Source organism: Amblyomma americanum, chromosome 5 (assembly GCF_052857255.1).
Source record: "Amblyomma americanum isolate KBUSLIRL-KWMA chromosome 5, ASM5285725v1, whole genome shotgun sequence".
Classification (NCBI taxonomy): domain Eukaryota; kingdom Metazoa; phylum Arthropoda; class Arachnida; order Ixodida; family Ixodidae; genus Amblyomma; species Amblyomma americanum.
Genome location: NC_135501.1, coordinates 170,511,992 through 170,584,080, shown reverse-complemented (window position 1 = coordinate 170,584,080; position 72,089 = coordinate 170,511,992). Strand labels below are relative to the sequence as shown.

Genomic DNA, 72,089 nt, shown 5'->3' with positions numbered 1-72,089 from the left:
GTGGGATAAACAGCTGTCCTACACTGTTATTTAGGCAAAGCGCTATTTTTCTGACATATTGGCCTGACTTTCAGGCAATTTTCGGCCAACGAGCGCCCAACGCATTCCTGACATTCGTTCCGCGACATCGTCCAGTAAAGCCTCGGACGGGCTTTGCAGCTTTTTAACACTGGCATTTAACTTTTGAACATTGGTGTCTTTCTTTCGAACACTGGCATATCCAGATTTCAAACATTGATATCCAGCTTTCAAATGCTGGTATCCTGCTTTCGAAAATTTACACATGCAACATAAGCAACCCACCTGGCAATGAACTGCACTGCGAATGTGTCATTCTATGTAGCAAATATTTATAAATGAGGGCACCAAAGAATTCAGAAAAAAGAACCGGGGATGTGGTAGAGGCTCTGGGAAATTCATTTATTCTCAAGTCTCCTGCGTCCTCAGGTTGGACAACGCAGCTCCGCAAGATTCTGTGGCACTGCTAAAGCATCCATAAAGTGTAACGGAGCTGTCCTCCAGTCAAATGATGAGTCATATCGAAACTAATTGTTGCACTCATCTTGCAAGAGGGCTGTTGCACTGCATTCAAATTCCACATCCAGCTCTTGCACGATGACCTCAAGAAATGTTGAGCCTTCAGAGAGATGCATGATGTCATGATGAGCCTAATTATCGCCATCACAGGACAAAAACAAAAGCGCTTAAATAATATCGAATATTGGGAGGCACAGTGTGTGTGAAGGCACTCGCAACACATTTTATAGGATTTGTAATATATGCTTAAGAACTAACACTGCAATGATTACTAAAAGTGGAAGTTCATTTACTAAATTTGCCTTGCACCAAACGGTTGATTTTGAGTTCAATGCGTCTTGTCGCAATTCCCAACAAACATTTTTAGTGTGACAAAAGCAAATTTTTGTGTTATTTAAAGCAAATAAATAAAAAAGCGCCTGTCTGTGAGTAGGTAGTAATGCCCTTTTTTCATCTAGATATAACATGGGCGAAAGCTAAAACCAGAAATTGCGGATTTTCTATTGCTCCTGATAGTGTGGATCTAAAGAGGACTGTACGGAAGAATTACACATCCTTACCGACTGGTCTGATGTAGATGACTATTTAAGGCAGAAAGCGGGGCTAGTTCGAATTTAGATTGAGAGGACATAGTAGTAGTCCTAAATAAAGACAGGGACGACAGGTGAGAAGTAGACAACATAATTGCTAGACATCAACTGACATTATTCACGAGAATACCACGCTGTTATAGGTGAAAATTAGGTGCCAAAATTCAATAATCAAATCGCATGCGTGATGGCCCTTCCCGATACAGGAACCTCAATTGTTCGGTTTGCTAACGCACGATTGCCTTTCCACGTGTGTAAGAAAGGCTTCCAATACTTCCGACTCCTTCTGGTCTGCATTTACATATATCACACGTGTGTGCTGAGAGATAGAGTACAAGTTTTTTAATTATGTTTACATCGTTTGCAATGTGCCGCCAAGTGTCCAGAGCCTGATATAGCATTTACCAGATTCTTGTGCTCCATGAGGCGAACGTTGATACAACTTCCAGTTTGGCCGATCTCGCCTTCTCCGCAAGATAGCGGAATTCGATACACCACATTGGTCCTGCAAGCCAAAAACGGCTTCCCATGCTTGATGGGGCATGGCAGCTTTTCATTGGAGAAATCATTAACAACTCGGCATAGTTTGCCGAGTTTGTTGGGTGCAGTAAGCACAACCCTGATATTGCCTTTCATGGCCACCTTTTTAAGCTGGTGAACATAGGGCAGTGCCACGCATCTAGCCCGTTCATGGGCTTGTCGCTGAGTTGTCTGTATATGGCTCCCAGCTTTTATCTTGTACATCCGGCTCTCAGCGACCGATGCCACCAGTTCCATAGGAAAACCTGCTTTAGCCATGCGACCAGTCTGCGTTTGTACACCTTGAAGCATCTTGTGCGAGCACGATTTTTCTAGACCTGCAAGCAGGCATGTCTAAGCAACACCTCTTTAACCAAATTTGGTTAGGCAAATCAAAATTCAAAATTTTTTTGGACCTTGGCTGGTACATGTGGCAAACGTCTGACTCACCAAAGTAAATAAGAACACCAAGAAACTGCAGACTACATTGTTCTCAAGTTCATTGGCGAAATTCAGAACACGGGCAGAGGACTTAAACAGATATAAAGCTTAATAGACAAGATCCTCAATTTTGTGGTCTTCGCTTTTGCTACTACAAAAAAAAATCGTCTACATATCTAAAAGTCCTTAAAATCTTGTTGTCATTGAGGCGCGCTTCGATGCGTTTGTCCAAGCTCACTAAAAACAGTTCCCTAAGGAACGGGACGATGCACGAGCCAATGCAGACGCCCTCGCGCTGAACAAAGTTCCCGCTCACAAAATTAAGAAAATTAGTAGAAAAATAAAATTTTAAAAGCAATGAAAATTTATCAGGGGAATTCCTACATCATTTTGAAACGCTTCAGTGCCTTTATTTTGTATGCTCTCCTTCACTGTAATTAAAATATCTTTTTGTGAAATTGAGTAGGAAAGATTTTAAGCATCAATCGAGAACGCCCGCTTAGACCCAAAGACAAGTTTTCATGCGAGAAAAATTCAATTACTTCCTTAGAATTAGCAGCCTTAAATGGCTCGATAACAGAAAGGAGCTTCAATTCTTTTTGGAGGCACCAGGAGAGGACACCTTGCCAAGATTCTAGTTCCGTGACAACTGCGCCCAGGGGAACATCCGGCTTATGTGTTTTTGCCAAAAAGAACACCGTCAGTCCTTCTTTTCTCGCCTTTCTTATCCTTTTTTCAGATTAGTTAGGTTCATCTTATCATACAGCCCAAGAGCACGGTTATTGACCCCCGCACCTGTTGTCTGCGTTTGAACAAAATTCTTCGAAATTGCCTGATTCGCCTTCTCCAAGTAGAATTTTTAGGCATAACCACAAACCCGCTTTCCTTGTCAGATACTAGTAACCTCAATTCGTCAGATTTCAGGTAATTAATAGGGGCATTTAAAGTGGTATAGGACCTTCCAGACAGCTAATCATGCATCAGAAGACAATCAGCACCTTCAGATGTGGACAGGCCGGTATCAATGAGGGAAAGCGCAAAATTTATCTGAAATAACATATAAACGTGAAAGTTCCCAGACACAATGCAAAATGGCGACTCTCAATTTCCTACATAATGTCTTCCCTGGGATGCCGCCTAAGTGAAGCTGTCAACCAAAGTGGTGTGTAGGCTCCGCCGAAGTGCCAAAAGGGCTACGCATTCGGCGTTGCCTTAACCTTAAGAATCCCTCTTGCCACCAGAGAGGACGCAAATTCACGTACAGATATGCGTGACCAGGTCAAGCCCACATGTGTTTAGGTTCGTTGTATCGCAGTACACCAAGCACCTAAAGAAAAATGATGACACCGCGGAAAATTTAGTCAATTGTTCTCAGATAAACTGCGCGCGTGAGCACGGAGAAGAAATATATTTTTCAGACACCGATGCCCATTGTTGATTTTTAGTGTGCTGACTCAGATACACAGTACCCACTTTACACAATCGCGTATTGTATTGAGTATGAAGGCACAAATTGTCAAGATATATGTGCGCTTTCATTTAGTACTGACGTGGTTAGAAAGATACATTAAATCCGCAAGTTCCCTCGAATTATCGTACCTACCATATATCCAATGCTGCCAACGTTCACTCCTGTCGCATTTCAGACCCCAGTCCTTTGTTTCTGTTCGTGTTAGGGGATGGTGTTTTTTTAATGAAAGCAGTCTTTAGCTAACCTCACTCAGATTTCGTAGTATATCTATCCATGTAAAGGCGCTCGCTCCTTTCAAGCACTGTGCAATGGGTGCAATTTAAGTGTGCTTTCACTTAGCGCTTCTATGGAATCGTTTATCTATCGACTTTGCTCCCACAGCAATGAACTGGCAATTTTTTACTGCAACAACTAGCCAAGCACCATATATATCTGTGTTATTCGTCTTTTGACAAGACAAAGGGGTACGAGAAAACTGTTGTCAGTGCTAAATGCGAAGCAGAACAGGAGAAAAGAACAGAACTGGAGAAGGATTTTCTTTTGTGTAAACAGGCGCATGTCGCGGGAGGATATGAGGAGATCACGGACCATGGTCAGCGTTCCTTAGCGGCTACGGAATCTCCCAGACCGGCCAGAGTTTGTCCAAGAAAGCTGATGGCTCTTTTCGATGACAAAAGAGATGATTTGGACGCATATCTGCAATGATTCGAGCGGATAGATTTGGGGCAAGCCTGGGGGTGCGGTGAATGGGCCACGGCATTTAGCATGCCCTTATAAAAATGGTCTATAGACAGTCTATAGACTTCTGATTGACTCTATTGCCTTCCTATAGATACATCTTTTTGTCTATTCATAGTCTATAGACTTTCTATTGACAAAATGTCTACTAAAAGTGTATGGCCATAAATTTATAGATTGTCTATAGACTGTCTATAGGATTTGTATTGCCTATAGACTGTTCTTTAGAGTTTGTCTATAGAGAGCCGATAGACTTTATAGACGAAAGTGGATGGACAGTCTATAGACTAAATAAATTTTTGTAAGGGTGTGTTTAGTCGGAGAGGCGCTGAATGTGTTTGGAAGGATGCCTGCTGCTGATTCCATGGACTACAAGAAAGTCAAAAAGGCACTCCTCCAAAGATTCATGCTTACGGCAGAGAGTTTTCGTGAGAGATTTCGCACCGCGAAACATGAGGATTCGGAAACCGCTAAGCAGGTTTCCTGCAGGCCGAACAACTATTTTGACAGGTGTCTTGATATGTCAAACACAGAAAACAGTTTTGAAGGGGTGCGTGACAAGCTGGTCACAGAGCAATTTTTAGCATATTGCAGCCCAAAGCTGGCGTTATTCCTGAAATAAAGTTGTGTTCATCAGGAGCTCCTACGCGATGTCTTATTCAGTCTTTGGTATCGACATTCCAACAGCGTTTTGGCTTCTCTTCGTCGGTAAGCCAGATAAGGCACCCGCATGAGGGAGAACTCTCATGAGGGCGCCCACATGTGATTCTATTTTTGTCGAGCTGCTCCGTTCTTTTTGTACATATTGTAACGAAGACAGGACCGGCACAGATCACAGTCTCAGCGAAGTCCAGCGCACAGCAGGGAACTCACAAGATGGCTGTCCGAACCACACACACTTCGTCTTTGTCCACCGGCACACGCACAGTTCGTCTTCATCGTCGGCGCGCTCCCATGAGCACGCGCCATTACCCCCTCCATCAAGGCGGCGGCCCGACGCCGGAAACGAACACGGACAGCAAAGGTAATGTTCGGTATAGACGGCGGACGGCAGAGAATACAGAGAGCTGTTAAGCTGGTAAAGCGGCGGGTTGCAGCCTGTCATGGTAGGGCTTCATGCGCACCACGTGGACAATCTCGGTCGGATGGCGCCGACGTGGTGAGGAGGTCGTGTCCCGCGGAAAAACTTCGTATGTTACATCACTTATACGACGAACCACCTCGTACGGACCGAAGTAGCGTCGGAGGAGCTTTTCGGAGAGTCCGCGGCGGCGCACAGGTGTCCATAGCCATACAAAGTCGCCGGGCTCGTACCGAATGCATCGGTGTCGGAGGTTGTAGCGACCAGCGTCGAGTTGTTGTTGATGTCAAATCCGGCACCTTGCGAGTTGGCGGGCTTCTTCAGCCCGCTGGACGAATGTGTCAACGTCAGCGTAGGGGTCGATGTCTCCGTCGTTGTGAGCAGCGGGTAGCATAGCATCCAGCATGGTAGTGACACACCGTCCGTAGACCCGCTGGAAAGGTGTAAGACGGTTAGTCTCCTGTTCTGCCGTATTGTAGGCGAAGGTTGCATAAGGAAGAACTTCGTCCCACGTACGATGCTCAACGTCGACATACATAGCAAGCATATCTGCAAGCGTCCGGTTGAGGCGTTCAGTCAAGCCGTTTGTTTGGGGATGATAGGCAGTTGTCTTCCGGTGACTGGTGTGGGTGAGTTCGAAGAGAGATTGCATTAATGTCGCCGTAAAGGCGGTTCCACGGTCCGTGATTACGACTGATGGCGCACCGTGACGCAAGACGATTGATGTCATAAAAAACTGAGCCACTTCTGCAGCACTAGCGTGGGGGAGCGCCTGTGTCTCGGCGTACCGCCTTAAGTAGTCCGTCACCACAACAATCCATTTGTTCCCAGAGGAAGACAATGGGAATGGGCCCAGCAAGTCCATGCCCACTTGTTGGAAAGGTGTTGTAGGCGGTGGGATGGGCTGGAGAAGCCCTGCGGGTTTAACTGGTGGTGTCTTTCGTCGCTGGCAGTCACGGCAGGTCCTCACATATTGCTGGACTGATGAGAGCAACTTTGGCCAGTAATACTTCGCACGAATGCGGGCATACGTCCGCGTAACACCCAAATGGCCAGCCGATGGCTCGTCGTGGCAGGCGTGCAAGATTTCTGGACGGAGTTCGGATGGCACAACCAGAAGAAAGGTTTCCGTGTTATGGGCGAAGTTCCTCTTGTAAAGGACGCCATCTCGGAGACTGTAGGAACCCAAACCTCGAACGAAAAGCCGCGGAACAGCGACGTTAAGGCCCTCCAGATGCTCGATGAGCGGACGCAACTCTGAGTCAGCCCGTTGACGCCGGGCCATATCGGACGACGTGATGAGAGCAAAAAACGGGAAGTCGTCCTCCGTTTCGGCCGGAGCAACGTCGGCAGGTGCACGTGACAAGCAATCGGCGTCATTGTGCTTACGGCCGGACTTGTACACTACCGTGATGTCGTATTCCTGGAGGCGAAGGCTCCATCTCGGAAGCCGTCCCGAAGGGTCTTTGAGATTGGCTAGCCAGCATAACGAATGATGGTCACTGACAGCTCGAAACGGGCGACCATAGAGATATGGTCGGAACTTGCTAATCGCCCACACTACCGCAAGGCATTCCTTTTCTGTGGTAGAGTAGTTTGCCTCTGCTTTCGAGAGGGAGCGGCCGGCGTACGCCATGACTTTCTCGTTGCCATCCTGCCACTGAACGATAATAGCGCCGAGACCAACATTGCTGGCGTCAGTATGAATTTCAGTGGCAGCTCGTTCATCAAAATGGGCGAGTATCGGGACAGTTTGTAGGCGGCTGCGTAGCTCGTTGAAGGCAGATTCCTGGTCATCATGCCACACAAAAGATACATTTTCTCTAGTAAGCATTGTAAGGGGCTCGGCAATTGTGGAAAAGTTTTCAACGAAACGTCTGTAATAGGCACAGAGGCCCAGAAACCTACGAACGGACTTTTTGTCGGTTGGGCGCGGGAACTGTGCCACAGCGGCAGTCTTCTCCGGGTCAGGACGGACTCCGTCAGCGCTTATCACGTGACCAAGAAAACTGAGCTCTTCGAAACCAAAGTGACACTTTTGTGGCTTTATCGTCAACTGTGCCGAACGGAGCGCCTGTAACACCATTCGCAGCCGGTTGAGGTGTTCCTCGAAGCTAGGAGCAAAAATGACAACATCATCAAGGTACACTAGCCATGTCTGCCATTTCAGCCCAGAAAGAATGGTGTCCATCATGCGTTGGAAGGTTGCTGGCGCAGAACAGAGTCCAAAGGGTAGCACTTTGAATTCATAAAGGCCGTCAGGTGTCACGAACGCTGTCTTCTCTCTGTCCGTTTCGTGCACTTCGATCTGCCAGTAGCCATTCTTAAGGTCGAGTGAAGAAAAATATTTAGCGTCACGCAGTCTATCCAAGGCGTCGTCGATACGTGGAAGGGGGTAAACGTCACGTTTCGTGACACGATTCAACTTCCGATAATCGACGCAGAATCGCAAGGTGTTATCTTTTTTCTTCACCAATACCACAGGCGAAGCCCAGGGGCTCGTGGACGGCTGGACTACGTCGTCTGCAAGCATTTCTTGCACTTGGGATCGTATAGCCTCCCGTTCCACCGGCGACACTCTGTACGGGTGTTGGAATATGGGGCTAGTCTCCTCGTTGACGATGATGCGGTGTTTGGCTACCGGTGTGCGCCCTACCTTTGATGTCGTGGCGAAGCACTCTGCGAAATCATGAAGGAGCTCTAACAAGCGCTGCTTCTGACCCACCGACAAGCCGGGATTAATGTCCACGGTAGACAGAACGGTTGCTGCATCGCGTCCGTCCGGCGACGGTAGCTCCAGAGCACATATTTCTGCGGGCTCAACGAAGTCGGTAACGTATGCGACGGCCGTTCCTTTCGTAGTAGGCTGGAACTCTGTTCCGAAGTTGGTGATCAAGAGTGTCGCAGAGCGATCCCGTAAGCGAACAAGCCCTCTTGCAGCGCAGATTCCTTTCTCGAGTAGAAGGCTGACGTTTCTCTCTGCCATAACGTCTCGATCACCGGGCGAGTCACTTTGCACGGGGACCATCATGCTGCACCGCGGAGGCACCGTCACGTCATCAGCAGCAATACGCAGGGCTGGTATCCTGGAGTCGTCTGGGTCGGCTATTTCAATTGCTTGCGTCGGCGAAAACGTCACGCGCGGCTCTTGTAAATTGATAACGGCGCCGTTAGCTTGTAAAAAGTCCAGGCCGAGAATGACATCGCGCGAACAGTGAGGTAGGACAACAAAGTCACAAACGTAAATAAATCTGTCGATTGTAACTCTCCCCGTACACCGGCCAACAGGGGTAATTAGGTGCCCACCAGCTGTGCGAATCTGAGGCCCAGTCCACGCGGTTAAAACTTTCCTCAGTTCTTTTGCTAGCTCGTTGCTCATAACCGAATAGTCCGCTCCCGTATCAACCAATGCCGTAACCGCTAAATCGTCGATATCGACCGGTAAGTACGAAGCTGCACATCCTTTGTAATCGTCACGTGTCCTCGTTTGATAGCCGTCGTCTGGTCGGGAACGCGATGGAGGATGGTCGGCTGTTCGCTCATCAGCGGCCTTACCTCCGCAGGCCGCTGGGTCTAGTTTCCCCGGCGAGGACTCGGTGAACGGCTGAAACGGCTTGTCGAAGGACGGGGACTCGGCGAACGATAGCGGGTAGAGGTTGGTGGGCGGTAGTCAGGGCGAGGGAAATCAGTGTGAGTGTGATCCCGGCGCGTTGACAGGTGCTCCTCAATTTCGCGGGACCGTTCGCCATTGGGCGGACAGGGGACTCGCGGATGAAATCCGCGAATTCCACCTCGACGATAAGGGCACCACCGCAAGATATGGCCAGCCTTACCGCAGTGGTAGCAAAGGGGCCGCTGGTCAGGTGCCCGCCGCACGTCCGTCTTCCGCAGCCTGGCTTCGGGCAACACAGGGACAGGCGGGGGCCGCGGCTGGAAGGCAGATGCAGATGGGCTGGTGCTCCAAGGGGCGAGGTCGCAGTTCTGTCGGAGTACCGACGCGTACGTCTGGCGCGGGGGCGTCGGTGTAAGGGCAGCAGGGGCAACAGGTTCAGGAACCACCTGCTGCACTTCCTCTCGGATATTTTTTGTGCTAACGATGGACACTGCAGCTGCGACTGGGCAGAGAGGCGCATTTTGTGCAGCTCTTCTTTGACGATAGATCGAACCAGCTCCCGAAGGGTGTCAGCGGAGTCGCTGGAGGCTGGCGCAAAGTCGGCAGTTGATACGGTGTTCACGGCGCGATTGTAATAGCGGGCGCGTTGTTGCTGGGTACTTTCCAACATCTACGTGCCCCGAAGGCTCTCTATGAACACGGATTTGACTCCGATTCATCGCAGTACGAGCCGCCGAATCCAAGGTCAGTCACCAGAGTACGGTCCGTTCGGATCGGAGGTGCGGGGATCGATATCCCGCACCTCCACCAAAAATGTAACGAAGACAGGACCGGCACAGATCACAGTCTCAGCGAAGTCCAGCGCACAGCAGGGAACTTACAAGGTGGCTGTCCGAACCACACACACACTTCGTCTTTGTCCACCGGCACACGCACACTTCGTCTTCATCGTCGGCGCGCTCCCATGAGCACGCGCCAATATCAATGCAGGCTCATAAAAGGGGCACTGTGCTTATGCCCTGGTGTGTAAGATTCTAGTCATTGAAGACTCTTGGATTTCGGGAGATTTTTTGTGCGAATTATTTAGCCCGCACAAGACCTGCATTATGGATCGAGACACAGCACCTACGCGTTTAACGATGAGTTTGCGCAGAGGGCAGAGAGCTTGGCTTCAGGGGATATCTCCTCTGCAAGATCGACCTCCCGTCTGACTTCACCCTCTTCACGGATTTATGTCTCCCGCAGTTCTTATGTGCCGGTGGAGTGATAGCGTGATGCTGGCGTGACAGTAGACGACTGGTCCGCAGAAAGCGACCTTATTAACTAAGGTTTTGACGATACCTGGTGTTTTTGTTATTCGTTCATGCACAGAGATAAAAAACTGTGGAGGTGGCCGTGTGGCAAGAACCATCGCGAAAACTAAAGTGTGCTGCTTGCGGCGGCGTTTGTTTTAATTCCGCTCGTGTCTGAAGTTTTTCATGCTGGATGCGATTCATGCGTCAAAGTTTGGCGATACTTCGGACAAGCTCTCTTTCAAATTATATCTTGGGTTCGTCATCACAATCAGCCTCCTATCGGAGCGGTTTTTGGGCGGTGTTTTCCTGATTTTACCTAGAATGGGAGCTGTTAGCATCTCGTGCTTCAAATTGTTTCGCCCTGATTGGGGATCACTTTCTCGAAAATCTATACCTTTAATATATATATATATATATATATATATATATATATATATATATATATATATATATATAATTGGTTTTTTGGGGAAAGGAACTGGCGCAGTATCTGTCTCATATATCGTTGGACACCTGAACCGCGCCGTAAGGGAGGGGTAAAGGAGGGAGTGAAAGAAGAAAGAAAGAGAGAGGTGCCGTAGTGGATGGCTCCGGAATAATTTCGACCACCTGGGGATCTTTAATGTGCCCTGACATCGCACAATAACACAAAAATGGCAAATCAAAGCGCTATGGTGCGCCTCTTTTCTGCCCTTCCCTGCTCTGTAGACTCTTTCTATTTCAGCCTCAATGACCACATAAGTTACTGCCTGGCTAACCGCTGCGCGGAGGGTAAACAGAGCACCCCGCGGCGCCTTCTCCTTAGTGACTTCTTAAACTTAACATCACACAAGCACCTCACACATTGTATGATCATTGAAATAGTGGACCCCGCTGCTCCTATAAAAAACCCGATTATTTGAGTGGCTTTGTTAAGAGAAAATGTCGTTTACTCGGCCAACTCGTTCAGGATTTCAAACAGTAGGGCGCTTATGGATTTCAGATCTAGTGTGGTCTGCTGAATACACATAATGGAGGAATTGAAAGTCGTGGAGGCATAAACAATCAGCTGGTCAGCTAAAGCACAATGGCTATTGTTTGTGTACTTTCGAGCCTCTACAAATTCTCGTACTGAATAGTCATGTTTGAAAGCCGAGTCTCGATCGCAACAGGTATTGTCAAAGAGCCGGTAAATAACGTTAACGAACCCATTGTTCGCAGAGGTGTCCGTACCATGATAGCTGCCGACGTCAAATATTCGCAACAACGCTTAGGCAATGTTAAAAGTAACGACGGCGATGTGAATGTTTCTGCTTTAGCTGTAGATCTTCTGTTTTACTCGTGGGCAATGGGAGAATGTGCGTCATTTCTTACTCCTACTTCTCCTCATTCGGCGCATTGTGCTATAGGATCCCGTGCTTGCGAAGCTCAAGGAAGCATCGCTGGAGACTGGAGTGAACAATTGCATAGCCGCGAGGAATTTCAGCATGCGCAGAGGCAGAGAGCCGGCAAACAGAAGAATGAGGGGCACCGAACGTGTGAAGGTCATAGAATGTCGTGAGGAGAAGCGGACAAATAGTTGAAAAAGAAAAAGTCTTGCCTGAGAACAAGTGACAGCGAAACTTGAGGTAGCTGGAGAATTGAACAATGATCGTAGGGGAAAGCCGGAGCCACGGCAAAGCGTATACAAAAAAAGGGGAAAATATGTGATTGATGATGCAGCAGGTGCAGACCACAATAAGAACAATGTCAGGGTTATGTTATCAGGCATCGACGTGGAGAAAGCAGTGGTGGCCCTAAACCGCGAAATAAGGAAGTTTTGGGACATGGATTATAGTTTCAAGTCAAGAAATTAACAAGAAACAGCGGTTCAACAGGACTCAAGGATCGTTTACGACAGGACGGCGTCTATTTTATTTACTGATATGGAGGCACATTAGGATGACGACTTGCCAGCAGTGCATTCGCTTTTTTTAGGGCGTGCGATACCGCTCACAACGAGGGAGAAATATCAGACGGGGAGCTTTAGGAATTGGCAGTTCCGCAGTGAAGGCCCCTGTGCTCAGCACAAAAGAGCCTGGAGGCCCCAAACTGTGAGCAAGGAGATGCAGCTGAGGAACCTATATACGTTAAACTTGAAAAACCCACACTGACAAGATTAAGAACAGCTGTGTAGCTCACATAAATATGCAGGAAAGCAGGGCGCCTGTAGTTTGTCAGGAAAAAAGAAATTCTCCTCCAACACTGCCTCTGTGTTCGACTGTAGAGCGTTAGCTACGGGAGCTTCAGGTGTTTACATCGGTGTGCTCAGAAAACGTGGGGAAAACAAAAATCCAAACATACGCGAATGTTTCCTTTGATACATAAGCAGCGCCGTCTACCTCATTGATTTCGCACTACTATACCAATTTAGAGGCACCTTCTCTATACCCAGTATATTTCCTCGTTATAGCAGTTAATATATTTATAAAAGTGTGCATCACAACATGAGGAATCGTTTTACACCATCTGGAACGCCCTGCCACAAACGGTTCACCTGTAATGGCCGTCTGAAGTCCTCGCAATGCGCGGTTTGGGGGAGGAGAGGTAGTCGGTGCGAATCCCACACATATTTTGGGCTTCGTCTCAATCAGTAATTTTATCCCCAGGTACATGCAAAAGTCATTTGACACCATTTCAAACTTTCTGTGTCACACAAGTGGCCCGCAAACTTTGATAAAATGGTTGTCACCGGTGGGGAGGGGGGCTCCCAATTTGATGGCCGCTATACTGGCATGATGGATATGGCGGCCATGGGAATAATTATGAAAAAAGGATGAAGGTTAGCTTCGTTGCTTCACTAAGTACTACTGGAACGACTGTGTTTTCTTCGTGCTGTGCGAGTTTTCTTCTCTGGTCTTTTAACCATATCTAAATAAAAAGCGTTGCCAATAAATAATGCCACCAAGATAGTTCTTGTATACATTGCTGCGAATCTTCATCCATTCTTCATTCATTCTTCAAAGCTACTGGCGAGCCGCTTTGTCCTTTTTTTGTGTGTGTGATGCAAGACGCGACGAGATTTATCTCGATCGATCGCATCCAGGCGGAGCCTATGCTAGGCTGTTCCAGACTGTTGTAGTAACTTCGCACGCTTCATCTCGAAAGTTCGCTGTCAGGTTTAAATTGAGCGCGGCGGGCATTCCCTGTTCGACGACCAATCGAGAACGCTTGTTGTTACGTCGCCGCCCAGTCATTCAGTTCTTTGCGGGCCCAAGTGAGCCCAAATAAAGAGTTTTGTTTAGAAGCCATCTTCAATGTCTTCCTGCTCTGCGGACTGCAGTCACTAGAGCATGACATCTGGCGGAGGAGCTCACCTACTATCCTGCCATTCCTCCACAAAGGATCCGGGTGCACATCTTAGTACTTGACACTACGTGTCACGGACCTCTCCGGAGAACACTCGGACCGAAAGAATGGACTAGGCGACGGGTGTACAACACAAACGCACATTTAATACACCCTACGTGACGCACACACTAGAACACAAAACCAACAAAACTAACACAAAACACAGTCTATAAATACACACGACCCGGGCACACTGCTACCAGCGTCTACTACTAGCGTTCTACTATTTGTGGTCGGCGTCAGTGCTCACGGTTGGTTCAGTGCGGCTGCGGCGTTGTATGGATCCAGTATCCGGCGTCGAGGCGGCGTTCGGCGTGCTTGGGCTGGCGTTGCTGGCGGCGTCGCTGGCTGCGTCGTATAAATTCCCGGTCCAAGCGCCCGTGGAGGTAATGCCGGTGTTGACGTTGGGGGGCACCACCCGGATGCGTGGCAACAGCGCTGGAGACACCCCTGGCCGTAGCAGGTGGTCGCGTCCTCCGTTGACCCCCCCGGAACGGGCTCAGGCATGGCAGGAAGTCCACGATGCGAAGCCGTAGAATGCGAACTGACCGGAGCAGTAGCCGGCGTCGCTCTCTTCCAGCCAAAGTGTCCCTGACCCGCCGGAGCCTCTGCTTCTCTGCTGTCCCCCCCCCCCCCCCGTGCCTCGCTCTCACTCGCCCTTTTATAGCCTCGGTGTTAGTCCATGTAAGCTTGGTCGTCGTCTTCTTCTCTTCTCCACCAATCATCTCTCTCCACCTCACGGAATGCTTCTCCACCAATCATCTCTCTCCATCTCACCGAATGCTTCTTCTTCCTCTTCTTTATTCTTCGGTTATTCCACGTCGTCTTCTTCACACCTCTTTACTTTAAAATTTAATTTAGGCTCCTTAATATATGTGACAAGAGCCCCCTCTCTCAAGAGTTTTTTAATGAATAACTGCTCATGTCACCCTTATCTCCAAGCCATCCAGCCAACCGACTATCTTCTGTGGCGATTCTGAACCCAGCACACACCACACCGCAGAGGTCCAGCACACACAAAACGCACACCACTAACCCAGCACACCAAATTGCGTTTCCAGAACACTAACACACCACTGCCGTTGTCCGCACAGAGTCCTTAATAAACATGTTCGTGTCCACAACACACTCCCTTGTATAATCACATAAAACCAACAACAGCAACAACAACAAGATACATCCCAGAGATACATTAACACAACAACAAGATACATGCCAGAGATACCTAGAGCTGTTCAGTTGGCTCTACTCAAGAAGTCCGCTCCAACGTTATCGCTGCCTTTAATATACTCCACCTGAAATGAGTATTTTGCAAGGCCATAACTTTACTATTGTTCATTTTGGCCTTGGTTAAGTATTCATGCGGCTGATGATCTGTTGGAATCCTGAAATGTCTCCCATACAGATAATTGTGGAATTTCGTTACCGCCCACACCACTGCCAAACATTCTTTTTCAACAGTGGAGTAGTTGCGTTCACTAGCCGATAATCTCTTGCTTGCAAAAAATACCGGATGTAGCACACGATTCTCTTCTTGCAAGAGTACGGATCCTAAAGCTCGGTCTGATACATCATTGCGAAGCACAAATTCTTGATCCATATTCGGAGCAAGCAGAATGGGCGGTCTTGCCATATGCCCTTTTAACATCACGGATGCATTTTCATGTTCAGCAGTCCAATTCAGCTTATTGAGTTCGACAAGCGGGTCGGCTATGTGGGCATAATAGGGAATAAAGTCCCTGTAGTATCCCGTTAGGCCCAGGAACGACTGTACCTCTTACTAGGTCGTCGGTGTCTTGGCCTGCTGTATTTTGTCCAAGATGTCGTCTTTCGTCGCGATACGGCCCATCCCCAGCTTGTGTCCGAGAAAAGAAATGGCTTCAAAGGCTATCTCACATTTTGCCGGCTTTATGGTCAACCTGGCTTGCTGAGTTCTATCAAATTGTTTTTCCAGCGTAATTACATGCACTTCCCACGTATCTGTTGCCACAAGAATGTCATCAATATAGTGTTCTACATTTTGGAGGCCATCCAAAGCCTTCCTCATCAGCTTCGTGAATATTGCAGACGCTGTCTTCAAACCAAACGGCATGAATTTAAACTGGAATAAACCCGCCGAGCACGAAAAGGCAGTCTTCTCTTTAGAAGAATCTTCCATTGGTATTTGCCAATACATTTTAGCTAAGTCAAATTTAGAAAAAAACCTTTTGTGAGCCACCTTAGCGAACACCACGTCCGCTCTTGGTATGGATTCTGCATCGAGTACTATGCTGTCATTTAGCCGACGAACACCTACACACAGTCAGTTAGTACCATCGGGTTTTTCGACAACCACGAGAGGCGCATTGTATGCTGACCACGACCTCTCGATCACACCAAGCTCTAACATATCCCGCACCTCCTTTTCTATTGATTCTTGAACTGCTAAAGGTAGTGCGTATTGCTTCACGCTGATTGGTCTATCTGTAGAGAGATCTAGTCTGCAACATATGACATCCGTTTTGCCCGGCACATCTGAAAACACATCCTCTATGCTTTGGAGTAGGGCCATTATCTGTGAGCTTCGGGCTTCATTAAATTGGGGTTTATTAGCACCTTATCCCAACCTACAGTTTTCTTCCCACTGCATGTGGGCATCTCGACAACATCATCTGTCTCCTCGGCTACTACCGAACATACTACTTTGGGGGCGCACTGTACGGGAAGGAACTCTTCCTTTATACTTTTTCAACATGTTTTCATGGAACATCTTCTTGGTGTTATTTATCAATAATTGATAATCCTTAACAAAACACGTTGTGGGGCTAGTTGGTGATGCATTTTTTCTGGAAGTTCTTTATAGCGCTACAAAACACAAGGACACAGGAAGAAGCACACAGGACGGGCGCTGACTCCAACTGCCAGTTGGAGTCAGCGCCCGTCCTGTGTACTCCTTACTGTGTCCTTGTGTTTTGTAGCGCTATAAAAAAACTTCCAGAAAAACTCATAATCCATGTCATTTTTCTTGTGCGTCACAAGGTAAGGACCCTTCCACTGCATCAGTAATTTATTATGATCCGTGGGTAGCAGGATGAGAACCTTGTCCCCCGGATTCAAATTCCTGTGAGTAGCTCTCTTGTCATAGTAGCCCTCATAGCGTTCGCGCGCCCTTTCCAGACTTTGATGTGCAAGCCTGCATGTTTCTTCCAACTTGTCCCGCAACTCAAGAACGTATGTGCATGTTGCCTTGAGATCCGATGCAATCTCCTTATTAGCCCACAGGTCTTTGAGTATTGTAAGTGGACCTCTAACGGTTCTCCCATAAAAAATCTCGAAGGGCGAAAAGCCAAGACTCGTTTGCGGTACATCGCGGTAAGCGAACAAAAGAGCTGGGAGATATCTATCTAAATCAGTAGGTCTCTCCTGGCACATTTTCTTGATCATGTTTTTGAGGGTGCCGTTGAAACGCTCTACAAGCCCATTGCACATGGGATGGTAAGGCGTTGTCAGTAATTGCCTTACTGACAAAAGGCGGTTAACCTCCTTCATTAGTTCCGATGTCAAGTTCGAGCCCCGGTTACTCAAAACTTCCCTCGGGAACCCATAACGCGAAAACATATCAGGAGACCTTCCTCCACTTGGATACTGTCAATAGTTCTCAGTGGAATAGCGTCAGGATAACGAGTGGCCACATCAACCAGAGTAAGCACATATCTATTACCTTTGGCGGATACTGGAGAGATTGGGCCCACAATGTCAATCGCCACTCGCTGAAACGGTAGGTCGATGGCTGGCATCTTTCCCAGAGGTACGGGACCAACTCTTCCCTTCGGAACTGTGCGCTGGCACACGTCACATGAGCGAACAAAGCGCTTAACGTCACTCTGAACACCCGGCCAAAAGAGCTCCTTGGTGATCCTAGACACTGTTTTTTGAACACCCTGGTGTCCGCCCATAATGGCGTCATGTCCTAAGCGTAGCCTGTTGGACCCGCCTTCCTGAACTAAATATGCATTCTATGTACGAAAGACCATTTACCAATTGATACTCGAATCACGTCCGACTCTTCTTTCTTTTCCCCTTTTCCCCGACCCTTTCGAAGCAGGCCTTCAAGCTCGGGTCTTCTTTTTGCCTAATTCCAATTTCTCCCGGTGTTACGCTCAGGCACATCTAAAAGGAGTAGAGAGCGGACGCTGCGTTTCTCTGGCTGTCGCTTGAGCTCTTGTCTCCACTGCCGACGAGAAACTGACTGCACACGTCGGAGCTGTCGCAAGCCTTTCCTCCTTTGGGTGTTCTTCACCGTCGAGCATCCTCCACTCGGGATCGGGGTCTTCGACACTTCTTTCACCCGTAATGTTTCCCAAGATGGGATCGTAGATGGGTTGGTCTACGCACTTTGCCACTACTTGCCCAGTATAATATGGCGTGGACACTAGAATCCAGACTTCGGGAAGGAAGGTTCCTTACTGTGCTATATACAAGAGTGACGGCCGACGCTTCCCCTGTAAGATCCTCGTCCTTCACCAGGCTTTTCCTAACCAAAACTGTGTTGGTTCCGCTGTCTCTAAGCACCAATATAGGACGGTCCCCTATTTGCCCAAACACCACCGGCATTGCTGCTTTCGACTTGGGTGTTCCACTCACTGCCTCAATTTCTAGCGGCGTTTGCTCTCCTTTCAGTTGTGCAACTTTGGGTGGCGTGACAAGTTCTACCCTAGAGTCGACAACGCATGCAGCTCGGTCCTGCGTTCTGTATCGGCACTCATCCAGAGTATGACCCCTCCTCTTACAACCTTGACACACAACCTGTGTTTTTTGGGCAGCGCTACTAGTTCTACAGTCAGTTGCACGGTGTCCCATCTTGCCGCAGAGAAAACACCTTACTGGCACCTTAGATGCACAGCAATATGCTCTTGGTTTTGCCGTATCATTCTCTAGGATTTTTCGGGTTTCCTCCTTTGTCTTACTCAAATTTCTTAGCCCTTGAGCCTCGAGGAATTGGTCTGCAGTGTCGGCGAACTCTTCCAATGCACGCAACTTTTTTCTTTCAGGAATAGCGCTAGCTTTGAGCTGCAGCACGCTAAAAATTGCTCTGTGACCAGCTTGCCACGCACACCTTCAAAACTCTTTTCTGTGTTTAACATATCAAGCCACCTATCAAAATAGTTGAATAGCCTGCAGAAAAACTGCTTAGCGGTTTCCGAATCCTCAGGTTTCGTGGTGCAAAATCTCTCACGAAAGCCCTCTGCCGTAAGCCTGAATCTTTGGAGGAGCGCCTTTTTGACTTTCTTGTAGTCCATGGAATCAGCAGCAGGCATCCTTCCAAACACATTCAGCGCCTCTCCGACTAAACACATGATCAATGCCATGGCCCATAAACTGCGCTGCCAGCCTTGCCCCAAAGCTATCCACTCGAATCGTTGCAGATATGCGTCCAGATCATCTCTTTTGTCATCTAAGGGAGCCATCAGCTTCCTTGGACAAATTCTGGCCGGTCTAGGAGATTCTCTACCCTCTAAGGAACGTTGATCACTGTCCGTGATCTCCTCTAAACTCCAGCGACATGTGCCAGTTTGCACAAAAGAAACTCCTTCTCCCGTTCTATCCTTCTTGCCTCTCGCTCTTCTGCCTCGCGAGCTCTTTTATCCTCGCGCTCTTCTGCTTCGCGAGCATCTGCGCGTGCTTACGCCCTTTCCTCTCTCTGCCTATCTGCCTCTTCTTGCATCGCCTCTTGCTTAACCCTAGCTTGAGCGCCAGTTCTAACGTTTTTGCCAAATCCATACTTTCTGCTGTCGAGAGGTCGGAAAAATTTGAGACAAAGCAAAAAAGAAAAAAATAAATGTATCCTGGGACAGGCTCGCCACTTATCTTTGTCACGGACCTCTCCGGAGAACACTCGGACCGAAAGAATGGACTAGGCGACGGGTGTACCCACACAAACGCACATTTAATACAGCCTACCTGACACACACACTACAACACAAAACTAACAAAACTATCACAAAACACAGTCTATGAATACACACGACCCGGGCACACTGCTACCAGCGTCTACTACTAGCGTTCTACTATTTGTGGTCGGCGTCCGTGCTCACAGTTGGTTCGGTGCGGCTGCGGCGTTGTATGGATCCAGTATACGGCGTCTAAGCGGCTTTCGGCGTGCTTGGGCTGGCGTTGCTGGCGGCGTCGCTGGCTGCGTCGTATAAATTCCCGGTCCAAGCGCCCGTGGAGGTGATGCCGGTGTTGGCGTTGGGTGGCACCACCCGGATGGGTGGCAACAGCGCTGGAGACACCCCTGGCCGTAGCAGGTGGTCGCGTCCTCCGTTGACCCCCCGGAACGGGCTCAGGCATGGCAGGAAGTCCACGATGCGAAGCCGTAGAATGCGAACTGACCGGAGCAGTAGCCGGCGTCGCTCTCTTCCAGCCAAAGTGTCCCTGACCCGCCGGAGCCTCTGCTTCTCTGCTGTTCCCCACCGTGTCTCGCTCTCACTCGCCCTTTTATAGCCTCGGTGCTAGTCCATGTAAGCCTTGTCGTCGTCGTCTTCTCTTCTCCACCAATCATCTCTCTCCACCTCACCGAATGCTTCTTCTTCCTCTTCTTTATTCTTCGGTTAATCCACGTCGTCTTCTTCACACCTCTTTCGTTTAAAATTTAATTTAGGCTCCTTATTATATGTGACACTACGCAATGCTGCTCCAGCATTAACGCCTGGTCACGCACAGTTATCCACCTCACGAGCGCAGAGACAGGCACAAACAAATCAGTGTACTTACCTGGGTTGCATGCTGACACAAACCACACCCCACAGTCTATCCTAACCTATGCATGCGCTGCAATGAATATAATATTTGTTACCATATCATATGCGCGTGACATTTCCTTCCCTGCACCCCCTCCCCGAACACAACGAGGCGCAATGAGAAGCCACGCTGCACCGCTCGGACCGTGATGGCCAACGCAAGCTGGGAAACAGGGCCCGTATGACGCCAGCAGGTGCAGAAGCCCTGGAGTAAGGACTCTCCCACTGTTAGGACACATATTTTATTCCATGCAATAAATGTTATTAAACTATCATCCCCATCATCAATGTCCTTGAAATTTTTTAGGAGTGTACAGCTACGGTGCCTCTGACTTTACGTTCTTTCCCTCCTTCCAAGGAAATTGTGAAGACAGGAACCGGGCCCCACATCCCACACTTCTTGTTTGACTCGTCACCCACGCGATAAGGAACTAATTAAAAGTTGTGTCACGCCTTTCAGCTGTGAATATTTGTCCGGAACAAAACTGCGTTTCAAAGAGCTACTTGTGCTGATCTTACCTGGAACCTGTTACAGACTTAAACTGACGAGCATGATACATATGATACGAGGCACAAAGCGCGAAATGACAAGTGTTTTCGTGAAGATTATAAACAGTTGTCAGTTTGCCTTTGGTGCGTTGTGCCACTTTCCTCTTGTTCGTCTGCAAAGTGTATAGCGCCCACCCTGGCTTGTCTACCCGGACTCGTCTTCGTATTCTATGCATCGCCTTCAGCGCGACCATACATGAAATGGTTCGTGTATTTGCGGTTCATTGAAGTGTAAATAATGTAATTATACATTCATTGCCATAATTATTTGCGTATTGCCATCCCAAAGTCTCGACAGTTCACGCGCACGCCGGTTGGTTGAGGCTACAGGCAATGAAAATGCAACATAAAACCGCACTTCGCAACGCCCTTCAGCACAGCTACAAAGGATACAATTTGTAGTTATTGATGAGGCCCGTGTGATTTCGTTTTGCAGCGACAAAGAACAATTCCTTCCATGGAAAGGCTTTCGTGTTGACGTAACGTCTTTTTTTAGCACGCACAAGGTGACGCACAAGCGAAATATATCGATTGAAATTTAGAGCAAAAAAATTGTTTTGTGTGAACTGCGGCCGTAGTCTATATACAATTTACTTTATAGTTCTATCCACAATATATGCTCAAACTCATCACTCAACCCTCATACGTAAGAGATTTGTGCCATGAAAGGTGTATGTTTTCAACAACGAGGAAAGCACGACATTCAAATTTTGCAGTGCTGAATTCATGCCGAGCTTTATTTTTAATGAACAAAAGTACCCAAGTTCGCAGCGTCTGCCGTCCTATATAAGCCCACAATCTTGCCAAAAACTAGCTGCCTAAATCGAGCCATTAAGCCAGTTAACCCAGTTCATCAGAGGACACATTTAGAAATGAAATTTCATGTTTTATTTCTCTCCGTGGCTTTCGCAAGCTATATGAAAGGTATGCTCTTATCTTCACAGGTCTCTTATTTAACAACTTTGATGACTCTAGTAGTTTCATTCTGTTTGTAGGGTTAGGTGCTTAAATGGTCAAGCGTTTCTTAATCTGATTTTTCGTCTTCTGAAATGACTTATCTTAATCCTGTCGAATCATCCTGCCGCCTGCTTTTAGTGCGCACTCCATAATGATAGTTGTTAGATTATCGTTTATTGTTTTTCAGAACCAAGATCGCGTTCCTCAGTTAAACACGAATATCTACAGCAATTCCCTTAATTCCTCTACGTTCCATCCTACCGCTGACTCGTTAATGTGCTTAATTCATCTTCTTTCCTTCTCACACCAAACTCAGAATTGTGCTTCCAGTTCCCTAGTTCCTTGCGTTCTTTCTTAAAGTCTAAGTTAATTCGAGACCTTACCATCGTGTGGTTACAACAACCAGGTTGTCGAATGGGAAGTTTTCTGTGTTTGGTTCATGTTAGAGTTCACGACTTTCGGGTTCAGTTACAGGTTCAGCTCCACAGCGACATTCTGTTCCGGCTCAGACCGGATCAAACCTGTTCAAATGGGTTCAGGACGAAAAAAAAATCTTAACGTAGATATCTTTTATTCAACCTTGTTATGCTTTTTACCTTTCCCTTTGACTTCGGTATAAAGTAAAAAATGCAAAATTTGTTTACGCGAAGTAGTTTCACCTTATCCACTTTAATTTACTGTACGTTGAAAAAGGTAGGAATTGGCGGCAACTGCCGAAAAATCAAATGAACTAAGAATTAATGTAAACCGGCTATGAATGCATTAGAATCCTCCTTATGGTGTTGTAGAGAGTGCGGAAATCTGGCAGATTTTCCTTTTGCAAAATTCTCCAGCTCCAAGTGTTTTGGAGACCCCGTCGCATGAGTAACAGGTACTCCCTGAAGCTTGTTTTAGCCCGAAATTTCCTCTACGCAGAGTATACTTACGCCTGCGCTGTCATAACCGCCGCATGCACCCTCTACGTTACCGAACGCTACTGGGAAAGAAAACAGATCTATACTGGCAGCTATTTTCAGACAGACACCCTTCCATCGCCCCAGAACTGACTAGCCAGTACCCCCCCCCCCCCCCCCTCTTTTGATCCACCACAACATGGTATTGTAAATTTAGGAGCACCATTTCATCCGCCCATGCGCCACCCATCTAGAGCCTCGTCGGAACACTGCCTTTTCCTGATCCAAGAGCTTACCGAAGATTATATTGAAATCAGCTGTTCGGAATCGCCTTTGTAATTTGAGGATATATCTCGTGCCCTTATAGCTCAGCATTTTCAAAAATACACCAAATCGTGGCTTCTCGCTAGTACAGTGTAAAATTAAGACTTCGATGCGTGCTGTTAATGCCCTCTTTTGGTCGGACAAGAAAAGCATGATAAGAGGGCAGGCTTACATGCGTTGGGAGCACCTGGTTTTTGCACGGACACAAACCTGCGACACCTACGTTGCTACGTTGCTTAATTGGCGACTAAGTGCTCATCTGTCTTTTTTAGACATGGTCGTGACAAAACTTTGTGTTGACACATTTGTTTCCTAAACTGTTCTCTTTTCCTTAGAATAATTGTACGGCTTTTCCAGAAGGTAGATGAAAAAGGATCTGATCGGTCATGACTTCCCCTACCCATATATCTGCAGACTTACCTAGTCTTTCTTGACACCAGCATATTAAAGCGAGTTTAGTGAATGTAGGTCCAATTCATCTTTAGAAACAGCGAAAATGACGGGACACAAGAAAGACGGCAGGATGAGCGCTGTCCAATTAATCGGCCACAAAACCCTTTTTTACACTGCAAAATTGGGCTTTCCGCCTTAAGACGCGACTTTGCGTCTAGGACAAGTTTGTGCCGTGGTCAGTGCGAGAAACGAGGAACTATGGAGCGATGAAATTATTTTTGTTTTCGTGATGCTGTGTCCTGTCGGAACAAACTTCAGCCGTCTTTAAAAAAGGTTTAGGTTTGCGGGGGTTCAACGTCCCAAAGCAACTCAGGCTATGTGAATCGTCGTAGTGGAGGGCTCCGGAATAATTTCGATCACCTGGGGCTCTTTAACGTGCACTGACATCGCACAGCACATGGGCCTCTAAAATTTCACCTCCACAGAAATTTTACCGCAGCGGCCGGGATCGAACCCGCGCCTTTTGGGTCAGCAGCCGAGTGCCATAACCACTGAACCGCCGCGGCGGCTCTTCTTAAAGAAAGGCCTTTGAGATCACGCTCTAAAGTATAAAATTTGTCCCTGTGATGAAAGACTCCAGAATTGCCTGTGCATTTTTCACGTTAACAGGAACTGTTAGCGTGCGGAAAAAGCCGCATGGTGGCTAAACACGTAGAAGCGCCACGTTTAACGCTTTGACTTGTCAACCGTGAATTTCACTGCAGGAGGTATATGCTGCGGAAGTGCGTCCTCCGGGCCGGTTATCCTTTCTTGACGCGTGGGCTTTCGGGAATTCTGATTTGCGGGCGGAGTAAGGAGTGATGGTGGCGTGGGGCCGTATGACGAAATCTCTGAATTCGACGTGGTCAAGTATGGCACGAGGAGAATCAGAGATGTTCCTGATATTCCTACACAATAACAATAAAAAGAAGCTTCGCAGATGGCCGAGTACACTAAAGCATCCATAAACAATGCTTCTTCGTGGCATCACCACTGATGCGAATCCCACTGGGGTTTACAGCATGGTAGTTATTTTCCTTTTACGGAGTTAGGAGTACAGGTCGGTATCCTCTTCTCCAGTCGTCGACAATGTTTTATAGAAGCAGTGGCGTAGCTAGCACAGCACACGTGCGCGGAGAACGTAGTCTACTGCCGGCACGGTGCCTGCTGCGCAGAAGGTAAAGAGTGGATTAGGCTGGCAACGGACGCCACATGACCGGCTCAGTCCAGCAACACATCCCAAGTTACTAGGATAAAACCCTCACACATCACCGCCATTGGTTGATTACTGATTGCGTGCAATAGCTTCGTCTTCAACACTGCTCATCTGGTAACTCCGCCCTACTTCCACTTCAGACGTTTTGCTTAGCGTGCACACACGCATGCACCGATTGACCTTATAGCCCGTTCGAGAGCGCCCAGACGGCGGTTAACTACAGTTTTAATCGCTCCTTTTATATTGTTTTTTTTGCGGTCGCTACGTTTTTTCGTAAAAGGCAGGGAGATCAAGGAGTTTGGAGACGCTTTCTGGTCTGCACGCCGACGAGAAGTGCGTTTTTAACTTTAGAGGCCTAGCGGCGCTGATTTCGCCACGGGCTGCATTTTGAACGCCACCGCCACATGCGCTAGCCTCCGCCGCCGCCGGCTTGGCGCGTGCGCTCTCCGCAGCTGGGTCACCGCCTGGCTACGTGGCTCGCCGCGCGCATGGCTAAGAGGAGTGCTGCGCTGGCGTAGTCAGTGCGAGATTGACCATGCATGAGAGTGAGGCCGGGCCGTCTTTGAGCGTTGCGCGGGAGGCTTTGAGCCGTCATCAGAAAGCGGCGTCTGACCACCGCACGGATGTCGCCTGGCGAGCTGCTTCACTGGAGAGGTTCCGGAATGCCAAGCGCGCGAATCTTTCGCTTTTATATGCAGGCTTAGCCACAGTTTTTAAGCCACAGCCACTTTCTTTAGACTGCGGGAGCGACTCTTCGTCGGCTTCGCTCTGACCGAGTCGTGTGGCCACCGTTGTTCGTTATATCCGAGTAGAGTGCAATTGTCCTAATACAATTTTTCAAAATAGGACCGCCGTCGGTCGTATTAAGTGAGCATTCGTTATAAAAGAGGCCATTGTAAGTGCGCTAGACTGCTTTAGAAGGTTGACACTTTTATGCATCAAACATGAAAAAAGAGCCGCCATGATTATGGAAAACGGAGCCGGAGTGGTTAAGGCGCTCGGCTGCTGACCCGAAAAACGCGGCTTCAATACGAGCCACGGCGGTTGAATTCCGATGGAGGCCAAATGCTAGAGGCCCTTGTGCTGTGCGGTGACAATGCGTGGTAATGAATTACATGTGGCCAAAATTAGCCGGAGCCCTCCACTAAGGCGTCCCTCATAGCTTAAGTTGCTTTGGGACGTTAAAACTTACAAACGAAACCAATGAAAAGTACAAAAACGATCAAGTAGAACGTTCTTGCGGGCTAGTTGGTTCAGTGCAGAAGAAAGGTTAGTACTGCGCGAATTAGACACGACAGGAGAACAGGAACAAACACGACAACACAGGCGCAGTTCCTGTTCTCCTGTCGTGTCCAATTCGCGCAGTACTAAACGTTTTCTAAAAACGATCAACTGCACAAAGGTAAGACAGCCGCTGTTGACAAAAAATAGATACAGAATTTCTACTTTCAGCATTCGTCGCCTCCCTCTCCGGCTCCAATTTTCCTCTATATGCTTTGATATGATCGAAGTAACTGAGCATGAATGAATCTGTTATGCCTGTGGTCATGACCTGACCACGTCGCACGGCTTTACCGACATTCGACACCTCTCCCCGCACAGGTAGAATGCTAGTCGCTGAATATACTGACACCCCTGCCTTCCCTACAGCCCCGCGGTGCCTTTCTAGTGCGCCTATTTTTCTAATTCGGCTGTTCTCATCAGTCCTACTAATGCTCATATACCTGTCGCCATTGTTTCCTCCTTCCTGTAACTTTTCTGACTATCTGCGATGGCCACAGCGAAATTTACGTCACAAAGCGTTTTCTTACCCATCAACACTTCTCCGTGGCGAATACCTGGAACATGTCAAATTACTCGAACATGTTCTTATACGTACTCCGTGTCTCACGACCGAGCCCCCTCTCAAAATAGATGCCATCGATTCACCTGCTGGCGTACCAAGACACTGCGTTTGTTTCTTTCCGTTCTATCGATGCCAAGTTTTCGTCAGCCCCGCGCTATCATCTCGCCTCATTTTTTCAACGATTATCTCCGCCTTTTGACTTCCCGCACACTTCTTTGGGCGCGCACATCCGTTTTAACTCATTGCATCGACATGAGCATACATGCGCCTTTGCGCCTACGCCCGTATCGCTTGTCGGCCACTGAACGAGACGTCATTAACTAAGAAGTGGATAACATGCTTCCGCGCGATATTATACATCCTTTCCACAGCTTCAGGTCTTCCCCCGTCCTTCTCGCAAGGAAGAAGAACGGATCTATCCCTTTTTGTGTTGATTATTGTCGACACAGCAAGATTACGCGAAATAATGTGTTTTCACTTCCCCGTATTGACAATGCACTCGACTGACTACAAGGCGTGGAATTCTTTTCCTCGCTGTACCTGCACTTCAGCTACTCGCAAAGGCCCATGGCTGCTGCTGACGGGCAGCGAAAGGCCTTTGTTACCCCGGCGGCATCTACGAATTTGACGTGATGCCATTCGGTTTGTGCTATGCACAGGTCACATCCGAGCGCATGATGGACAAAATTATCAGAGGGCTGAAGTGCCACACGTGTCTCTGTTATCTGGATGATGTCGTCGTCTTTTCTACACTGTTCGTCCCACCTGGTCCCCCGCCTCGAGCGTGTCCTGCAATGCCTGACCGACGCCGGCCTGCAACTGAACATGAAGAAGTGCTGCTTCGCTGCCTAGCGGCTTACCATCTTTGCCACGTAGCCTCAAAAGAAGGCGCTCTTCTCGATCCTAACAAGATGCGCGCATTCGCTGACTTCCCTCGACAGACTTCACTGAAAAAGCTTCGTAGCTTCAAAGGACTATGCTCTTACTTCCGCCGCTTTGCGCTTAGTTTCACCTCCATCCTATCTACCCTGACTAAACTGCTTGCAGGCGACATCATCCTCTCGCCTTGGACACCAGCTTGTGAAGAGATATTCTCCAGGCTCCGCCGCCTTCTTGTGTCCCCTTCAATCGTCCGGCACTCTGACCCCAGCCAACACATTGAAATTCACACTGACGGGAGCGGCGTTGACCTGGGCGCAATCGTGGCACAACAGAAACCCAGCTTCGCCAAACATTTGTTGTGTATGCTAGCTGCTGACCGAAGCCGAACGAATTTATTCTGTACCGAAAAAAAAGTGCTTGCCAATCATGTGGGTTACTGGATCAAAATTACATATATGGTCGCCCAATCTCTGTGATACCGTTACCATGTCCTATGCTGGTTATCTTCCCTCAAAGACCCCTCTGGTCGTATTGATCATTGAGCGCTGTGTTTACAAGAATATGAAAATGAAGTCATTTATCGATCTGTCCTCGACGCCCTATTTCGCTCACCTCTTGCTTGTGATTTCGACTGCCAATCTTTCGCATCCTGTCATTTGTCTACCATTGACACTGCCGACATGTGATGTGGACAACGCCAGGACCCCTAGAACGCTTCCGTCCTCGCTCTTGTAAGCAAACCGTCAGCGGGTTCTTTACCCGGCAATACGTTCCCTGCTGCCCACCATGCGAATGTCACAAAACCCCTCCTCACCGTTGTACCTTCCGATGCAGCCCTTGCCCAGGCCCGCGCGCCTATTCGACCGCGTTGGCATTGATCTTTACAGGATATTTGCTACCCCTCCGGCTGGACACCGCTGGGTTATAGTGCCAGTGTATCACCTCAACGGCTACGTTGAAACGTCATCCTTGCCCGCCGCGTCTCCCCAAGACGTCGCGTCTTTGATCTTGCAGCATCTCGTTCACCTAAATAACTACGGAGCGACCGGAGCCGTGTATTCTCCTCCGCCACCGTCGAATCACGTATTGGCCAATTTCGCATTTTTAACCGCTCTACAACGACCTTCCACCTTTAAACAAATGATATGATTCAACGTTTCAACCGCACATTGAAAGACAGGCTGCCGATGTAGCTACGTCTGCATTCTGCCACATGTAACATGTGCTTACAACACCGGCAAAGCATTAGCATTGTCGCATATTCCTCCGCTTTCACCTGCAGAGCCTCCAGTGCTATAGTATGAGCTCAGACTTTCTGTCGGATCTACCTGAGTCCCTCATTATCGTTTCTCAAACCGATATTACCCAGTTGTCGCAGTTCCTTCATGTAAAGTTCTACCGTCTGGTCCTAGTTACCGCCGTCGCGGTGGTTCAGTGGTTATGGCGCTCGGCTGCTCACCCGAATGACGTGAGTTCGAACCCAACTGCAGCGGTCGAGTTTCGATGGAGGCGAAATTCTAGAGGCTCATGTACTGTGGGATGTCAGTGCACGTTAAAGAACTCTAGGTGGTGCTGTTCAAAATCGGAATGCTCAATTTAGCCAAAAAGTTCCTTACCTGCGAAGATATCCGCTTCACCGTCTACGCTGATGACATCACCATATGGGCTACACAGAGATCTTTGGCACACAAGGGCGAAGCTCTGCAAGCAGCTATAGGTGTGGTCGAAGAATTTGCCGAAGAGAGCGTTATTCAATGGTCCCCGTAGAAATCCGAACTTATCAGGTTGCACAGGAAAAATTCCAAGTCTCAGGGAGAGATTGAGCTCTACCTAAGAAACCAAAAAATTCAGGAAGAAGAGATCAGAGTTTTGGGGCTGTGTTTACAAAGCAATCTGAGAGAAGGTTATACTGTCAAAACTCTAAAAACCACGACCAACCAAATATAAAGAATTATTACAAGGGTAACCTGGCATCGGAAAGGGATGAGGAATGCAGAGGCCCTCCGCCTGCTCCGAGCCACAGTCGTAAGCAGGATTACCTACCGGCTCCCATATCAAGATATTAGAATCATTGATAGAAGGACCATTGATACCATCATAAGGGGAGCCTATAAAGCTGCCCTAAACATCCCACCAACGACATCAACGGAACATCTTTGGGCACTCGGAGTACACAACACGTTCGCGGAGCTCAGGGAAGCGGTCCTGGAAGAAGAAAAACGCCTAGCCATAACACAAGCGGGTAGGGATATTCTTACGAGACTGGGGCTGTATGGCAGGCACTACGAACTAGTGAGAGCAAGTCCCAAATTCCGGCACCTGCAAGAGAGGAGACCTATGTAAAACCGATGCCCATGCATATGCACCAGATGCACCACGAGCGGTAGAATGGTAGGAGAGCCAGAGTCACAGCACTGGCAAAAACACTATAAAAAACCCGGAAACAACACACACGGACATCTGGGCCTGCGCAGAGCCAGGCATGTTCGCGATTGCTGCGGACTATGAGGAGAGGCAAAAATAATTAGAGCTTCAATCTATGCCAAGGATCCTGCGAAAACGAAATCCTTGGCCATAGCCATCAACCATCAAGACTCAAGACCGACAGGGCAAGTCATCGCACATAGAGACGGACTCCCAAAAAGCCTGCAGGGACAACATTGCTAGAAAACCTCACGGAAGAACTAGCACACTATAAAGTACACTATCACACTCACACGGAATAACATGGACACGTGGTCACGAAGGCCTAGCCGGAAACGAGGTGGCGAATCACCTAGCCCGAGCTCTCTCTCATAAACTGAACAGATCCCCATCCCTACCCCACCCCTCTCTTAGCACCGTATACGGTGACAGGGTAGAATGCCTTAGGTTATAAAAAAGACATTTCTCACCGCTACACAAACGACTAACCTCCTCAGATGCCATTGACGGGAGGAGAATACAAACACATATCCAAGTCTTCACATTTTACACAAGATCAGACCCACACAATACCCAAGGTACTGTCTTGGTGCGAAGGAAGCGCCACGTTCTACTATACGTCTTGGGAATGCCAGGGCAAACCGGACAAAAAGTAATAGTGCCGTACCCGACACACGAGTAGTGGGAGATGCCCTGACCAGCGACAAATCTGGACCTGCCAGCCTGGATCATCCAGCTAGTTCGCAAGTCAGCTGCCGCCAGCGGAGCCCTGGACTAGGGGCCCCGACCACCCGACTCTTGCGAATTAATCTCCTAAATCTTTCCTTCTTTCTCTCTCTTCGGAGCTCTTCACTACGGCGGCCCTAATAGCCAGAGCCACTTTGAGACGTTAAACTCCATGAAACAAACCTAACCAGCTCCTAGTTATCAAAGCTTTTCTTGAAAATCGCTATGGCCTGTACGTAATTGCCTGATGAAAACTCTAGGGCTTCAACCGTAGCGGTTTCTTTTCCTGTGAGCGACACCTTCAAATAATTTAGCTTTCTTCTTTGCTATGCTCATATTCGGTCGGATGTGGACCGCAGGCTCATACTTACTGAAAGACCTTTGCTACGGGAAAATTGAGCTTTGCGTCGCCATTAGGACTGTTTTTAATAAAGCTACATGACATTCCTTTGATGCCTCAATGCGCGTTGCTATCTGTGAATGTACAGCGTAGATCTTACTGTTGGAAGTCCACATCTGCTGTCTCTTGTGGCAAGAACTGCTCCATTTGCGTATTGACTTCTTTAAGGCTATTCGCTATTCAAGTTATCTGCACGCGCGTTATTGCCCGTCAATCCGCATGGCTACCGAACTGATCTACCTCTGTGGTCACTATAGCTTCGTCATCAGCCTGCATAACACCTTTCGCTTTCGACCTAATAAGTGCATGGAGATGCTGGTCCCGAAAAGGTGTCTTGTGCGCTTTAGGTTCAGCGGCTGCTGCTGTTGTTGCGTTTGCAGGAAGAATGGAAAGGAAAGTGCATGGGCCTGCCGACTGGCTCAAGCTGAGCTGCAATCGCTACCACGTACAGGCAGTAGGATAGTTAAAAGAGATATAAAAGGAAAGATTGAAAAGAGGGGGGGAAGGACGTGCGTCGCAAAAACCGCGTCGTCTGAAGCGACGAGAGTGTTCAGCAGCTGTTCCCCGTCCGGCATGCACTCTGCTCCGCTTATACGTACCCGCCAGGTTGTTCAGCAGCTCCGTCGTCACAGCTGCTTCGAGTAAGCCTTCTTGCTTGCGGTCTGGGAGATGTATCTTGGTCCCGGCACCATTTCTGTAATAACTAGAGAGCCGACTGCACGCATTGTACGCTTTTCAATAATAGTGGAGAAAAATAACGCGTGGGCGCCTAGATTACGTCATTTTCCACTGCTCCTTCGCCTTGTCTTCGAAATACTTTACGTACACAATATTTAAACGTATGGTATTGGTAGATCTGGTAGGGGCACTTGTTGGTTGCTTATACTATTCTTGTCCAGACATACAGTGCGCCGTACATTTACTGTTGATCTATGCTGACGTATAATGTCCTAGTTGCTGTATCTCGGAGAAAGCACACGCATCGTTGTTAAAGATAGTTAGGAGCCCTCTTAAACTACCGCGATTCATGAAGGAAGGAAATAAATCACGAGAGGCGGTTACGTAGCATTTTTTGAAGCCGGACGTGAAGGCTGCCCCCCCCCCCCTTCCTTCTACTTGGCCGCCGTCTCATCGCGCTTGCGCATGCGAAGCAGGCATTGCAGCAGACGGTGCTGCTGCACTGACCGTTAATTACTATTGGCTGCGCCATCGACCAAACACTCCCAGTAGTCCTTGTGAAAGCGCGTGACTTTGCGCAAACTTTTTTGCGCGCAGCTGGGATAGCCAGAGCCTCTCCTGAGTTTTCCTTCCTCTGTGCTCAGACTTCTCGGCCTCTCAAGGGCGATATATCCACATGTGGCAACAGTTAAACTTGCGAGCAGATTAAATGGGGGTGCCTAATTTAACAACTTGTTCGGTAGCTGTTAAGGCAAAGAAAAATGCCTACAATTTTGAAGTGTTGAATGTTTGACACAATGCAGTATAACTGTTTTTTTTTTCTTAGGAGAAAATCTGGAAGTGCCTCCTCATTGCCTAGAACCACCACCTCATGGATCCTGCCTGCAATGGGGGTATTACTACGATAAAGGTTCTCATTATTGTCTTTTGACCCCGAACGGATGTGGCAAAACCTCTAATTTGTTCCCCTCCTGTAAACAATGCATGGAGGCCTGCAACAGTAAGTTTATCAACTTATTCTGCAATTACAGTAACGACTAGTAGAGAGTGCGCACGTCCGTGTATTTAGGCACATCATTATAGCGTTAGTATCTGCACAATGCAGTCAGCTTGAGCTCCTAGAGCCATCCTAAACCAATGTGCCAGCTCTGTGAGCGCTGTAGAATCCCAACCGCCAAAAAGAAATGAATTTTATGCACACATTAAAAAGAATTGTTTCGGCTTGTGTTGTCTGGGCGTTCTCTTGTAATCATTCCGCACATCATCCTAAGTGGTTGTTTGTTTACTGGGTATGCTCACAATAAATACATTATTACGCTTTTCCTGCCCGGTCATATTGAAGAAATGTACTGTGTATTGCTTGTTGCTAAAAAAAAAACGAAAATATTTGTTTTCCATTGCTTGCATTTACCAAGGCGTTCTCCGCATAAGTTTGTAGAGATATGAAAATATGTTCCACTGTTGCAGCTAGGCAAAGTCTATATGCAGTGTTCCCATCTAAGACGATCGCACTTCTAGGATGTGCCTAGTGCTTCGCGCTTTCAGCCCATGTAAACAGCCGCACGCAATCGAAATTAACCACAGGTCTCGCGCTGAGACGTCTGTCCTAAAAAATTAAACATAGCTCCAGAGGTGTCAAGCACTGTTCATCATATTAGCCGGCGTGCTCTTGACCTGTCATCCTTTACATGTTAGTGCATATTTGCCGGTTTTAACTAGTAAGCTGTTCTTTATATTCCTCATTTTGTGATCTGATTTCAATTGTCGACTTGTTCACGTTTTATTATAATGATAATTTTTCTCAACTTAATGAGGTATTTTAATTTTTTTACTATATTTTTTTTAGTACAACAATTTTGTAGTTTCACTTTCTGCCTTGTTTTCGTGTATTTACCCTATGAGATGTCTTTTCCTGCACTTTGTTGAGTATTGATGTTCAAAGAACAGTACAAGTACCATATCGTTCATGTTGTATCTTGCCTCAGAGGCCATTGTCCTGCATGGCTGAGGACAGGGAATATTCGCTATTCTATTGCAAACACTTCTTGACGTGCCGCAAACCGCTGCTGTCCTTCATTTTCTTCGTTCCTCTTAGGAGTGTTTAAACTGCAGTCAAACATACAGGGTTGAATTCAGGGATTTCAAAATAGGTGTATATAGGCGGACACATACGCTACCAACGAAGAAAGTTTTTCAACAAAAGCTTCTTACCTACCACTAACTTCTACTGTAAGACTACCGCATATTTTAGCAGCGCATTACATGGTTGACTTCCTGTAGTATTTTTTATATCTAGGAGACCCGGCAATAAATATGAAGGAAACAGCGCTGCGTGTGTTTACGATACATAGGAGGAGTTAAATTGTCACCTAAGAGTGATCAGCAGGTGATGTTCTCCGCACCATGAGTTCAAGTGCATCCACTTCAGACAAAGCCGTCTCCTAATAATATCCAACCCGGTCTTGCCTCAGCCCTGGCCACATTATCTCGTCAAAGTTCCTAATCTCATTCGCTCATCTGGCACTGTCGCCTCAACCGCATTTGCCTCTGCCTTCCAATCCACGCCGTTACCCTTGGTGGCCGTCGCATGACATGCTGTGGCAATTGCAATTGACTCTTTTTGAGTTCACTGTAGGAGATTGCCGAAAACATTTTACCGCGACCACTTTTGAGTGCCCTTCCCTCGATTTAGCGTCGTCATCGTCGTCGTCGTCGTCGTCGTAGTAGTAGTAGTAGTAGTAGTAATAGTAGTAGTAGTAATAGTAGTAGTATTAATAGCAGCAGCAGTAGTAGCTGTATGTCTTAGTAGTCGGCGTAACCAGTGGGTGCGTTGCCATGGGAACCACTGGGATGGTGGTAACTAGGGAAGGAGTACGGTATGGTTTCAGTAAAGCAATCAATAAAGCAAAGCTGTGTTCTACGTACTGTTTTCGAGTATTTAGCTTATCATGCCTAGCTTTTCTCGACCTCTACAACTAACAGCTACTGTTGCCGTCAGTAGCGACCACCGCGTTACAAAAGAACGGTAACTTAAACTGGTAATATTTAAAAAAATGGCTATAGGTTCAGACATTCCGCAGCAGAATCGTAATGATCATGGCAAAATCTTCCTTATGGCAACAGAACATGACCTGCAAAAGGCGTGTTGCTCTCGCATCAACAATTTGCGACGAGAATACAAAATTGAATGTACCTAACATCCAGAAGTTCCTTGTTAATGCTGAATTCTTCAGTTCGATCGTACATGTGTTGGAAGCCGTTCTAACTTGAGCCGTTTGTCGCGGATTCCTGGCCTTGTATACTGAAGAATGGTTAGAAAGGTTTGTGCTAGACTTAGCCGCTATCCGCCAAGCAGAAATTATTCTCCAAATTTTTCTTTCTCTTTTTTGCTTCGTATGCAATGAGCAAGCTTTGGTGATCTGCCAGCAATTTTTCTTTTGTAATAGAATTTTAATAAACGTAATATCTGGCAATAACCATCGCTTGAAAAAAAATGTGCTCGGCGCCCAAGTGGCTTTTTCGAGGCGGAATATTTGCTGAACAAAGAATCATGGAGGTGCTGCTGTTCTGTTTGAAAAATTGGAATCCATGTACCACACAAATATTTAGAAAGTTTGTTGTTACTTTTGGTACTCCTTGCCAGCCTTTTTCAGGTTGCTTCTTTCCACGTAAAACTTACCGCAGTATTAGGGTAAATAGATGTTTCATTGTTTTGTTTCCACGCAATAAAAAGTATTTATGACAAGTGGAGGATTCGTCTTTATATAATGACATTGAAATATAATATTGCTTGTTCAGGCGTCAGCATTTTCCTCGTTTATAGCACTTTCAATAGGTGCACAGTATCGTGCAGTGTGGATAATGCTTTACTTGCTTACTTAAACATCATGTAGCCTGACGTTAACCTTCGTAAATTTTCCGTACTCGTGTTCAACTCGTTCTGGTGACTAAACATCGGTGGCAAATTTTACCAGTCTTTAAACTATCAAGTAATTAAAGCAGTCAAAACTAGGCTCGCGGGCTTGCGAGAAAATGTGATTGTTTTTAAAGTCTATGTTCTCCATTGAAGCGTTTCGAAGTCGGCGGATATTTTCAGGTACAAAAATTACAGTCCGCGTCACACTTGTGTAAAGCGCTCAAGAAGTGCACACCTGGGAAAAAAAATGAAATTAGACACCAGCCCCTGATTTATGGCAAAAGCGCTGGTGTCTACTATGTTTGCGGGTCTATCTAGCACTACTTCCGTGCAAGTGTTGCCCTTGGAACCTAGCGGCTGCGACAAGATCTGGATTTGTTTGCAGGGAAATGCACCAGCCGAGCTCTCTACACAAGAGAGACGCGGGGTGTACACATGTTTTCTACAGATGCGTCAGTGCAGCCCAACGTTTTTAGTTTTCTTAAGTCTTATGCATGTCAAACTGCAGGGAAATTCCTGCTACATCAAAGGACACCTTAAATATGCTTTAGATCTCAATACCAGCTTCTTTGTAAAAAATAATGTCCTAATATTTACGCATAATACAACGAAATTTTCAGAAAGTCCCAGTTTCAAACTCAATAAAATTATTCTTGATGAATGGCATTTATGACTGAGTTTCTTCTGCGACATCAAAATGCTGATGGCAGCAACATAATTTATGTTTAAAATTAACGACAAACAGAACACGGGATCGTAGGCACATCGATTGAAGTTCTTGTTTCGTAACATACGTTATCAGAATGAAAAATATGATCCTCAAATATAACTCTGTCATTTTTGCCACTTGCAGGAGGAAAGTATGTGGAACAAATCTGCCGAAATAAAACACACTAGACACCAGGAGCTCCAGCTAGTGCCAGTAAGAAGCAAGGTGATAACGGCATTCAGAGGCATGCAGTTCAACACCGCTTTAAGACCAAATGCTTATCAAAATAAAGTTTTCCTGATTTTGTGCGAAACCTTTGCGCCCACATGTGAAAAAAATGTTAATTCTTATTACGCTGCTCACACCGAACATACCAAAATTCTGCAGTTTACAACCTTCCTCGCTACAAACGACTGAGTACTGAAAAATTAAGAAAGCAAATTACTCTTCTATCAGTAGTCATGTATTTTCTCCTCTACCTTTTGTCCTTTTCTTTCAAATGAGGAATAAACCTTCAGTTCGCAGTGGTGCTTAACCCTGTTGCCCACTCTCTTTTTGTCTCTTCTTTATACCTCCCTCTCTCATATATATGCTGCGTCTGCAAATGCTTTCATTGATCGCAGTCATCACCGCTGCTAAGTGCTTTCACAGAGCATAGTGAAGGCAGACAATCTTCATTTCAGCTGTCTAACTCACTTCCCACCTACATTTATGCTAAATGAAATGTTTGGTGTTGCTTTTACTGCGATTGTACGCCAGCGTTATCTCTGTGAAGTCATGCTATTTTTTGAGTGCAGTGACTCGGCGATTGAAGCATTGACCCTCCAAAAGCGCCAAGCACTTCCCCAACCCATTCGACATTCCAGAAGCGTCTCCGCCCATCAATCCTCCTACCTCAACGCTGTCTTGTGGCGTTCGTCAATGTAAGCCTACGCTGCAGTGAGTTCAGCGGCAGGAAACGCAAGAAGACTGTCTGAAACCCCTCAGGGTCATCAAAAATCAGTGCTACCTTTTTGGAATGTGTTCGGCCCCGGGTACCTTCCAGCACATGATCGAGACCGGGCTCGTTATATAAATTGGTAATCCTACACAGTCGAACTTGAGGACGTGATTGTCCTCTCAGAAGCGTTCTAGCAACACCTTGAACGCTTGCGGACACTGCTCGAAGCCACACGTTTTGCCGCGCCTTCCGCTTAAGCCAGAGAAATGCCACTTCGGATGCCAAGAACCTAAGTCTCTCGGTCTTGTCGTCCGAGCCGCTAGTGCCTTATTCGACCCTGACAAAACTACAGCCCTGGCACATATGACGGAAGCCAACAATTATCGCTCTTGCAGTTTTACCGCTCCTCCTGGCGCGAAAGTGGCGCGACGCTTCGTAGGCTTTACCGTCGCCGTCATCACCGTTTCATCGAAAAATCGCTGATTTTTCTGAACCGCTGAATCCTTTTAGATGTGAGCGTCAGCCTTTCATTGCCTCCTGTAAGCAAGACGCGGTTTTTGCTGACCTATGCCTAGGGCTTGAATGCCCCCCCCCCCCCCCCCCGCTTTTTGCCCCATTTAACAAGTGAGCCGACGCGGCGATACATACATACGCCACTCAAATGTAGCCTATCTCAGACGCCAGTGTATGTGTCGGTGTTGGAGCTTTCCTTGTGCAATGTCAAGAGGGTTTTAGAAGAATATCTCATGCCAGGCGCTTTCTTTCACACACTGCAGCAAATCTGTTTAACAATTTTGAACAAAATGTAAACATTTCAAACTGCGAAAGCAATACCCAAGCGGCTGAAAAAAACATTACGGAAATTCGTCAAGTGTCAAAAAAACCTAGTGTAACCATGCACGTTTTTATGCTCGCTAGACGACTACTGCCTATATAATAGCCTGATGCAGCACCGTAACGACGTTGAAAATGCAGATTCCCTTAACCCTAGCACGCATTGACGAGATTGCAAGTGCATTCCGCTGATCAAAAATTTTCTAGTTGTTGCAAAAAAACCAAGTTCTGCTGTTCAAGAAACAAACAACAACAAGGTTACAAACAAGAAACCAGGCTAAAGAGACCTGAAGCAAGGGTGATATCTGTGTAAGTGCCCCGGCGATATTTCGGTCGGAAAAAGAAAAATTGTTTCTCGAACAGTACATCAGAACCAATGTTCTCTACCGGACTCTTGGTGCCTGCAGTGCTTATGATTCATTGTCTGGTTGCCCTAGGTGTACATATATATGCCTAGCGCGCCAAACAAATGCCAGTTGTTAATTCAGTGCTGTGTTGTCTCTGTCTCTTCTCTTCCTTCTGCTCTCTTCTTAGTTCGTATGCCATTGCACTGCTTCACGTCCATCGCGCAAAACTAACTCGCCCAAGAGTTCGTGGTTTGAAAATGTTATTCCCCTGGCGCGTTGTCCGCACTTCGAAAACATGTGAAACAGTTCGATTATAAATACGGAGGCAGATGAAAGCGCAGGGCTGAAATCGATCATGCAAGCCCAGCCGCAGGCAAGCGACCTCCAAGCGGCCCGCCATTCCGTCTAGCTCCGATTGCTTGCAGCGCCACGGCTTCAAGCATTACTGAGCGGACTCCACGCCAAGCGGATGACGACAGAATAGCAAGTTTTCTAGGGACAAAAGCGGTGCTATGAGCACGCGCTATTCTTCAACAGCATTGAGTCACAGCTTTCAGCTGGCACTGCCGGCCCTGCAAAGGTGATGGGTCTGAGCCAGGCGGGACGTTGCTGCGATGTCTGTTTACCGCAACTCCAACGCATTGCGCTAACGATTCATTATGAATGCACTGACACGCGCCAATCAGCTTTACTGTGGAAATATTTGGCAAGTGCTACGTCAAAACTTGTTAATATATCATTCTGACCACTGAATTTCACCTTTTCACCTTTGTGCGCAGTTCCAGCGCGAATGAGCGCGTGGTTTAACCAGGAAGGCCGTTTTCGATTAAAGGTTTATCGCGTCATTTTTTTTTCGTACAGCTACCATTTTTTTTAGTGCAGCTACGACTAGGCCTGGTACCACTTCGATTTCGTGGCGACCAGGACTGTAATATGCGCTGCATGCTTCGCATTGCAAGACAAATGAAACGAGTAGATTCAGGGCGTAGTAGTCGCCCACACTAAAACCACGGCGCTGATGTTAACGCTAGTGCGAGATTTTGCAGTTCCATCTTTTTTTTAGTAGCGTGCACGTAAGCACGCACGCGCGCGCAGACACACACACACATACATGCATATGCACAAATCCCACTTACGATCCCCGTTGCCAATGTGATGATGATACTAGTTTTCTTTTTGCGCAAGGGCATCTAAGGCCAAAGAGCGCCAAACACAGTGCTCTTGGTTGACTCAAGGTAAAATATGTACATATTGTTCAAATCAACACCAAGTTTATAGCGCCTAAGAGTAGTGAGTGTGTGCATAATTAAAGTGTGCCAAGAAGGTATATAATTCTGGTGGAATGTCCTAGAATAGTGTATAGCGCCTAAAGAATTTTCATAAGACTCGTTACATATAGAAGACGAAGCCAGGCAACCTGAACCACAATGCTTGGTTGAGCAAGAGGAGCGAGGCATCTGGCAGCATTGGCTAAGCTCAGCATTCTCCTCAGCAATTAGGAGGTGCGGAGGTTGCCTGGAATAAGGGATATCTTGTAAAATGCCGACACGAGTAAAAATTTTAAAACTTTATCAGATGAAAACATGCGGTCATCACCTAAAGATAAGGACGGGTGCATCGACATATTAAATATGTATCGTTCTGGGAAGTGTCTTCGTCTTTCTAATAATAATTGGTTTTTGGGGAAAGGAAATGGCGCAGTATCTGTCTCATATATCTTTGGACACCTCAACCGCGCCGTAAGAGAAGGGATAAAGGAGGGAGTGAAAGAAGAAAGGAAGAATAGGTGCCGTAGTGGAGGTCTCCGGAATAATTTCGACCACCTGGGGATCTTTAACGTGCACTGACATCGCACAGCACACGGGCGCCTTAGCGTTTTTCCTCCATAAAAACGCAGCCGCCGCGGTCGGGTTCGAACCCGGGTCTTCGTCTTTCCGTCTCCAAATTCGGGCACTTATTAATATTTGAATGACAGAGGTGTGGGCTCCACATCTCGCGCATTGTCGTGTCGGCGTATTCTTTTAAAGATGCCAGTGTATGATGTATGTATGCCCTATCCGCAGTCTGCAGAGAGCAAGTTCTTCGAACCTATTCTGTTTTTCTGTGGCATACCATCCATTCCTTGGTTTTATTGTGTGCAGTTTATTGCCTGTTTGTTCGTCCCAATCCTGCTGCCACAAGTTACAAGCGTTTGAATAACTTTCTTCGACATTGGCCAAAATATGACTTGGCTTTGATTACATGTAATGAGAAGCCTGGCAGCTTACATTTCGCACTAGCCTTTTTTAAAGGAATAATCTCTGCATACACGGATGGTGACTGGAAAGATGCAAAATGCTTATTGCTCTGTAATTAATCATCGTGTAGGGGACTGATGCTGAAATTATCCAGTGCAACTTTTTTCCCTAATAGATTTTCTCTGGGATAAAAAAGCGTATGAATTTCATTCTTCAGACAATCTGTGTGTCAGAGATCATGAAAGCGCTTTCTTTTAGTCCGGTCTTGTGCATACTAATGCTAGAGGTGCTGCAGTTCGCGTGCGCATTATCTTCACCACCTACGTGCAGTTCGTTGGTGAAGGAAGGCGACTACGATGACGACGAAGAAGAAGATTCATGATTCAGGGAGGTTGATAAAGGTGGGTTGCACTTTTACTTGCCTCAAAAACAGCGGTGGTTGCCGGCACAGTAAAATCACCTTCGATAGCCTCCCAATGCAACTATTTCAATGAACTTCGAGAACACCGCCGTGAACATCCCCCGGAAGCATGCGCTGATGTCGGGAAGAAAGTGAGGCGCTTTTTTGTGAAGCAAATCGGAAGGAATGCCGAGAAATAACCCTTAGCAACCATGAAGGAGAGACGCCGGTAACTCACCCACATCTATGTGTCCATGAGAACGGAACTGGAAGACTCAAATATCTATGAAATAGCCGTGGTGCTACTCATTATTTCCACCGTGAGTTCAGCAAAAAGCGGTTCGGTTTACTTTTATCAGAACCACGCCCATTGGCCATTGTTATCCCCAATACGGTTGAAGCCAAAAGTGCAGTTTCCGGCGCTTGCGCGCTATTCTTCAGCATGCTGATACATCCTCCTTGTGCTTAGAAATCTAGAGTTTGATTTACTCTAGTTTGCCTCTTCTCGCGCAGCCCTGATTCTTCCACTGTTGTGAAAAGACCAGAACCTATAAGTTGACAATAGCCGCCACCACCGGCGTGTCATGCGCCCTGAAACACGGCAAATCCCTGATTCAGCTGCAGCCTTGGTTGAATTTGCCGACAATAGAGGTAGCAGTAGCTATGAGCACCCTGCCTTATTATCCGAGCTTAGTTCACAGGGCGAAAAAAATTGAAGGAACCAAGACAGAAGATCGGTTGAAGCAATTCGCTTTGTTTCTCATTTTGCTGGTTTTTCACGGCACAGGGGCCATCTTGAATACTGTACTGACATTGCTGACGTGAATTGTCTCACTTAAAGTGTTTCCACAGGGTTTGGGAGGATTCAGTGCCGGATACACTGCGAAAGGTTCACCCGACTGACTTTCTCAATGGCGTGCCGATCTATAACGCTCAAAGATATTGTTTTCTTGTCAGAAGACTGTCCAGGCTGGAAACATCGTTTTCATTACCTCTTGTTATCCTATAAACAGATATTTTTATTGGGAAAAGCTTCTTGACAATGTTTTATTCTTTGTGAATAGCAGCATATATTTTCAAGGGTTCCTTAGTTTATACCCAAAACCTTTTTTTGCGTCATATAAAATTTAATAAGAGAAGGAATTTGAACAAATTTTCTAATATTACGAAGTGTGCTTGGTTCCATTTGATGTATCGTTCTAAATCTTAAACCGAATATTTCTTCGGCCGAAAAGCTTACCAAAATACAAATACTGCCATTTTTGGCACAGCAGGGAAGAACCTGAAGCACTGCATTTGTGAAAGCCTGCGTCTTTCCAGCCACTTGGCAGTCTGAAACAAGCCGTTCAATTCATTTCAGTTTATTTTAGGGAGACGGAAAAGATAAGCGATAAACTCTATCGGCCCTCCGTCGTTTCGAACTCGGTGCAACACCAGGTCGTTGGGCTTCGCGTGGACAATCTGCAGCAGATTTTCCAAGATGGTAGGATTTTCCGTCGCAGCTGTAAGCTCATTCGCCTCATTAATCAGTAACATAAATATGAAGTGAGGTATAACACGCAGAGACCGCTAAATTAACCCGTCTCTGCAATGGCCGCCATGTTTATTTCATGGCGTCTTTCAAATATACTCTTGTGTTCTTTGGTACTGGCGAGCAATGACAGCACAGCAGCTAACTTTGAATAAACTAGTCAAATTTCTTGGCTCAGTATTGCGAAGTCCTATGAAAGATTTTTCTGAGTAAGTCAAGCACACACGAAAAATTTCAAACTCTTTATTTCCTGCATGAGGAGCATTACAAGCAAAAACCACATCATGCATTTCAACAAAACAACAGACTCCAAGGCTCTTGGTGAAAGCAATTAAATAAGCCAAGGTCATGTGGGGCCTTGAAATCCTTTTTGCAAACGGCAGTGCACTAATTCCCCATTTCTCTCTCCGCATGCCAGTGATACCTGGCTTGCTTTCAAAGAGCAGACAAGGTAATTCTGAAGTTTTCTTCTGGATTCTTGCTCTTCTCTTCACGCTTAATGAATCAAGCTGGGAGGTATTTTACAGCCCTTCGCTGGTGCCGGAGGTTGACTGGCCAAAAAAACCTAGAAAAGTGTAGTGGCCGTATTGACGCAGGCCGGACCAATTACTGTATATATAAGTAAAGTTGTGTAAAGTTTTGTTTCATGGTATTTTTATGCGAATATGTGTAAAGTGCATGTATTTAAATGTTCTCTAAGCCTATGTTTGTCTTATGTGCGGACACGAACAAACACAAAAGTTTGACGTTGTATACCTTTGATGATTTACTGCAGATTTAGTGGGCAGCTGCTTTCGAAAGTCTACGTAGCATCTTCTTTACTGTATTTGTAGATATGGATCTTGTAGTTAGCCACTGGGCCGGGTAAGAAAATGGTATTGTGTGGTACCTAACATTTTTTCGCTAATCTTGTCTGAGTGCACCAGTTGAGTGCACCAGTTAGCCTGAAGTGTAGCGAACAAATGCGGACGTCATGTTTGCATGATTTTTAAAGATTAGCTGTTATATTGCTTTGATTACATTTAGGCGTCCATCTCAAGCTCGTCCCTATCTGTAATACCTGTCCAAAAATTGTGGTTGCAATTTTTTTTATTTTCTTCTGTTTAAGAGAAATGTCAATTGTAATTTATAGGTCTTTGCTGCCTTTTGTTCATTACATTAGGCGTACTGTTCAATTTCTTTTCAATTCAATAAGGTTGACATGCTATATCTAAGCAGCCTTTTAATTGCTGCTGGCGTTAATATTTCAGTTATGTGTATAGCTTAGTAACTGCCACATTTGTGACAATCCATTGCTATATGTAATAGCGGTCTTCGTAATTTAGTGTTGTTGAATGTCCAATAAAATGGACGTACTTCGCATGAGCCAATGAAATTGTGAACAAAGTGTTTTGAGGACGTGCTAGTAACAATATTTTTGTAGACAGTGTGAACAGTGCAGTCTCGCAGAAATAATGGCTAACAAATTTTTACAACCTTGCAATATGTAAGGAAAATTCACGAACACTGTTTTAATCGATAATAAAACAACTGAGTGCAAGCTGTATCCCATGTTTCTGCGTGATTCTTAATGAGAATCTTTTTGCTTTCATATTGCGATTTCGAGGAATCGTAGCCTGGATAAGAATGGTACTCGAAAGATATTTTAAATGCGCGAGTGGAGCATGACATAAAAAATTTTCTTTAAAAAGCTTCAATAAAGAGTGCACAAATAAGTGACAAAAATGAACGAGTTTTAAGAATAAAATACTCAAAATTATTAGTTTTAAGACAATATCATTTGTTGGGCGAGTTGGTGCTTACGATGATCCATAACAGCGCGATAGACGGGACAGTGTTGTGTCCTCTCTTCTCTGCCCCGTCTGTCGCGGTGTCATGTATCATGATCATATTTTTAAGAACTCCTAAAAGCAGAAAGATACAGCAAACATTTTTTTTCCAAAGTGGAGCTGCCCACAGTGGGCTTCCGTGTGCAGTGCTCAAAACCTGTAACTTCAGGGATTTGGTTTTTATACCTCAGTGAAGAGACAGTAAACTCTAAGAGAAGGAGAAAAAAGACTGTGTTGCAGGAATTTGGTACGTAAATTCGTTACGACGGTCTTGTTTTGGCTTTCTTAGCCCACCGTCTCCCCAACTCCGCTTTTCTTGCTCATTGCGGGAACCCCGTCAAGGTTCGTTCAGCTGGCGCCGGAGCCATGGTTCGTATTTTTTTTAACGGAAGTGTCGTATGCACAGTGAAGTCAGATTAAAGATGTTTCCTTGCCGCCACCGCCGCTTGTGTCGTTTTGTTTTCGCGGCGTATGGCGATAGGCTTCGACGTGGCTGCGACGTCGTATGTACGCATGGCGCCACGATCTTGTCACGCAAGCATCCAGGAGAAAGGCGGTGAAGACAGCGGTCCGACGCACTTTTTTACCCAGCGTTTTTGCCCTCTTCCTTACAACATTACTGCGTAACTATATGGACGGAACGGTGCTAATTGGGCACTCCGTGTTTTTTGGTGTGGAAATTACGCAAGATCTAACCGTGTATTTTGAACCTCGATTAGCGAGGACAGTATAGGACAAGCTATTTTACACCGATCTAGGCTGATCTTTGTTTAGTCTGCTGCTCAAAGGTTCCGTATACATGACGCAAGCTTTCTGGAGCATTTAGCTATCCTTATCTTAGTATGCACTGTATTTCATGGCAGGCCGCCCCTAATTGAGGAAGCGCTTTTCGGGTTGAAAATACGGCTTTGGTAGAATATTAATACAGGCTGACGGATGTCAAGAAACAGGAGAATCATTTTAAATGTAAGTTGACTAGCAAAATTCTCGTTTGAACTTTTTACCTTTCGGTGATACGCTCGTGGTTGCAATTAGATATTTTTAACTTTCCATCAGTCATAGTTATTTTAGTCCTGATAATTTGAAAACCTCGATCCGCCTGAATAAATTTTGGCTATTTCTCGCGCAATTAAAAAGTCTAGTCAGTGCTGTGCTCGCGCACCTGCGTTCACTTGTGAACATCACTTCATGGCCCCCGTGCCAAGGGGTCTTCTCTGGCACGACTCGGCTTGAGCAGCGAGCTCGCAGAGCGGGCTGTACAGAGAAGGCCACGTGCCGCGCGTGCCAAGGCTGGGCGTGCCACTGTGGCGCGATTTCCGAACTGCGCGAAAATTATCCAAAAGTTCTTCAGGCACAGCGTCGAGGATAGCCACATTTGTAAAATCCTGAGATTTTATATCGCTATTACTGATATCGAAAAACAAATAGCTAGTTGCCATGAGGGGCCTATCTGAGAAAACGTCAGGCCGAACGTTGACTTATGCTTCTTCGGTGCGACTGCTGCGTTTCGTTAGTAAACCTAGTTGAATGTCAGTCCCGAACCGCTGGAAGCGCCTTAAACTCGTTGCAACACAAACAACTCGCCAACTATGCGCAACCCCACTCCAGGAAATTAGGCAGTGAAAATTCTGGCCTGCATGGTCGACGCATTGGGAACGGACCCTGCTTTGCTTATTATGCCTAAAAAGCAGGAAGTTCAGACGTTGGGACTCACTGGCCGGATCGCGCCTAACACGGGTGGCGCCCGCTCAAATGTGGCACGGCATTTGGTTGGACGGCTGTGCAACCGCGCCTCATCTACCAAGCACAGTTTCAGCACTTGACCCGGCCACAACGCAATCGCCTTGAAGCTGTAAATCGAGAGGCTATGAGGGTCATCACTTGCCTTCCGCGCGTCTGTCCTATCGGGGCCCCCGAAGAGGGTGCCCAGCTAAGCACACGAGATGGCCTGCTGCAGCAGAGAAACGATGGCCGTATGCTTAAGGACTGCCTTTCGCACACCACGTATGCTTTAAGAGCTTATGCTTCGTCGCATTCCATTCTGCAGGGGCTACAGCGGAGAAACGATGGTCGTAGGCTTAAGGACTGCCTTTCGCACACCACGTATGCTTTAAGAGCTTATGCTTTGTCGCACTCCATTCTGTAGGGGCTACAGCAGAGAAACGATGGTCGTAGGCTTAAGGACTGCCTTTCGCACACCACGTATGCTTTAAGAGCTTATGCTTCGTCGCACTCCATTCTGCAGGGGCTACAGCGGAGAAACGATGGTCGTAGGCTTAAGGACTGCCTTTCGCACACCACGTATGCTTTAAGAGCTTATGCTTCGTCGCACTCCATTCTGCAGGGGCTATAGCGGAGAAACGATGGTCGTAGGCTTAAGGACTGCCTTTCGCACACCACGTATGCTTTAAGAGCTTATGCTTCGTCGCACTCCATTCTGCAGGGGCTACAGCGGAGAAACGATGGTCGTAGGCTTAAGGACTGCCTTTCGCACACCACGTATGCTTTAAGAGCTTATGCTTCGTCGCACTCCATTCTGCAGGGGCTACAGCGGAGAAACGATGGTCGTAGGCTTAAGGACTGCCTTTCGCACACCACGTATGCTTTAAGAGCTTATGCTTCGTCGCACTCCATTCTGCAGGGGCTATAGCGGAGAAACGATGGTCGTAGGCTTAAGGACTGCCTTTCGCACACCACGTATGCTTTAAGAGCTTATGCTTCGTCGCACTCCATTCTGTAGGGGCTACAGCAGAGAAACGATGGTCGTAGGCTTAAGGACTGCCTTTCGCACACCACGTATGCTTTAAGAGCTTATGCTTCGTCGCACTCCATTCTGCAGGGGCTACAGCGGAGAAACGATGGTCGTAGGCTTAAGGACTGCCTTTCGCACACCACGTATGCTTTAAGAGCTTATGCTTCGTCGCACTCCATTCTGCAGGGGCTACAGCGGAGAAACGATTGTCGTAGGCTTAAGGACTGCCTTTCGCACACCACGTATGCTTTAAGAGCTTATGCTTTGTCGCACTCCATTCTGTAGGGGTTACAGCAGAGAAACGATGGTCGTAGGCTTAAGGACTGCCTTTCGCACACCACGTATGCTTTAAGAGCTTATGCTTCGTCGCACTCCATTCTGCAGGGGATACAGCGGAGAAACGATGGTCGTAGGCTTAAGGACTGCCTTTCGCACACCACGTATGCTTTAAGAGCTTATGCTTTGTCGCACTCCATTCTGTAGGGGCTACAGCAGAGAAACGATGGTCGTAGGCTTAAGGACTGCCTTTCGCACACCACGTATGCTTTAAGAGCTTATGCTTCGTCGCACTCCATTCTGCAGGGGCTACAGCGGAGAAACGATGGTCGTAGGCTTAAGGACTGCTTTTCGCACACCACGTATGCTTTAAGAGCTTATGCTTCGTCGCACTCCATTCTGCAGGGGCTACAGCGGAGAAACGATGGTCGTAGGCTTAAGGACTGCCATTCGCACACCACGTATGCTTTAAGAGCTTATGCTTCGTCGCACTCCATTCTGCAGGGGCTACAGCGGAGAAACGATGGTCGTAGGCTTAAGGACTGCCTTTCGCACACCACGTATGCTTTATGAGCTTATGCTTCGTCGCACTTCATTCTGCTGGGGCTACAGCAGAGAAACAATGGTCGTAGGCTTAAGGACTGCCATTCGCACACCACGTATGCTTTAAGAGCTTATGCTTTTTCGCACTCCATTCTGTAGGGGCTACAGCAGAAAAACGATGGTCGTAGGCTTAAGGACTGCCTTTCGCACACCACGTATGCTTTAAGAGCTTATGCTTCGTCGCACTTCATTCTGCTGGGGCTACAGCAGAGAAACAATGGTCGTAGGCTTAAGGACTGCCATTCGCACACCTCGTATGCTTTAAGAGCTTATGCTTTGTCGCACTCCATTCTGCTAGAGCTACCACAATGTTCTCCTTCATGGCATTTTGTGCATCTGGACATCAACAAGCAAACCGATATGCGGCGAACAACAACAACTCCTGCGGTGCCGTCTCTTCGCGATCGAACTACGGAGGAAGATGGCTCCATCGTGATCTATGTAGATTCAAGCATCCGCACCTGAAAAAAAACTGCAGTCTACAGCCCTTTCAATCCTGCGATTCAAAATATGTTTAGGTTTTGCTTCTCGGAGCTTTCCACCTGCTTCTGTTCTGAGCTGATTGCTATTCAAAAAGCCCTTTAATCTCTGGCAGCTGTTCCCATGCTTCCTACGGCCTGCACAAGTGATCCGCAAAGATGCGCTTCAAGCAGCGGGCCTCCTCCGACGCAGTTTTCACAACTCAGAATTTGAGAAAACGTCCAACGCCTGGCAGCACGCTTCCCACAGACAATTATTATCAAGTGGATCTTACATGGCCTCTCGAGCTCCCAAATCCCTGCAGACTCTGTGGCACACCAAGCTATTCCAACCGCGTCATTTGCCTCGGCAGCTAAAACTGAATGCTGCCACCCTCTTTTTAAAGAGAACGAAGTCCATCGGGCGCCAAACACCTGCTCTCATCCCTCTGTACGCGGTAACTCTCCGCAGCGGTCTTACCCGTGCAGAAGAGGTTGCGCTTCGCAGGATACGTGTCGGGCTCGCCCTCACTTCTGCCGTGACTGAAAAGTGGCATCAATTTCGAATAAAAAAATGGGGGATGGGCTTTTCTGAAAAACATTGCAGAAGCCCTAAAGGCGAGGAATGTGCCACGTGAACATTTTACGGTAATTGGGACAGCTGGAACAATGCGAATGCATATAATAAAACGCTCCTCATCGGACACTGCCCTCCTCAGTATTGAGGCTTGCGCATCGCCTAATCTTGGCCTCTTAAGAACTGCAGCGCCAAAACGCATCACCTCTCCAAGCCAACCTCTTTACTGTCGCGACAAACACTGACGAGCGGTGGGTCCTAAGATATCTGCAAGTCTTTGCGGCACGCGTTCGGGCTATACACCATGCGCCCAGCAGCACCCGCTTAACTGAAGCCATGGTGTGATATTTCCTGGAATACAAGCCCCCTCTCGGACGCTTAATATCACACTGAGGGTCGGAAAGTGCGACTGTAAGTGGGTGCAAGAATGTTTGCTCTTCAGAGCCAGAGGTTTAGTGACGTGATCTACAAAGCATTCAGATGCACGTCTGCATGCGCACGAAAGTGTATTCCGCTGTGAGCGTCCGCGTGCACGTGTTTCGGGAACGAGCCTGCACATGATAGCTTCCTAGGACCGGCACCCCTGTTTTTCTGCTCGAATATATACAAAATATAGACTCATTTGAAGCCTTCGCGGAGTCCGCAGCCTGTGCCCGACGACACGGGCATATGTGCTCTCAACAGTGATCGTTTTCTACGCTCTATTCTCAGGCTCCATTTAATCACATAAGACACCTGTTTTTGCAATAAAAATTAAAGCAAGCCTCCTTTATGAGCAATATAATTACATAAGAATTTTTTTTGCAAGGTATTCCCTCGAGCACCTTAGAACTGCCAACCGGCAGCCAATAGGAGGACGGAATTTGTTTGTGTACATTAACTGTCTATTATTTTTTATCTGAGTTCATACAAGAACCAACCTTAGTTAGAAAACAACAGAGTGATATCGGCACCTCTCTTAGCCGTATAGTTATAGCAAATAATACAAGAAGGTTGTATGAGTATGACTGTGCGGGGACAGCGCAAAACAAGTTAGTATTAACACTTGACGTTACCACCGGTAACAGAACTGGCTTACCTAGTTCAGCGCTCCCTTAGCGGCCATAGGGGCCGCCTGCATTTTGTCGTCTCTTCCTAGTTGTAGTGGTTACTTTTTGAGTACACACTTCGGCTGGTGAAAAGATTGCAGAGATAGCAAGGATGATTGAAAATGTGCATACAGAAAGAAGTTTTCAGCAAGTATTTCAGAATGATTTGCGAAACAAATTACAGGCAGCCTATATTGTGTTACCTTTAACTGCATGATGTTTGAGGTTATAAATGCATTCACGGCGTTTTACAATCAACATTTGTCTGGTGCAAACAAGAAAATGGAAACAGAATGCCTTCTATAAATAGAGCCAGATAAGCGGTGGGAGCCAGCGTGAAAAGAAGACACCGAAGACAAAAGAGCGCAAAGGATAGGTACTCTCTTGCCTCCCGCTGGTAGGAATGAACACTAACAAGCTTGTTCAGCAAGCTTCTTGTTCTGCTCAGCAGACCGTTACTTGCGTCATATGAGGTGATTGTTTTTAAGCTTTATAGATTTTTCTTTTATAGAGTGTGAGAGATATGTTAATGCACTGTGTTGAGTTGCACTTAACAGCAGTTTAGAGAAAGCGTGTCTTATATGAATGAATAACTAGGCGATTAGTTAACTATGGTTATCTAATAAAACTATTTGTTTTCTTTAGTTTAGAGGTGAGCTTATATGTAGAAATTGGTGGCCGTCAATGTCGAAGGGGAGCCCGGACTTTGTCTTTCTTAATCGACAATGTGGTTCCAAATATCATATCGGTTAGGCATGCTCTAAAATGCTTAGTGTTGGGGCTCTATCGACATGAAGAACGAGATTAGCATTGAGCTTGAAAAACCTGTTCATAATTATTTTTTTTAAATGTCATCTCTATTGTTGCTCACTTATATGCTGTTCTACTTCAGCAGCAGACGTAGAATAGGTATTCATCCTGCAATAAAAAAAGGCTTCTTTTTTATTGCAGAACGAATACCGCTATTTTTTTTATTAGGAGTCTTCTAGTCACGATCACTGCCTACGAGGCACATAATACTGTTTTGGACATTATAGAAATTTTAGACTAAGTCGCATTTAAGCGTGAATTGAATGAAAACCGCGCCTTATTTAGGAACCTAGCTCAGCTGGGATCAAAGGATACACGTATATTGCATGCCAAGCGGAATACTGGAACATGGACACTCCCCGTGCCAGTTACAGCATGGCAACAATATCTTCCTTTGTGCCTGCCCTTCTGAGTAACTCAAATAAATGTGGAATTTATTTAGGTGACACTGCGGTCAACTAAGATAGGTTTGTTCTTAATAATGTATAAAACGGGTTCAAGCCGATTATGGTACCAAATTTTGCGCTTCATTGCTAAATACCAGTTGGTGTTAAAAAGGTTATTTCGCTTAACCTTTGTGAATGCATGCGTACGTAAAACAAATAAAAATATTTATGTACCGTGCTTCTTCAGTCTAGGCTCCACACCACTGGCTAAAACCCGTACAAATCAACGAAAAAAAATAGTATCTACCTTTGCAGGCATTGGAGCATTCTTCACAGCTTCGAAACTTCTTTCCCCCTTCTGCACACATATCCTTATTTTCAAGAAAGCAGAACCTATATTGTTGGTCATAGTACCAACCAAAATTCCCAGAATTCTTCTTTGCGCAGTTGCTCGCTTTGTCCGTTCTGCATTCAAGAGGTCGCTCTACAGATTAAGAAACATCCACGTCCAGATCTTAGAGGGCATGTAGTAGTCATGTAGCTCAATCTTCTCTTACGCAATGCGGAATAGGTCGAAGGAAGATTGGGTGAACATTTCTGCTATTAACTTGATAACTACGCGTAGCAATTTACGTCGACTATTGCTAACGAAACGCAGGTACTTACTACTCCTACCGTTTGTACCTGGGAGGAGCCTAGCATGAAAACAACAATTCAGAATGGTTTAGTGCACCCGCCGCACACTTGCCGCGATATCTCGAACACAAAGCTTACCCCCCCCCTCCCCCCCTCTACTTTTATTATTCGTGGGAGAGCTTGACCGCTTGTCTTGTTGTAATTAGTCTGACACTCTGATCCCTCTTGATCGTGCACCCCTTACATGTTAGGCTCAAGTGATCACTGCAGCTTGCCAGCCTGCTTTGTCCCACCTATTTTAACTTCTGCGTCTGATTCGGGGCGAAAAACAGCTTTCGGTCGAGCTTGCCTGGCGCTATTTAAATAATTTTGCTTCATAACACTTCTTTCTTTTAGACAGCACTAGGCGCGGCGCTCTGCAAGGTTCCATTGATGGTTGGTTCATGTTTTCTGCTGTTATCTTACCCTTATCGCCTCTTCTGACTTGCGAGCTTCACAGAGTATCGAGAGAGAGAGCGAGAGAATCATTCGGCCAGAGGTATATGCACAGGAAATATATTCAACGCATATGCAGAATATTGCAGCGGACAGACACTCTAGCCGCCTCACGGACACTGTATGCAGAAGCCCGAGCGTGGGGTCCGCACTCCTAGCTCCAGAACAAGCCCTCGAAAAGGTCGTGCGATAGCGGTTAAATCCAGTACTCTTCATACTCTGTTCGCACATGATAGAAAAATACATACACGGCATCTTTATTATCACTGGGGCATTACGTTTGCGCTTGTGTATTTGCTAACAGTGATATTATAGTTTCTCGCTCTCTCTTATTCACTTTAACGGAGGATAGCGCCAATTCCTGCATTACGTGCGCAACCACGAATCGCCTAACCGAACATGATACTTCCCAACATGCCCGGATGCGCGCGCTGTGTTCGAAAGCGCAAACCCCCTGCCTAAATCAGCGTTTCCCCAGGCGGTGCCGCTCTGGTCATGTTCTCGTCGGTTGATGTAAATCGGCTGAAAGAAACGGCGCATAGTGATAAAGAGCAGAAAGAGTGATATGGGTTTTTGAGTAACACAGACGCTGCCTAGTATATTGGAAACACAGACTGACAACGGCAAAACACCCAACCTTTCATTTTCAGCCTAGACTTGTTCAAGTGAAAAAGACGCACTTAATTATTTAAAAAAAACTGCGTGTAAACTTCTCTAATATTTTGCTGTCACACGGTGCAGACTGTGAAGTCAAATCAACAAAGCACATAATGATAATCATAAGGAAGTGAATGGCTCTAGAGCTTAGGTCATGAGATCCGCAAAACTATCGGTCATAGCATCATCACATTTTCTTCGTAAATCAGCGACTGGATCTTATGGCTAAATTTAAACCCCTTTGTACGTTATGAGATCTTCGTGTTCTTAGAAACAATTATCTTCGTCGACGCGAACGCTTCACTCTATTAACTCAAGAAAACAATCTCAGACGCGTATAAGAAATTTAGCAAGCGTGTTATAAAAGGTCGGCTAACAGTACCCTCACTCACAAAGCTACTCTCAGCTCTACGCCGCAGGTCAGTGTTTCATTCCAGGCCACGGCGGATGAATTTTAATTGACTTGACGTGCACAAGCGCTCGATGCACGATTAAAAGCCCCAGGCGGTTGGTTTTTGATTGCCTCGACTCAACAGCTAGGCTTGTCGCCTCGCTGTTTCTTTTATGACTTAAGAATTGCAGCATTCCATCACTAACACTACAGCAGCACAGAGAATTGCTCTAAGCCTCCAGTACTAACTGCGGGTGTAGTGAGTATGCAGAACTTGACTGAATAAATTGGTCTTTTTCTAACGACTTACATTATACCGAGCCAGACAGCGAATCCGAAGCGGCTGCGCCTTTTGGACCATGCAGCTATTGAATGGCGCTTTTCGCTGAGAAAATTCATATCATTTGCGCTCAAAGCAATATATTTGGGTTTGGTGTAACTAGTGAATGAAGCACCAGACAAAAATAGACACCTATAAGGAACAGCGACACCACGCAGAGAAGAGGGTTAAGCTCAAGATCTTCGAAGCATTTCTCCTGGCAAGTATCCAAGCCCATAGGTAATTATGTAATCTCTTGTATTTTAAATTAAAGCATTTGTTGCAGGGCTCATATAGCACCCGAACTATGGTTGTAAATCAAGTCATTTCTTAGTCTCACCTGTGCTTTCTGTGACATCTTCATTGAATCCAACATTGGGATTGTAGCCTGGAAAAAAATACCGTTTCAAGCACTGTTCTTTATAGTCCGGAATAAGCTGACTTCTTTGTTAGCCATGAGAAGGAGAGTCGTTATAGGCGGAATATGCATAAAAAATATGATAATGTTGCCAAAAACTTCCGCCTTATTGTCTTCGCCGTGAGGAACATACGGTCACCGCCGGAAGGTTAAACCCCTCTGCCCAACCACACACATAGTTTGGATATTGTGTGCAGGACCTACTCACAATTTTCATTATATTATAATCGGGTACCTCCTCATATAGCAATATTTATCATCGAGAACGTGAATGCGCAGAGGGTAGATGTTCACATGGGAGACTCTCATGAAGAGGCTGTAAACCCGAGAGCAAGTTCTTAATGCATCTATTTTTGTCACTTGTTGTCACAGTACGATTTTAACATTTATTGGGATGAAGTTTATTGCAGAAGTTCTGTAAATAGCTATTTTTAGGCTACGACAGGTCAGCATCTGAGATTTCAAGAATACGATAAAATCAGCTAGATTTCGCCTAACAGCGAAAGCAGGTATAACCTATATTTAAAAGCTGCAGCATAAAAAAAGCACCGATGAAAGAGTATTTCATGTGCTGCAAAAGTAACAAAGCTGCGCTATGAAAAGTAAGCTTGCTTTTGTAGGTGCTGATCCAAATTGAAGGCTGCACAGAGCCGTATGCCTGAGAAACCGTTGAAGTGCTTTTATTGCGAGCAAAAGTCACTCGTATGTCGCATTCATATTATGGTCAAAAGAAGCATAAGTGAAAGGTCAATGGAATGAATTTCATTCCATTATCTGTTTCTTGGTGAGTCTTAGAATCTAACTTTGCAGGATGCGTCGTTGAATTTTTTCGTTGTTTTCAAACACAGGGAGAGGGATGGCGCGAAAAAGACGATCACAGGAAACATGTGCACCCGTCCCGGCTTGACTGTTGCGATCGTCTCTGCTGCGCAGCTCATTTTCTGTATGAGAGTATCAGTTTTAACACCGTCTGAGGAGTTCGCGTGTTCTCCCACTCACTCACTGAGACCGCCTCTTCCGCAAAGTTCAGAAATTTACATTTCTTTATTAATGTCCTAATCGGAAGAACTTGACGCCCATCCTGATTTATTCCTTCGATTCTACAAGGGGTCAAAATAACAATTGGTTTTAGGGGAAAGGAAGTGGCACAGTATCTGTCTCATATATCGTTGGACACCTGAACCGCGCTGTAAGGGAAAAGATAAAGGAGAGAGTGAAAGAAGAAAGGAAGAAAGAGGTGCCATAGTGGAGGGCTCCGGAATAATTTCGACCACCTGGGGATATTTAATGTGCACTGACATCGCTCAGCACACAGGCGCCTTAGCGTTTTGTTTCCATAAAAACGCAGCCGCCGCGGTCGGGTTCGAACCCGGGAACTCCGGATCAGTAGGCGAGTGCCCTAACCACTGAGCCCCCGCGGCGGGTACACAAGGAGTCAATGTTCGAGATTTTACGACATTTTTTCACATCACCCACAGGTTTCTTAAATTACTATAGACACCTACTTTTATTGCACATTTTCTTCTGTCAAACGAGACATTAGAATACATGGGCTACCGGATGGTATTTGCTTAGAGCCGATAAATAATTTATCATCCAATTTGTTCTTTCATGCTGCTTCGATTTCGGTTTCATCAACCGAACGACCACTGTCACGTCAAGTTGACGTTTTGGTCACGTGATCTGCTAGAAAAACAGTAATTTAATCCCTGATATGTAGTTTTAATTCACTGCGACATTTAATCCAACCTCTTCCAAGACCCCTAAAGCAAAATATGACCTGTCAGCGATTATATTACAGTTTTTCTAGCGGATCTCGTGGTGTTTGGTGTCTGTAGTTATTTAAAATGGACACCTTCCTTTTATTTGCGGGCTTGCACCGTTTGAGAGAACGGGTGCCGGCGGCCTTCGCAAGCGGAATCGACTGCCGGGCAGGAATGAAGTTTAGTTTGGGGCGCCTGCTTTTTTTCTGAATTGGTGGAATGTACAAAGTCATAGAGTTTCTAAATATTGCTTACAGGGAAAGCTGGCACCACCAACTATGAAAGTTTCGAAAGGAGCCACGAAAGAGCACTTCATCCATCGTGGAAACACGGGAAGACCGTAAGGCGCACATGGCTTGACGCTAAAACATGACTAAGACTGCAGAAATATAAATTTTTGCTAATAATATGCTGCAAGGAGGCATTATTTTGCAATCAGCATGTCCTGTAAAAAAGTATGCTTACTGTACATTGCAATAAATTGGCAGAAAAGCAAACGATAACCGAATTTGATTATCGCTAGAGAGGGCTTTCTCTTCATCCCGAGAATAGTAACTAACCGTAGAAAATAATTTTTGCGTTTAAGAGACACTTTCACAGCCAATATTCGTTCAAAAAATTCTTAGTGCTTAAAATATTACACTTTAGGAACTTCTGTTTGCATATTGTGAAAAGTAGAAACGTTTCATTGGTGTAGTCTGCTATTGCGGGACGTGCCCTTTGTCCGTACGTAGGCTACATTCGCACCGTGAGAAACTTACCGCATCCATGAGAAATTTTCTATAAGAAACTAGTTTGCGCGCACTAAGTGCCGGCTCTCGACGTGTCCTGGCGCTGCGCTCATAGATCTTGCCACGAAAAACATGAAATGGGAACCGGGACCTCTTCTACCACAAGTGAGTGACTTCCTTGTTCATGCTGACAAGTGCAACATGCCGGTATTTGTGTCAATTAATTCATGAAGTGGAATTTGTTCCTGCATGCAATGCGCGACCACCGCAAGTCTTCGAAATGAATCAAACGCAATCCTTGTAGAGTGCGGTTAACGTAAGCTGCGCTTGTCGGAGTACTTAATTTTGCGCTTTTAAATTGTCTCCGAGGATCATATGAGAAATGTACACAGTGGCCACAGCAGCGAACTGTTGCGTTGTCACTTCAGACAAAAATCCTTGTTCCCTTCTTTCACATTTCAATGCACAGGTAGCACGTATTCCCGCTGAACAAAACTCAGCTTGCTGCAGAAATGGCTCCCAGTGAAGGGGCCAAAGGAACTTAGGCCTAGCAGGCACCAGACACTGTGCTCAGCACACTTCGAGTCAAGCGCCTTCGGATACTTCGCATCTCAGATGGACTGCGTGAGCAGCTGCAGCACCCAACCACAAAGGTCACAAAACATCAGTGAAAACTACAGTAGTGAAAGCGAAACCACGCAACCAAAAAAAAATCGAATCCGTAGCAAAGTAAACAAGTCACTAGATGTCAATCCAGTTTGCTCTCTTCCCAGCATGCCGCGGGCATCCATAGTGGATGAAGTGAAAACCCGCTTCCCTGTAGGGTACACTAAGGAACTCTACGGTACAAAGTGGTGCGCATATCGCTCATGTTCTTGCTAATATTCACCAAATCATACCTCGTCCTCACGCCAAGAAAATTTTGACAGCACATGTATTTTGCGCGGCTGCTCTAGCGTGTTGCATGACGCCTAACAGCAGAATTTACCGCTGTAATCTCTAATATTTTCAATATTACAATTATTTTCGCTTGCCCAGCGAAAGTAATTGGCGCAGGAACTGCTTTTAGAAAACAGATTCTGGAGAGCATCTGAAATGCAAACAGGCGTTCTCAAAATCAGCGCGCACTAACTCACCGCACACTTCGGTTTTCCATCAATTATCACTCAAAATATTCACTTCAATCTAAGCACTGTGCGCTAGCGACAGTCCGCAGATAGTTGTGAGTGTTGGTCTCCAGGAATATTCAGCATTTTGCGCATTGAATAAATAATTCTTTTCACCTCTCTGCGTCAGTTGCAATTTCTCTGTACCTAAATGCGGGCAATGCAAAAAGTCTGGGTACACAAATCTGCTGTTTACTAGAACTGAGGAGGTGTGACTGTTACAAAATTTTTTTGAAAAATACCGGAACCGATTCCATAACCGAAAAGAAAAAGCGCGAATTTTTTCAGGGTTTTTAAAATGCCAATGGCAATTATATTGAGTTCAAGGACGGTGAAAAAATGTTAAGATCCCGAATGAACTATTCCAGAAGAGCAAATTATTCTTTTCCGGCAATATCAGTTAACACTCAGTTTCAGCAGTACCTGTACTGGAAACCCTGTCAGATTAGCGTTGTCCGCCATTTGAAAGGCTCGAAGTCGAACAAATGGTATTGACCTGATAACACGTACTTTTCCAAGATAAAAACTTCAGTGGTAGCTTACAAGTCAGAGAGAACTTTCTATATGCGATTTGTTTGTCGTGTGGTCACATAGAGCAGTTGTGAGATAAGTGACAGATTTTCTTCTTTAATCTATCATCAGCAAGCCACAAATGGCGCAGCTCCTCGAGGTAGAATAAGTTTTGACCCCACTCACTGGGTGCCTAAGCCTAAATCCTCATGCGCCAATTGTTTTCTTTCATGGCCGGCGAACATTACCTCTGCGAAGTAACCTCCTCTGGCAACAAGATTTCGAAAGAAAGAGTTCCCATTGTTCTCTGGATTCATCTTGTCATCGCTTGTATCAACATGCGTCATGTGCGCACGTGCTAATGGACCTTGATCCCGCCACTTGAGATTAAAGCATACGCTTCTACTGATTTGGCACGAGTACTGTTTACCAAAATTACTACAAGTGCGCAACCACGGAAAAACATGCACTGCTAGTGCCGGAAGTAACCCACGTTGAAGTCTGCAGAACATCTCATCAATCTCATAGGCCAAGAGAAGCCCGCTTTTATCAGTTTGAATACACCATCTTGGTCCGTTTTTGGAGATATCGAAAAAACTCTAGAACAGTGTCAAGAAAAACTAACTTAAACTTTAGGCGGAGGTCACGTAATTTCCACTTGAACTCTACCTTAGGAGGCAAATTTTTTGTTCAATGTATTTTCGAGCCAATTCTACCCCTGTTGCTCCTTATTTTTTTATTAACCCTCTCACGGCACCAATCTACGTAAGAATCCGTAGTGACAAGACAGGTATAGATATGTGCAGCGTCTAAAGAGACCTCTTACCAAAATGTTGCCTACACGGTGGTAAGTATAAAGTATATGGGAGTAAATTCAAAGCCATGCAACATTTAATAACAGGAAGAGCACATAGATGAAAACATGCCAATATTCCCTCCAGCTTGTTTTTGCTGGTCAAAATAAACACCGGAAGCTATAATTCAAGTCGGGTCTACAGCAACAGTGAAGTTCAGAACATCGACACTTCCTTAGAGCGCTGCAGCAGCACTGCAACTGGAAATATTGTGAATTTGCTTTCAATATGTTTTTTGTGATGTCTATGAAGGAAGGCCCCTCGCGTACCATAGCTGCATTACAAGTGACTGAAGGATATGATTGTAAAGTAAAAGAAGTGGGCTTAGTACCAACAAGTGATTTACGAAAGTGAAAAAACGGTCAAAGGGGCAGAATTGAGAGAGAATCAACAGGGTACAAAAGATGATGGCATCTACCACCACCAGCGGCACGAGCCGAAGGAACGGCCCGAGGCTAGCAGGCTTTTGGAGGGGCTTAGAAGTGCTCCTTCGTTAATTCTGCTTCTTTTCCAGCAAAAAACAATCTTTACTTTCTCCCCTCAGCTTCCCTCCTTTCCCTACTTTCCTAATTTCCCGCTCCGTACTTTCCCTACTTTCCCTACTTTCTCGCTCAGCTTAGCAGAATGTTGCAGTCGTCCGCCCGTACTGTGGTATAGCTAACTATGTCTCCGTTGGGGGCGAAATTTTTTGCATCAAATTACTCTTATCGTTATTTTCGATCCTTTTAATATTGAGCGGCGCTGATTAATACGATTTGAGGAATCGCGCGCGAAGACCAGTGATCAAAATACGTTGAAGCGTGCGGAGCTCGTCCACGTAGTTCGCGCGATCGCGTCTGAAGAGAATTTTCTGGACGTATCTGCGTATACAGCTGACTCTGCGCCGCGTTTTGATAGTCACGTGTGCTCTTTATTTCACCTATATGCTCTTTGTAGCGAAAGCCTGCTGCACAGAGGATGAAGCCCAGAAGAGCAGGAGTGACGTAAGCCTAAGGCAATATCGAAAATGTACCTTTCTTGCTCGTAGTAGCGTGAGCACAGAAATTCTCTGTAAGTAGGTTCTGTACTTCTCAATATATCGGTCGTAATTCAATGTAAAATGTGTCAAAAGGAACGAGGCTTTATTTCTACAGCTGAATCAGAAATGCAGGCAAGAAAGCAAGAACGTTCTTACAGGATATTTGGTAAATATTTTGCCGAATTTGTAGAGCAGAAAGACGTAGAGAAAGGAGACGCAGTGGACAGGACACAGTGGTACTGACAACAATATTTTTTAATGAAAGAACCCTGCATTAATGCAGTAACAATGCTGAACAATAAGCGAATTTACCATAGAGGCCTATGATAGCTCCTTGTTTATCTCGTGCGATTTAAGCATGAAACTAGGTCAGTTGGGGCTTACTTTTTTGTAGGATACCTGACCTCCTTTTCTTTGAGCTATATTGATCGTTTGCTCGCACACGTGCTCTCTAAACTTTCAGTTTCGATGGGTTCAGCTATTTACCTTCCAAGATGCGTTCGACATCTTTGTAGCACTTTGCGCAGAACAGCTAAGACTCATTCAGTGAACACAAAAAAAGGATGAGAAGCAGCTAGCACTATCAAAAAATTTTGCAAAAGGAACCCCAGAGAGAGACAAAACTGAAAAAAGTGTTCACATCTGTAACGAAAAAAATTTTTATCAAATACTATTTTGAGTCCTACACGAAGTAAGGAATTTCAGAATATAAAAAAAAATCAATATCTACCGAAGGTCACAACTCAGGGAACTTAGCTTTTAACTGTGCTGAAACACTAAAACCAATGGAAAAAGATGGTAAAAGGACGTAAAAGCACTCGTTTCCGTTTATGCACATGAAAAAACTGGACCCTACCTTTTATGCAATTCGTGCAGAGGAGTACCAGAAAACATGCTTGAAGTCTTCTTATCATGGTTGGTAACGCTAAGAAAGAAGCATGGAAGTTATATGTGAGAATTATTTGGATGGCTCTTTTAAACTGGCTAACGCGCATGGTTTTATACTATGCAGCGCAAATATTATTTTATTTTCGCAAATGTTGCTTTTTGTAACATGAAGCGCAAGTTTCACTTTCGTGTAAAGCCACATGCCATTAGCATTTTTTCGCGCCAGTGTTTCACTTTACCCTATTTCACAAGGAAGCCATTCTCATCAGCAACACTAATGCGCGACTTCGTAAAACTTCTCTTCAAGCCGAATGGGTCGATGTACTTGTGATGATCATAAAATGTCAGGCTTCTTCTTTTCTGTTCGCCGCCTTCACTGCAGAGAATCAGCCGGAATTAAAATTCTCAATAAAGGAAGTTAAGGTGCAGTAGCTGTCTAATTTCTTGGTGGACACAACAAATCGCGCCGAGGGATAAAGAACAAAAGAGGAAATCAGTAAAGGAAGAAAACGGGTTCTCATTCATGGACGATAGGGGAGACGTTGGTAGCTTGCAGCAGTGGCGGTATGTGCTTTTCGCAACAGGTGAAAATCAGGACAGAGCTCTCCATATAGTACACCATAAAACCCAAATCTGTCGCGTAGTACAAATAAGACACCACAGAGAACACAATGCACACGCTGGAAAAGGGAGAGAAAACACAAAGAATCTTCAAGTACACTTGATTGTTGTTGACAGAAGATCATAGTCACATGCAACTTCAGCTGCTGCAGAAACTTAAAGTATTAAAAATAAAAGTAGGCTACATTATCGTCGTCATCATCAGCCTGACTACACGCTCTGCAGGGCACAGACATTTCTCTTCCATGTCCCTCCAATTAACCCTGTCCTTTGGCAGCTGCTCAAACCTTATGCCTGCAAACCTCTTAATCTCATTCGCCCAACTAACATTCTGCCGCCCCCTGCTACGCTTACTGTCTCTAGTAGTCCACAACGTTACCCTCAAGGACCAGCGGTTTTCTTGCCTTCGCATTACATGCCCTGCCCAGGCTCACTTATTCTGATTTCGACTAGGATGCCATTAACCCGCGTTTGTTTCCTCACCCACTCTGCTCGCTTGCGTTCTCTTTTCGTTACACCTATCATTAAAGTTAATGATCACAGACTGCTATGTGTATTTTGCCGATTTGGTTCAGATCAAATTGCAGTGATGAACCAGCAATCCGGTACAGCAAAGATAGCAAGGGCATGCAGGTGGCAAAGTCTGGTACTGAAGCCCACATCTAGGAATTCAAGTAACATGCGATTCTTAACGACATGTCAAAAAAACTTTTCAATATCATCATGACTCATTTTGTTTGTAAAAAACATATCAGTTATGAAACTAGTAGCTCTCAAAGTATAAAACACATTTAATCTAGGGCGACCAAGTCTCGCCTGAAAGTCTCTTTTCCTTTGACGGAAATAAAAAAAATAAAATAAAATTAAATATTGCCCTCAATGTGCCATGTTTGCAGACGCTAGGCAAAAGTGTGTTTCATCCGCATCGCGATACAGCGAAAGCGAAGAAAGTAAAGCTTGCGCCTTGTGCCGAAGAGGACCACGGTTAGAAACTATGCCACTACGATCTTTCTCCTGGTAAAAGAAAAAAATCCGAGCGTCCATAGAATCAGATAAACCGGCTTGATTTGCGGCCTGATCGCGGCGATCACAGCCTACAACGCAGGCTGGCACCAGAGCAGGATTAGGTAATTCTTATGGTAGACGTGCCCACCACATCCTATATAATAACACCAATTAGCACCAGGCCTTTAGCCCTCACCGGATGCGGTGCAAACAAACATGCCAGCGGTCAGACGTATGACGCTTCCGAGGGTGCTACTAGTCTTTGGATACGTTCAAGCCTTTTTTGCAAAGTGAACCTGGAAACGTTCAATCCGATGGCCTTATTTAGTAAGGATAGTAAACCTCTGCTATTCCAGGGTCTAGCAAGCATCGAAATGGATGCCTGAGTGTTTAGGCAAATGAGAAAGATCGCCTATTTACAGTGTAAAGGGCTTGCACTTGTGATGTCTTCACTGTGTACCAGATAGACATGAGCTAGATGTGAGATTCCTACTGAGCAATCATTTCTGTGGCAATAGAGAGCAATTTTACTGAACTAATGGGATGGTAGTCGTTATCGTACTTAAGCTTATTAACAGATATAAATGAAGCTTGTGCGGGCGTATGCACCAACATCCAGTGATAGCAAAGAGGTCGCTAAAGGCTGTACGAAGACGTACAATGGGAAATGAGTAAAACAAGCATGACACTGTACTGCTGCGAGTTTTGATTTCCAAGCGGGTCAGAAATGTACACCCATAATCAGCAGTGACGTACTAAGGCGTAAGTTCTAAGAACAGCAAGTGGTGGTTATTGGGTGAGTCGCAGAACATCAAAAGGTTCTTCTAGGAACAGGAGAATCGGAAGTGGACATGGAATAGCTCGCATGACCATACCTAACCTGAATTCGACTTATTAATGCGCGCGCATCTCAGCATCGAGCAGGATGTGGTGGTGCTCGACAGGGGAGTCGTGTACGTGATCGTCAAGAAAGGAACGATCCCTTGCCGTCGAGGAAGGCAGCAGCTGTCAGCTTTTGGCTGCGTCTCTTGTATTGAACCGTCGATGCTAGATAAATTACAGTGTTGATAGCAGAGCACCAAGAAACAACTTTCAATATGCTCAAAACTCCTCCAGAAGCAATGGGCTCAATATACTCGTCGTGCCAACCAAACTAGCGTGGTGGATGCAGACGATCTGAATAGAAAAGACGCATTTCCACCTCCAAGCGAGGTGTCGGACCCTCGTTCAGCTGCTTCGCGTTCACATTAGGTGCCGTTAGGGCTGGAAACAACGGTCCGACACACAAGATGCAAGAACATCTCCGAGGACCCGCTACCAAACTAATGGCTCAAAAGAGCGCTCCAGTTTATTTCCCAGAGTACTGCACAGATGCGTCAAATCAACTATCAGCACTTTGCGCTCCAGAAGAAACTGAATCTTGCCACATTTATGCAATCATCGTAGAGGAAAGCCTGCCTTGGTTGATTGCAATACATGTTTCAAACGAGGAGTGTAGCACCTGTTATAGAAAAGGGCTTTGCTTTCCCCCTTTCCTTTAACAACAGAAGAACTGAAATAGAAGATGTTTTGCTGTTTAGAACGCTGTTACTTAGCAACTGCGGCACTAAATGCAATGCAGATGGCCCGGTTTCTTTTGATACATAAAGATTAGCGTCCTGGAGATTCACTTGCGCTATTCTAGAAGCCGTAGTAGAGGGCGCTGGACTAATTTTAACCGTGAGCTTCCTAGTTATAAACTGGCGCAAAAAGAAACCAGTTCTTGAATTTTCCTTTACTGAAGAGTGGCGCTTAGTATGGGCATCCTTGTACATGGGAGGGACACTAGTAAAGCGCACTATTTTACAGCGCTGATGAATGCATCTCGTCTTACTAGACAGAGGAAGCTAGATAAAAGCAAAGGATATTCGATAAAAGAAGCACGACTTTGTTATCGCCGTAAGATTCGACAGCTCTAGAAAATATTTCAATGGGAGAGGGGCAAGACAGAACAAAATGATTCTTAAGAAAAGGCAGTGATTGAAAACTGGTGGCATTAATGCAAAATTCCTATTAAGTTGGACTGTCGAATGTACTATACTTCAGCTTTATGGGGCTTTCACACTTCGAAGTATTAGGTAGCCTCACGATACACGTATACAGGAATAGCCTATCCTGTACATTTCAGTGCTCCTGAGGAAATAATAGCATTTGGTCTAGAGTCAGAGTATTGGAGGACAGCAAATAACGCAGCCTTTTTAATGCCATAACATTAGAGTTGTCGTCACACCAAACCTCTGCGCCGCATGACAGAATATTGCTCGATTGAACCAGACAGTGATAACGTGAAGGTGTCACGTAACCATCATGAACCAATCACATCGCATCGTCAGTGATGATGTTTGTGGAGCAGCGTGGCTAGGAAACGACAGTCACAGCACGCCGATAAATTTTAAAAGTCATAACCACAGGAGTAGCAAGGCGGGGGGGGGGGTGCTGCGAGAGTATCGACAGCCCTACTGGAGTGAGAAAACTTAGCAATGATAGCGCCCGAGCATTGTGTGAGCGGATGGCGTTATCTATAAATAAATAAAACATTTTCGCCGCGAGGCGAATAGCAAAGCGCGGCGGCGAGAACAGCTCAGCTCCGATAGCGCTTGCATCAGAGAACAAAGCCAACGCTGGAGCCGATCATCGCTCGTCTTGAACTGTCAGTGTCTCGCGCTCTGTTTCGGATGTCATCGACTTCAACTTTCAACTGGACCTCGAAGACACCGCTATCGAATCGCCCTCTTAAAGTACTTCGGCGTCCACATGTCCTTCGATGAAGATACTTTCGCGAAAAATGGTGACATTTCTGCTGCTTGCTAAGATGTGACGAACTGCATAATGTGGTACCTCTTTCAAATGCTCGAGCAGTTCCATGAAATGAAGTTATGCGCTGGAAAATTTTTTTTAAATATTTGTGGACTATTTGCACGAGGAGCACGACATTCCCCGAGAAATGCTTTTCAATAGCTAATCTCGAGCCTTCATTGGCGACTGCGTGCAAGGTTAAATTAGAACGATTGTTTTTAATAGCCTGAAGGAGTAAAACGACTCGGGTTTTCCATTTCCCTGGAGCATTACTCTGGAGCTTCAGGTTAAAAGTACCTGGTGGATCTAGTATTAGGCAAGTTATTCTCTGTCTGGAAATTCGCTTTCTTAGCACTGGGAAAATAACGGTACCGGTCGCTATGTACAAATTTTAGTACTTTAGGGACTTTTTTCCGCAACATAAAGCTCAGCCAGCCTCATTCGCTGGGCGCATGTGTGTGCTTGTTCCAAGAAGAAAAATATCAATATATTCCGCACATTACCAGCCCAACAGTAGATCAGTGACTTTAGATTTCAATATTTTATGGGTTTGTGCATTTAAAGGTTAACTTCATGGAGTGGCATTAACCTTTCTAAGTATCAAAATGGCAATGATTAGACACGATGGCCTTATCATTCTCTAGTGTCAAGGCTGCCTAATAATGCACGCTGCGGTATGCGCTGCCTACCGCTCTTGCAGATTCTTTTTTGACCGACGACAGGGTAGAATTAAAGGCCAACAAACATCCAGATAAAGCTTTACAACACTCTGAAAAATATTTGCCGTTTAGGGTGTGAACCGTTGCAGTGGTTCATAAATGCAATCTTTGTGGTGGGAAATGATCAATAGCGAAGGCACACGACACGTTGTAGGAATGCATCAAATTTGCACAAAATTTAGCCCACCTTTCACTATGGTATGTTAAAGAAGAAAATACCAGCCAAAAAAAGACGAACACACCAGGAGAGAGCAGCACAGGACAACGGCTGGACTAACAACTGAATTCTTTATTGAGTACAGACCGCCGAGTAATCTCAACGCATGCGCCAAGGCAGGACAGACGCTCAAGCATACTTATTAAAATAATTAAATTCTTTTATCGTCAGCGCTATCGATGGTGAACTGACGCAAGCATCGCCATGTTTTCTTATTTGAGAGGCCTCAAAGATTTTGCGGGCCCCATTGATTTCTTCTTTAACATGCCATACCAACAGGCCCACCATTCTGCCCTGCTTTCACTATGAGTTCGGCAAGCCTTGTCTACAAGGTTCCCTGCTCGAGCCGAAGTGTGCGGTTAAAAATAATGCTTTTTTGCGTACTTAAATGGTGGCTGTCACCACTTTAGGCTTTCTGGACATCAGCTACACACGCTCGCTTGTAGTATGATCTCGCCACCGCTAGCTGATTTCAAATCATACAGACTGCCGTTATGGGAAATTTGTGCTGGGTATTCTCTTTTTCCTATGGTTGAGAGCTGGCACAGGTTAAGTGCTCTAGTGATTCGGTTCAAAGCGCATGTATCGGTAATGTGAGCATTTTAGAATTAAATGCATTGTGAACATATCTTTAAATGCGAAATGTTTTTTTACTCTCAGTGCCCAACGACGACGCGCACTCGAGAGCCGCAGGTTGTGAGGACAAAATGCCTCTGGGGTTAATTCTATGAGCGCAAACATATTTCGGCTTTTTCGCTAAGGGACCACTCAATGCCTGTTGCTGGGCTATCGACGCTGATTTTCTTTCTGCTTTTTATGACCACTCGGGCTCTGGCCTCTGTGTGTGCCGGCATCCAGCGTGCCTCCACTTTTTTTCGGAACACTGCGAAATATGTGGTTGTTCATTTGAATGGACACTATGCACTGCCCCATAAATCGCTATTCGCCGTTCTACCTGGGATCGCAGCTTTAAGCTAAGATAACGGTTTGGTGATGCTGCTTAGGTATTCAGAGTGAGGAGAAAAAACAAATGTTTGAACAAAGCACAAGGTTCGTGATTACGCGGCTCGCAGGTAGCAGGTGCTTTGCTCATGGTGGTCGGTAAGCACAGCGAAAGAAAAGTGCTCGAGGGTGTTGTGGTTTATTATAATTTCTGATGTATGCTATCCAATCTTGAAAGCAAAAACAAAAGTGGATCCGGAGGCGCCGCACAGTGAAACAGTGTTTCGTTTCGTTTCCACATTCCTCTTGATCAGCTGACTGCCAGCGAAATTGTATTTTGCTCGAAGCAAAGTGATGAAGAGGATGTTGCCACTTATCACCCTTTTAATTACTCAGCTCTAACCTGATTTGTGGAAAACGCGACCAACTGCAAGCAGGTCCGCTTAGAGCAATGAACGCTGCTCAGGGTCTCTTTACATACGCCTACACCAGTTGTGTACCTGCTTACAGCAGCAGGGAATTTCACAACGTGATATAGCCAATCCGACCAAGCAGCCTTCATTGGCCGTAAATCGATTTTGCCGGCATTACGCAGCTTGCAGTGCGTCGACAACACACCCCACCCATGGTGCCCAGAAAACTTGTAGTCGCGAGAGGACGTCTAAATCATGACCGTTTTGGAGTCCAAAAAATCCTGGTCTCCGGGAATATCAAGCATGATCAAAATCTTGATGTAAGCGCAAAGTAGCTTCCGGAACACTCTCCCCAGCAGACATCTTATGTCTTCGGAAAGAAGGAGCTCAAGCCTGGCCTTCCTACAAACCTGTTGCGCTTGGACACTACCGCATTTGCGCTGGGTCGTCTTTAGTGATGATTATGATGATAATTAGTTTTTGGAGAAAGGAAATGGCGCAGTATTTCTCATATATCGTTGAACACTTGAACCGCGCCATAAGGGAAGGGATAAAGGATCGAGTGAAAGAAGAAAGGAAGAAAGGTGCCGTAGTGGAGGGCTCCCGAATAATTTCTACCACCTGGGGATCTTTAACGTGCACTGACATCGCATAGCAAACGGGCGTCTGTCAGTTTCGCCTCCATCGAAACGCTGCCGCCGCGGTCGGGTTCGAACCCGGGAACTCCGGATCAGTAGCCGAGCGCCCTGACCACTGAGCCACCGCGGCGGGTCGTCTTCTGTGACAAATCCTGACTCAGAGCTTGTTGTCACATATGAAACTGGAAAGGTACAAATGCGATGTAACTGGTTTGAGGTTATTGCAATGCCCACATTGTTTCATCATCATCATCATGATCGTTTTCTGCTTCGTCCTCTACAAGACATGTACCTCTCGCAATGACTTGCAATCAGCCTTTTCTGAACCCGAGCAGACGATCATATCCATGCAAAGAGGTGAATATCATCCATCTCATCACTCTCTTCGTTCCTCATCTACGTTTTCCGCCTCTTTAAAATGACACTATTGCCTCCAGGAGCTATCGGTTGTCAACCCCTCTCATAGCCACCCCTACACGCGCCAATTTCTGGTTGATTTCAGCTTGGATATCAGCAACTCGCTTTTGTTCCACGTCGCAATCGGCCCTCCTTCCATTTTAAAGCGAAAGCTTTGCTGGCCTAGCGGCACCGATTTCGCCGTGGACAGCAGTTTTACCTTCAACGTCCTTGCTGCGCCGCTGCCAGAGCAACGCATCCCGTGACTTCGCCGCGCCGCCAAGTTGAGTGTTAGCCGCAGCTGCGCCGGGGCTCCACACGCGCGGAGCGTCTGCCACCTGAACACGTGATCAAGGCGAGCAAACGCGGCTTGGCGTCTGCAACGTTGAGTGCGCTCCGCACACGCTGGATAGGCAGCGCGCGTATCCTGCCACCATGGCAGGTGGCAGTAAATGGATAATCGCGAGAGGCTGGGACAACCAATGAACGCTGCAGTGCCGCGTGGCTGCCACAACGTTGTCAGCGCTAATGCTTGGAGCCCACAACTCTCTCTCACCACCGCCACGTACCTCAAAGCGCAATTGGAGCGTCCACTGACCCAGGAAGCCAGTTATGTGCCCCTCCTTTCCTCAAAATAATCGACGTGTCAACGCCAATGCCAATAACGCAATGAACGCCGACAGCTTTCACTTTCTGTATCCCGGATTAGATGAGCTAATCCACATTCATTTTTTTGAAGCGAAAAGGTTCACTACGCCAGCTTTTCGAGCCGTCAGCGGAACCGAAAGTTTCACCTTGAATGTAGCTAGAGGTCACTGTGGCCGCAAGGGCAAGTTTCATCATGAATGTAGGTAGAGGTCAGACAAGAAAACGAGGCTTATCTCACATATATCGGTCGACACCCGAATCACGTCGTGAGGGAAGAAAAAGTGAAATAAAGTTTGTTTTAAAGAAAGGAAACGACGCCTGTCTCACATATATAACAGTGCACACCCGATCCGCGCGCGTAGGGGAAGGAAATTGAAATGAGATTTGGTTTCAAGGAAGGGAAATAACGAAAATGGAAACATTGAAAATTGTATTTTGGACAACGGAAATGGCGCAGGATCCGTCCCGCATCCAGGCTCACATCTGAACAGAGCCGTAAGGGTAGGAATAAAGGGTGGAGTAAAAGAAGAAATGAAATGAAGAGGTGCCGTCGTGGAGGGCTCCGGAATAATTTCGACCGCCTGTGGATCTTTAACGAGCACTGGCATCGCACAGCACACGGGCACCTTAGCGCTTCGCCTCCATCGAAACGCAGCCGCAGCGGTGGGGTTCGAACCCGGGAACTCGGGACCAGTAGCCGCCTGCCTCTTACAACTCGGTGGACACCCGAATCTCGCCTTAAGGGATAATAATTGGTATTGGGAGAAAGGAAATGGCGCAGTATCTGTCTCATATATCAGCGGACACCTGAACCGCGCCGTAAGGGAAAGGATAAAGGAGGGAGTGAAAGAATAAGAAAGGAAGAAAGAGGTGCCGTAGTGGAGGGCTCCGGAATAAGGAAAGGGATATAGAGTTGGTTTTAGGTAAAGGAAAAAACGCCTGTCTCGCATAACTCGGAGGACAGCCGAACAGCGCCCGCCCGTAAAGGAATAAAAATGAAACGAAAACTAGTTTTAGGGAAAGGAACTAGTAATATTAATAATAATAATAATAATAATAATAATAATTGGCTTTTTGGGAACGGAAATGGCGCAGTATCTGTCTCATATATGGGCGGACACCTGAACCGTGCCGTAAGGAAAGAGATAAAGAAGGGAGTGAAAGAATAAAGCAAGAAAGAGGTGCCGTAGTGGAGGACACCGGAATAATTTCGACCACCTGGGGATCTTTAACGTGCACTGACATCGCACAGCACACGGGCGCCTTAGCGTTTTGCCTCTATAAAAGAAGGAAATTACGCGAGTCTCACATATCTCTATGGACACCCGAATCGGCCCGTTTTTCAATTTGGAGCACACCGCGGCGGCTCAGTGGTTACGGCGCTCGGCTAATAAAAATTGGTTGTTTTGGGAGGAAAGGAAATGGCGCAGTATCTGTCTCATATATCGTTGGACACCTGGATCGCGCCGTAAGGAATGGGATAAAGGAGGGAGTGAAAGAAGAAAGGAAGTAATAGTAGTGGAGGGCTCCGGAATAATTTCGACCACCTGGTAATCTTTAACGTGCACTGACATCGCACAGCACACGGGCACCTTAGCGTTTTTCTTCCATAAAAACGCAGCCGCCGCTGTGGGGTTCGAACCCGGGAACTCCGGATCAGTAGTCGAGCGCTCTAACCACTAAGCCACCGCGGCGCTCGGCTACTGATCCAGAGTTCCGGGGTTCGAACCCGACCACGGCGGCAGCGTTTCGTTGGAGGCGAAACGCATACACGCCCGTGTGCTGTGCGATGTCAGTGCACGTTAAGGATTCCCAGGAGTTCGAAATTATTCCGGAGTCCTCCGGCGTCCGGAGTACAGCGTCTCTTCCTTTCTTCTTTCACTCCCTCCTTTATCCTTTCCTTTATTCCCTTACGGCGCGGTCCAGGAGTCGGCCGATATGTGACAGATACTGTGCCATTTCCTTTACCCCAAAACCAATTTTAATTTTTTTCAATTTGGCTTTCTGAGATTTGACCCGCCGCGGTGGCTCAGTGGCTAGGGCGCTCGACTACTGATCCGGAGTTCCCGGCTTCGAACCCGACCGCGGCAGCTGCCTTTTTATGGAGGAAAAACGCTAAGGCGCTCGTATGCTGTGCGATGTCATTGCCCGTTAAAGATCCCCAGGTGGTCGAAATTATTCCGGAGCCCTCCACTACAGTACCTCCATCTTCATTTCTTTCACTCCCTCCCCTATCCCTTCCCTTACGGCGCGGTTCAGGTGTCCAACGATATATGAGACAGATACTGCGCCATTTTCCTTTCCACAAAAACCAACTATTATTATTATTATTATGAGATTATCTGCAGGGTTTGTG

General features: G+C 46.3%; 1 long non-coding RNA gene across 1 annotated transcript; it reads right to left on the bottom strand.

The window, feature by feature from the left end:
* Positions 1-51,865: 51,865 nt before the first annotated feature.
* LOC144135271 (uncharacterized) lies at positions 51,866-61,293 on the bottom strand. Its single transcript, XR_013315425.1, has 3 exons — positions 61,268-61,293; positions 54,292-54,339; positions 51,866-51,937 (listed from the first exon to the last, which is right to left on the bottom strand). It is a non-coding gene; the product is annotated as an uncharacterized LOC144135271 (long non-coding RNA).
* Positions 61,294-72,089: the final 10,796 nt, after the last annotated feature.